This window comes from Lactuca virosa, chromosome 4 (genome assembly GCF_052849685.1).
Source record: "Lactuca virosa cultivar CGN04683 chromosome 4, Lactuca_virosa_CGN04683_v6, whole genome shotgun sequence".
Lineage (NCBI taxonomy): Eukaryota > Viridiplantae > Streptophyta > Magnoliopsida > Asterales > Asteraceae > Lactuca > Lactuca virosa.
This window is the reverse complement of record NC_136429.1, coordinates 204,513,865-204,585,953: the sequence shown is the minus strand read 5'-3', so window position 1 is coordinate 204,585,953 and position 72,089 is coordinate 204,513,865. Positions and strand designations below refer to the sequence as shown.

Sequence of the window (72,089 nt, the reverse complement as noted above, 5' to 3'; positions counted from 1 at the left end):
AGTTGACTAGGACGTACATCAAAGAGGTTGTATGACTACATGGTGTGCCGATATCCATTATCTCTGACAGAGATAGTAGATTCACTTCACGGTTCTAGCAGTCCCTACAGAAAGCTCTGGGGACCAGACTAGACATGAGTACGGCTTACCATCCTCAAAGTGACGGGCAGAGCGAAAGAACTATTTAAACACTGGAAGATATGCTAAGAGCGTGTGTGATAGACTTCGGTAAAGCTTGGGATACCCATTTACCACTTATCGAATTCTCATACAACAACAGCTACCACACTAGCATCAACGTTGCGCCATTTGAAGCTCTTTATGGCTGCAAGTGCAGATCACCACTGTGTTGGGCTGAAGTGGGAGATACACAGTTAGCAAAAGGGCAAGTCCCTAACAGCACCCTCACTGGCCCTGAAATCATAAGGGAAACTACGGAAAAGATTGTTTAAATTCGAGAAAGACTGAAAGCATCTCGAGATAGACAAAAGAGCTACGCCGATAAGCGACGCAAACTCTTGGAATTCTAGGTTGGGCACCGGGTGCTACTGAAGGTCTCACCATGGAAAGGAATGATAAGTTTTGGTAAACGTAGTAAACTAAACCCAAGGTATATCGGGCCGTTCGAAATCCTTTCCAGGATTGGCCCGGTGGCATACAAACTTCGGCTACCCCAAGAAATTAACGACGTACACCTGACCTTCCACGTGTCAAATTTGAAGAAGTGTCTGTCTGATGAGACTCTTGTGATCCCACTCGAGGAAATCGAGGTCAACGAGAGTCTCCACTTCATAGAAGAACCGGTAGAAATCATGGATCGAGAGATCAAGAGGACGAAACAAAGTCGTATTCCTATTGTGAAGGTCCGTTGGAACGCAAAACGAGGACCTGAATTCACCTGGGAACGCGAGGATCAAATGAAACAAAAATACCCGCATCTTTTCCCCAACTCTTGAAGTCCCAGTCAAAACGCTAATTTCGGGACGAAATTCCTTCTAACGGGGGGATGATGTGACAACCGTCAAATTCTGGTCAAGTCAAAGGCAAATAAAGTCAACAAGTCAAACTGGTCAACTCAAGTAACCTTGTATATTAGGGTTGACATTATGTTACTACCGTACAACTCGCTATTTTAAAAAGAAGTTATCACTTGAAAAAAATTCATATGTTCAGAATTCTCAAACCGTAATCAGGATAAGTGATGAAACTACCTGGTAAAAGACTATTTTGTACCCCTCGGGGGCGTATGTGAAATCTCTCTCAAATCTCTCTAAGTATGAGAAATCTCTCGAAGTATGTGAAATCTCTCCCAAATCTCTCTAAGTATGTGAAATCTCTCCCAAATCTCTCTAAGTATGTGAAATGTCTCCCAAGTCTCTCTAAGTATGTGAAATCTCTCCCAAATCTCTCTAAGTATGAGAAATCTCTCCAAGTATGTGAAATCTCTCCTAAATCTCTCTAAGTATGTGAAATCTCTCTCAAAATCTCTCTCAACTTTTTATAGTCACTCGGGGCATCCTGACCCTTACTTTAGTCGAAAACAACTCGAAAACGGAAGTGTATGCGAAAAACAGCTTTAAAGAGCCGAACCCTCTTAAGGAGCCGAACCCTCTCTTAAGGAACCAAACCTCTCATTAGAACCGAAACTAGATTAAGAACCGAACCCGAAGGTCCCATCGGACCGAACTACCCTTCGCCTTCGGTTCCTTCTGATGGCTTCGCCTGCGAGGCTCAGACCGAACCTCTCTCTCGGTTCTTATGCATCAACCGAACCATCCTCTCGGTTCTAAGCTCCTAAGACCGAACCTCGCCTCCTGACTTCGGCTGTTCGCAGCTTCTTCCCGGTTTTTGACCCCAACTTCGTTTTAAGCCCGTTTTTCGTGATTTTAACGCGGGATTTTCACCCAAACTCGTATTTTAGCATAAGAAACCCTAAATATTCATATTTTAATCATATTTTGGGGGAAATCCTTGTCCAAGAATAAAATCTATTGAGTTAGATTTTGTGATAGAGTGTTGACTTTATCTAGAGTATGACACAAGTTAACACACATACCCTCATAGGACAACCCTCAGTCACTATTCCTCCCTACCTAGTCTACTATTTGTCTTTTGACACCCCTCCTCCAGCTACATATATTCATCAAAATTTGGAAACACTCATATCACTTTCCACTTTACTCACTCTGTCTCACCAAAAAGACAACTCTCTCTCTCTCTCTCTCTCTCTCTCTCTCTCTCTCTCTCTCTCCCTCTCAAGAACTCGAGATTTCAAGGTTGCTCTTGAGCTTTTCACTTCAGTATTGATAAGTAAACTCATCCTACATTTGAATACTCTACACTCCTTCACTCAAATCATGAATCTCTTATACAAATATCATCATATTTGTGCTTAGGATCTTCGAATCTTCAAGTATCTCCCAAGTGTTCTTGACTTGGAAACCTTTCCTCTTCCACCTTCATCTCAGGGAATAACACAAGGTGAGTTCATATCCCCACATTTTCATGTTTTCTTCAAGTTTTAGGGGGCGAATACAAGTTAAAATGCCAAAAACTCAACTAAACTCAAACAACAGCTTTCATCAGAAAAGTTGAGTCCTATTCACGAACTGTTTTGGCTATCTTAAACTCAATTTATTTAAAAACTGTATAATATGCAAGTAGTTCAGGTTCATACCTTTAAAATGACTACTTTCACATCTCCATACGATTTTTCTACAATTTATGGTGATTTTTACAAAACTTCCTATCATTTCAGAAACGAATTCAGACCAGTCTGTGAATATGGACATTTTCACACAAGTTAGGGACTTCCAAAAATCATAATAAAATTTATGAACAAACTAGACACGTTTTCTAAACTCTCAGAGTTTACGGATTTAGTTTTTGACTTCTTATGATTTTTCTATGACTTTTCTAAAACAGTGTAGGAAAGTTAAAAACAAGTTAACAGTTTACAATAGTCATAACACTTTGTAACATGTTGAGCAAAGTGTAACCTTTGATGACTTTGTATTTTGCATGTGTTTATCAGTTGTGATATGTTATATAGCAGAAAATACTCTATAAATTATAAGGGTCCTTTGTAATTAGAATTAATGCAAGATGAAATATACAAGTATAGTTATGCATTGGTTAAATTATTACATACACAAGAAGGGTCTTACCATAATACAAAAGGGTTTCAACTACTACATGATAAACTATAATAGGTATAGTTTAATAAATTCATATCACCGTTTTAATACACAAAAGGGAGATTCCACTTCCACCACAGAAAACGGTTTTTACTCAAACACTACACGTAAACTCGTTAACGCAAGTTGCGAGACAATTCTTCATTGTACTATTAGAGTGCGGGTTAAAAATTCCTGTAAGTTATAACCATAATCTCTTGTAGGGAGAGCGTGATAATTGTGTATAAATCTATATTGAGATTGACACCCCACACCTTGCTGCTAGCTACAGCGGGACCTGCAGGTCTACGGGTGACAAAAGTCATAACAAATTCTAACGCCTGAAAAACGTTGTAGCAGGTCATCTGGTTGTAGTATGGTTATAGCGACTCACATAGGAAGTTAACAACATTTAAAGTTTACGGGAAATTCTACTTTAAAAATGGTTTTATCTATTTAAAACTGCATTCATCGTTATAATTACGAAACACACTCATGCAATCGGTATTGGGATTTAAGACTACATAACATTTTATAACGAAAATATTGGATTTTTCTTGCATATACATTACATATACAAATAAGGGTTTTTCAATCGCTACAACCAAAAACTTATGAACTCACCAACTTAATTGTTGACATTTTTTCAAAACTACTTGTATTCTCAGGGAACCAGTGAAACAGGTAACCAACTGCTTTTGAGGATGGGACGCAAGACGTCAATTTATACATTTTTGTCATCATGATGTAATTGATTTGGAAACATGTAACTCATACTATGGTGTAACTTTTTCAATTATATTTATGATGGTTGTTTTTACTATGTTCACTATTATACTAGTTGTTGTGATACTATACATGAAGTCCGCCACCCCCGGACGTTTCCGCCATCCTTGGTTTGGGGGTGTGACACCCGCTATCATGACATGTTGAGAGCTGATATTCGGGAGCATGTCAGCTTCTCAGCATGTCCGACCCTGGATTCCATGATTGCCAGGGTGAGGGAGAGAGAGATAGACTTGGAGCACATCAGGAAGAGGAAGGAGGAGGAGGGACAGGTTACTGGGGCTTCAGGGAAGAAGTCCAAGGGAGCAGACACTAGGCCGAAGGGCCAGTCGGGACAGGGCCGCTGCAGGAAATGCGGCAAGATTCATGAGGGGGTTTGTAGGATGGGAGCATCGGGCTACTACAAGTGCGGCAAGACGGGGCACTTCTCCAAGATAGACGTACCTCTGACCCGGCTGACGAAGAAAGTCGTTGTCTTTCGTTGGGGGCCTGAGCAGCAGGCAACGTTTGAGAAGTTGAGACAGAGACTGTGCGAGGCACTGATCCTCACCCTACCTGAGGGCGTGGAGGATTTCGTGGTGTACTGTGATGCGTCTATTTCAGGTTTAGGCGCAGTCTTGATGCAGAGAGGGCATGTCATCGCCTACGCCTCGAGGCAGTTGAAGCCTCACGAGGCGAACTACCCGACGCATGATTTGGAGTTGGGTGCGGTCGTCTTTGCCCTCAAGATTTGGCGATGATGCGACATCGACCTCCGGCGAGTCTTCTAGTCTTCTGCTGCGGCGGAGATCTGGACATCACAGTGCAAAGTCGTTAGAGCCGCCCCAGGGACTGTGCCCCGGGAGCGGACTCCGACGATCAAGTTAGATCAGCCGAAAGATCTGAGATGGTCCTCTATAGCTGGAGAGAACCATCTTGGTGCTAGTGGTGATGTATGGTGGCTGACGGCGGCGGGTGGCGGCTAAGCCACCCGGCCGGAGTGTAGTGGCTGCTGAGCCATGGGGGAAGAACCTTAGGGAAAAGGTCCTTAGGGAAAAGTCCTCCTTCATGGAGGAGGCACTATTCTATTTATAGTGGACAATTAGGTCAAGGGGGATTGGGTTAGGCCTTTGGCCAAGCCCAATTTAGGCCCAACTAGCAAGGAGCTGGGCAAGGCCGCCCGGAGGCGCCGGGCGGGGCTGGCGGGCGCGCCCCAGGCAAGGCTGGCGGGCGCGCACCAGGAAAGGATGGAAGGGGAGTTCCAGGCGAGGGAGCGCCTAGCCGGTCCGGTGGGAGAGTCCCCACCAGGGCTGGCGAGGGAGTCCCCAGCAAGGCTAGCAAGGGAACGCTAGGCAGGGCTGGCAGGAGCACGCCAGGCCAGGCTGGCGCACTAGTGTAGTCTAGGCCATGCTAATGGACCATATATCATCAAGTCCCCCCAGTCTGGTGCTATTGGTACGCGGCCAATGACATCGAACTGGAACTAGTCATAGAAACTGTGCATCGTCAAGTCCCCCTAGTCTGATGCGATTGGGTTGCTGACAATCGGATCGGACTAGATAAAGCACCAATACATTAAATAATAGAGAGAACGATCGAACCTTCCCCACGAGAGTCGTGGAGTTGTACGGTGAGCCAAGCATTGCTTATGTGGCTTGAGCTGGCTTGATACTCCTTCATTGAGAGGAGTGTGAGCCAATCGGTGCGATGCAACATAACTGTTGTTGCGCTCAGGCGGAGCGAGGCTGAAAAAGAGTGTTACGCGACACTGATGTCGATAAAATGTCGGGTCGAGATGGCTAAGGAGCGTAATCTCGCCATGCAGTCTCTGAGACTGTTATGCGACGTGATTGTTGTTGTAGCCCTGCGAGATGGGATGTCACCAGTAACCATCTACATAGTCTGCATTAATAACCGTCTTGAGGGTCTTTCTTGCTCGGGCTACACCTAGCTGGATTCCCCCCAGTCTGATGTGGGTAGCGTAGGTAGCCGTGTCAGACTATGTTGTCAAACCAATAAACCGTAAGGTTGTTGACCATAATATAAGTGGAAGAGATTCCGAGAGCTGTGCGATTAGGTTGCTAGCGAGGGTCACATAGCGAGACTATTGTTGATAGCCAGACAACAGAATTCTTGAGGAATAGGTAGTGAGGCTACATGTAGGAAACATGCAGTGAGACTGTTGCCGAGAGCCAGGTAACAAAGGTGCTAAGGGATAAGCGGTGAGGCCAGAGGTATGGGTTGCGCAGCAAGACCGTTTCCGAGGGCCAGGCAACAGTGATGCTGAGGGATACACAGCGAGGCTACAGGTAGGGTTGCATAGCAAGACCGTTTCTGAGAGCCAGGAAACAGAGATGCTGTAGGGTATGCGGCGAGGCTACAGATAAGGTTGTACAGCAAGACCGTTTCCGAGAGCCAAGAAACAAAGATGGTGTGGGGTATGCGGCGAGGCTACAGATAAGGTTGTACAGCAAGACCGTTTCTGAGAGCCAGGAAACAGAGATGTTGTGGGGTATGCGGCAAGACTGCTGTCAGGAACTGGTCAGCAGGGTCGTTGAGAACTGAGCATCGAGCTGCTAGCAATAGATGAGCAGCGTGACCACTAAGATCTGGGCAACGAGACTCCTGAGGGTTGAAATACGAGGCTACTCTTTCAATCTGGCATACCAATGTCACCTCGGGGATGCACCCTCGTGTGTAGTGTCAGTTCTTCATGTACTTTAACTCTTCTCCTTGGGAATAAAAATCGCTTCTACATAGTGTCGTGCCAACCCCCCCTTTTTTTTTCTTATAGGAGGCAAGGAAAAGGGAAATGACTGTCATATAGCTGCTAATAAGAGCCGGGTAGCACGACTGTTGGTCAGACGACACAACTGTTGATGACTGGGCTTTGCCGCTATTGTGCTGGGCCGCATCGCTACTGAGGGTCAGGCTGCGCGACCGCTAAGATCCAGGCAGTGCAACTGTTGAGAGCCGAATAGCGAGATTGGCGTGGCCAATCAACGTGAATGGTGATAGCTGAGTAGCGAGACTGCCTAAAGCTGGTCAACACGACTACTGATAGTCGGGCAACGCAGTTGCTGAGGGTTATTTCGGAATGCTTCACGAGTAGTAGTAGTAATGTACTACTCTTCTCCCTCCTTTTTTTTCTTGAAAACATTAAGATGGTTGGACCGCTTCTTATAGAATCATATTCAGCTTGACTGGATTGGAGCACATGGCGTTAAGTTGTTGATTTTTCTCTTGCTAGAATGGGCCCAATAAGATGAAAATTTGATGTAGGGAAGCCCACATTGTTAAAATAAAGTCAATAGCCCATTTGGAAATTACTAGCCCAATTCCTTTTTCCTTTTTTTTGAGAGAGAGAATGTTGAACTAGTCGGACTGCAACGTATCTTCTGGAACTGGATTTGAGCGAAATTATAGTATTTGAGCGTTAAGCGGCTGATTAACTAATTAATTTTTGGAAAAAGTGGGGTCATTTGATTATTTTACGTAGCCTAATGTTAAAATATATGGAAAGCCCAAATTAGAGGTTATAGCCCATATGCAGCCTGTTAGGGTTTATGGAGTTGGAGGCCCAAATTCCTTTTTCTTTGTGTACGTGCGTTTGAACGTCCATAGGTATCAAAAGTGTGTTTAACTTTTATCTTACAGTCGCTTTTCCCCCTTACTCTCACGATCTTTTCCAAGGATTCCACAAAGAAGAAAGGAAACGACGGCGATCTAGCCATCGACGCTAATCAGTTGAGTCGCCGGATGGATGTGTTTGGCGATGATGGGAGAGAAGCTTTTAGTGGGTGACGATCGTAGGTTCGTCAAGTGGAGGAGGAGCAGCGATTGGCATTTTGTAACCGGGATCGACCGATTATCGTGAGGTGGCACCTTGTGTTTGTTCTCAGTCATCGAAGAACTGGTTAGTCGGGGTTTAAGGTTGCTCGAACGGTTATTGCTGGTTCCGGACTTGCGGTTTAGCTTCTTGGGGATGGATTGGTTTTCATCAACGATTCTAGATTTGAGGTCAGCGATCGGGAGCGGTGATCGAGAGTGGCGATTCTAGAGGCCGAGGAGCAGTGTTTTGACAGTTGATGTCGAGCTCGTTGGTCGCCATTATAGCTGTTTGGCAATGACAGGTAGTCTGAAGGTAGCACCTGATAACATCCGACCCTGAAGCTGTTGTGATTATTGGGTGGGAAGAGAGTATCAGGCGGCAGCGAATCGATCAAACAAAAGGCCGGCGGATTTGCCATGATGAAGTTGGTATTTCGGAGATGCTTGGGTAGTCGGTGACTAGGCTGGCTTGGGATTGAGTAGTTGGGGCTTTTCACCAGGGTTAGAAGTGATTGGTGGCCATGTTTTAGTTTCTCGCACGAGGGTGATCAGGTGGTGGTGACTGCATGCTAGCTTTTGTTTCTGGTGGTCCACGAGTGGTTTGTTGGTATTGTGACTCCGGCTGATTGGAGGTTGCTTGGTTGTTGGGTCCCGAGGTGAGTTGGAGTTGGGGTTTGAAGGAACAGTTGTCTAGTTTTAATTGGAGAAGGTAAGCAAGGTGGGACCCGAACCCTCCTTTGACTTTCGATGATGACCATGGGCCAAGGATCAACCACGTGGGACCCCTTTTGATGTTGCTTTATAGAAAGTATGCATATGGTGGGGCTTACCATCTCTTCCCCCCCTCTTTTTCTTTTTCTTGTCGTTTGTAGGATTAGGCCTACAACTCATTTGTACAACACATCTGTAAAAGATGAAGTATGACTGTTCCCTTACCCTTCCCCCTCTTTTCTTTTTTTTTTTCCTTTTTTTAGAAGTGACAATGTAATACAGTACAATTTACTGTCAAGAGTTGTAAACTTTTCCCTGTGCATGCATTTTTTTTCTCGTATGCATCTTTTTTTTTTGAAAACCATTTACCGATGGTAAACTATAGGGCAAATGTAACTTTTACCTTTTGAAATGTACACGAATAATGACAGCACAACTTAAAGGAGGTTGTACATTTAGATTGATTACTAAAATTAACCTTTGATAATATGGCATCTGAAAGATGGTAAAAAACTCATAAGAATTTTCTTCCTTTTCAAAACTACCGAAGATAAATGGAAAGGCATAAATTAAATGAAGTTTCTGAAAAGCTATGAACTGAGGGTGGGTTAAGACCCATCAAAACTTCTCCTTCCTTCTCTTTTTCTTTTAAAATGTCTTGTAAAATATACAAGCCATACAACTATGTGTACAAATAGCTGTTACAGGGATGGGATAGCACAAAGAATCATAGCTAAAAAAGAGTTTTTGGTAATATGTGAACTGAAAATGAGATGAAAATTCTTAAAAACTTCTTTCTCTCTTCTCATTCTTTTATTCTTTGAGGGTTTTGTAAAATGTACAAGATATATGGCTGTATGTACAAATAAATGTTTCATGAATTGAAGTTTTTTACAAAAATCGTGTTTCTGTAACATGTAAACTAAGAATGAGGTAAAACTTCTCTACTTATCAGATTTGCTAAACAGACCCCATAAAAAACGGATATGATGTGGAGTGCTGCACATAAGACTTCATTTTCTTTTCAGCTTGCTCAATAAGCTATCAAGATATGAGCAAACAACAGATCTGGAGGAAATTTTCTTTTTTCTCCTCTAAACTTCTAAAGGAAAAACACCAAAAATATAAAAAGTGGTGTAAACATTCGAGTTTTCTCCTGATTTTATGAACTGAAAAATATGAGTGACAACTCATAAAACTTCTTTTCTTCTGAAACAAATCCCCAAGATATAAACAAAAAACAGATCTAAGAGAGTTTTTGCATATTTGGGGAGTATTTGAGTGAAGAAAATCATGTAGATCCATAGATCTGAATTAAACACGAAATGGATCTAACAATGTTTTGTCCTCACTAAACCTTCTTTACTCTTTAGCTTGCTCAACAGATCTGAAAATCTTTTGTTTTCCATCTCTAAGCTTATAGAGGAAGCATCAGATAAACAACTTGAATGAAGTTGTACATGAGAAATCAGAAACCAAAACCGATTTTCTTGAAAATGAACGAGGAAAAGAGATAAAGACTTGTAAAATATTGTTTGTTCTTCAACTTGGTGAATAAAATTCGAAAATATGAACAAAGATGGGAAAAAACTCATAGAAATCTCTTTTCTCCCCAACTTTCTGAATGATCCAACAAAGATGGATATGATAAAATACTTTAACTTCAGAATTGCTCAAATAAACTAAAATAAGGAATATTTAGATATCTGAGCAAAAACAAGGTAGATCTAACGATCTGAGCAAAAAACTCAACAGATCTAAAGATCTGAGCAAAAAACTAAACAGGTATGAAAGATCTTGGTGAAACCAAATTGATCTGAACAGATCTTGGCAGAAACCAAATGGATCTGAACCAAATGGTGGGTAGAAATGAACAGATCTGAACAAATCTTAGATGAAAACACATAAGATCTGAACAAATCTAGTCAAAATCGAGCTGGAGGCCAACTGAGGCTTTTGCTACTTGCTCGAATCCGGGATGGCACCAAATGATGCGACATCGACCTCCACCGAGTCTTCTAGTCTTCTGCTGCAGCGGAGATCTGGACATCACAGTGCAAAGTCGTTAGAGCCGCCCCAGGGACTGTTCCCCGGGAGCGGACTCCGAAGATCAAGTTAGATTAGTTGAAAGATCTGAGATGGTCCTCCATAGCTGGAGAGAACCATCTTGGTGCTAGTGGTGGTGTATGGTGGCTGACGGCAGCGGGTGGCGGCTAAGCCACCCGGCCGAAGTGTAGTGGCGGCTGAGCCATTGGGGAAGAACCCTAGGGAAAAGGTCCTTAGGGAAAAGTCCTCCTTCATGGAGGAGGCACTATTCTATTTATAGTGGACAGTTAGGTCAAGAGGAATTGGGTTAGGCCTTGGGCCAAGCCCAATTCAGGCCGAACTAGCAAGGAGCTGGGCAAGGCCTCCCGGAGGCGTCGGGCGGGGCTGGCGGGCGCGCCCCAGGCAAGGCTGGCAGACGCGCACCAGGAAAGGATGGCAGGGGAGTGCCAGGCGAGGGAGCGCTTGGCCGGGGTCAGTTGTACCATCTACACGGACCACAAGACTTTGAGGTACCTCATGGATCAGCCGAATCTGAACATGAGGTAGCGTCGGTGGTTAGACGTGGTGAAGGATTATGATTGTGAGATCCTTTACCACCCAGGGAAGGCCAATGTCGTGGCCGATGCGCTTAGCCGCAAGGCAGCGCCGATCAGGAACATCTGCATGAGGATGACCGTGGTGACTCCGCTTTTGGAGCAGATCCGAGAGGCCCAGCTGGAGGCCATGAAGGAGGAACATCGGAAGAGCGAGCGTATTGTGGGTCAGGTTTCCTCCTTCGACTATGATAGTCGTGGGTTATTGATGCTACACCGCAGGGTGTGGGTTCCCTATTATGGGGGTGTGCGCCAGGTTCTGATGGAGGAGGCGCACAAATCCCGATTCTCGATTCATCCCGGGGCGACGAATATGTACAGGGATCTTCGACCCGATTACTGGTGGCCCTGCATGAAACGGGACGTCGCCTGGTACGTGGAGCGGTGCTTGACCTGCAGGAAGGTCAAGGCCGAGCACCAGAGGCCACACGGTAAGATGCAGCCATTAGACCTTCCCATGTGGAAATGGGAAGATATTACTATGGATTTCATCACCAAGCGTCCCGGGACGGCATGGGGAGTGGATTCGATTTGGTTCATTGTGGATCGGTTCACCAAGAGCGCCCACTTTATACCGATCCAGGAGAGCATCTCGGCCGAGAAGCTGGTCGATATCTACATCCGAGAGGTAGTAGCTCGGCACGAAGTGCCAGTTGTGGTGATTTTGGACCGAGATGTTCGGTTTACTTCCATATTCTGGAAGAATTTTCACGACGAGTTGGGTACTCGTTTCCACTTCAGCACAGTATTCCACCCGCAGACGGATGATCAGAGTGAGCGGACCATCCAGACTTTGGAAGATATGCTGCGGGCCTGTGTTTAGACTTCGGTGGTAGCTGGGATACCTACCTTCCATTAGCTGAGTTCTCCTACAACAACAGATATCATGCGAGTATCGATCGTCCTCCCTTCGAGATGTTGTATGGGAGGAAGTGTAGGACCCCGATATGTTGGGGCGAAGTTAGACAGAGGGTCATGGGGAGCACTGAAGTGGTGCTCAATACGACATAGAGAATTCAGCAGGTTAGGAGCAGGCTTCAGACTACTCAGAGTCAGCAGAAAAGTTACGCCGACAAGCTCCGATCAGACCAAGAGTTCCAGGTCGGGGATATGGTCCTCCTGAAGGTGTCGCCTTGGAAAGGCGTCATCCGATTCAGGAAGCGGGGCAAGTTGGGCCCCAAGTACATTGGACCTTTCAAGGTTGTAGCCCGGGTGGGCAAGGTGGCATATAGGCTGGACCTTCCAGCCGAACTCAGTCAGATTCACAGTACATTTCACGTCTCCCACTTACGGAAGTGCCTGGTGGACGACTCGGCAGTGGTACCCTTGGGGGATATTCAGGTGGATGACAGCCTGAATTACATCGAGCGGCCAGTAGCGATTCTCGACAGGAAGTCGAAGGACCTGAGGAACAAGAGAGTGGAGCTGGTGAAGGTGCAATGCCAACACCCCAAGGGATCTGAATGGACTTGGGAGCCGGAGGATGAGATGAGGGAGCACTACCCCGAGATTTTTCCAGAATCAGCAGCAGACTTCGAGGACGAAGTCTAAAATAAGTGGGGGAGATTTGTAGCACCCGATTCCTGGTACGTATTTAATTTCATTGAAATGTTGCAATTTACTCTGTGACTCGGCGAGTTGGAGGCCCTACTCGTCGAGTAGACTCGACTGTTGGATCGGGGGTTTAAGTGACCTACTCGACAAGTCGGAAGACCGAATCGACGAGTAGGAGCTGTCTGGACAAAACCCTAATATTTAGGGTTTTCACCCTATTTAAACACTTTATCTCGTCCCAAACCAGCCTCCATCACCCTCCCAACACAGAGAAACCCTAGATTGAAACCCTAAACCATTATTGAGTGCTCTTGAAGCTTGTTGGTGACCTTTTGTGCATTTGAAGTTGGAAGAGAAGAAGAAAGCTTAGGAGTTGACGGGGAAGCTAATAGATCCAGAGGTTTTGCTTCATTCTCAGTTCATTCAAGGTAAAAAGCTTGAACCTTGACCATCTATCTCCTAGATCTTGTTTTGGGGCTATTTTCTACCTTTTCTAAGCTTTTGAGAGGCTATGCTCAGATTTGATTGTATATGTGGGTTTGTGCTTCAGATCTGGAACCATTGAGGGTTCCCATGGCATAAAGGTGCCAACTTTATGGCCATGGGAAGCCCATGCACCATATAAACCCCATTTTATAGCCTTTTGAACCAAAAACCCCATGCATGGACATCAAGTTCGTAGCTTTACGTATAAAAGGGACCCTAGGAGGTCAGATCTATGATTGGGATGCATTAAGACCCACTGAAATCGACTGTATAGTTTTGGACAAAGAGGGAATCGGCGAGTCACTTAGGCGACTCGGCGAGTCGGGACGCTTTTTCCCCCAAAGCGTCTCCTGGAAATGGTTTTGGTTGAGTGGAAGGAACACTCAGCCTGATAGGGGTATGTTTTGGACCTGGAAATCATGGGACTCGACGAGTGTATGAACAGACTTGGCGAGTCCAAGGCAATCTCCCAACCCTTGAAGACGGACTTGACGAGTTGTTCATACAACTCGGCGAGTCATAGACTGAACACGTTCGTATGAGGGATATGAACTCGATGAGTTCAAATGGAACTCGACGAGTTGGTTAAAGATGGTCCCAATGCTATGGATGAAGGCGAACTCGTCGAGTTCTTGCTAGAATCGACGAGTAGAGTCGGGGGTTGTATCACCTGAAAGGAGAGGGACTCGACGAGTTGGTGGACCAACTCGGCGAGTCAAGTCAACTGGATGTTGACTTTGACCATGGATTTGACTTGGACGTTGTCTGGGATTGAGTGACCCTTGTAAGGGTTATGAGTATGAGTTGATAATTTAGAAGAATTGTCGTGTAGGGACTAAGGAGTCGGGGAGAGTCGATTTCCACATCGAGATCAGTGCAGACACTACGCGACCGCGAGGTGAGTTACCTTCCAGTAGTGGTGGGTCTACGGCCACAATGTCGGACCACCAGTAGGAGTTGTATGTTAGATGATTGTCTTTGTGATATTCATCTAGGTTTGCTACTACCTGATATGTTTATGTGCTAGCATGATATGTTATATGTGATAGTGGTAGAAGGGGGAGAATAGTCCCCAAGTTTGGTCGTTAGGACCGAAGGGTAGGTCGAGCACCCCAGAATTGCCTGACAGTATGTTTATGAAATGATATTATGTGGTAGTAGTAGGAGTTGAAATAGTCCTCGGATGTCGGGCGAAATAGACCGACGGGTAAGCCAAGCACCCTAGAATAGCTTGACCTGGGTAATTCAAGCACCCCATAATGGCTTGACCTGGGTAAGTCAAGCACCTCAGAATGGCTTGACCTGGGTAGTCAGGCACCCCAAAATTTCCTGGCAGTATATGTGTGTTATATGATTATGTGGTAGTGGTAGGGGTGAAATAGTCCCCAGTAGTCGGGCGAAATAGACCGACGGGTAAGTCAAGCACCCCATAATGGCTTGACCTGGGTAAGTCAAGCACCCCAGAATGGCTTAACTTGGGTAGTCAGGCACCCCAAAATTGCCTGACAGTATGTTATTGTATGGTGTGTGGTATGATGGGGGAACTCACTAAGCTTCGTGCTTACAGTTTTCAGTTTTGTTTCAGGTACCTCTTCAGCGAAGGAGAAGGAGTCGACGCGGTAGCGGCACATCACACTCACACATGATTTCCGCATTGTGTTTTCTGGGATTCTACTGTGATTATTATTATTATTCGATGATATGTTTTTGAGACACGACGTAACAATTTTATGAATTAATATAATATTAGCAATGTTTGATAAATGATTTTACATGTTACTTAATTAAAAATGAAATTTTTAGCCTGGTAAATTGGGATGTTACAAGAGTAGATCCAGAAGTTAAGCTTCATTTCTGGTTCATCTGAGGTATAAAGCTCCTATCTTGCCTATAGTATGCTTAGATCTAGTTTTAGGTTGTTTTCTTCATGATTTGGTCCAAGTATGTTAGTTTTGGTGCTTGGACGTTTTATGTGGGTTAACCCTTCAGATACAGAGCCTTGAGGGGACTTCATGGCATAAAGGTGCAAACTTTATGGCCATGAAAGTCCCATGCAACTTTTAGACAATCTTTTTGGTCTTTTGAGCCAAGTAAGGTCATGCATGCAAGTAAAGATGGGAACTTTACGTAACCAAATTGTCCCTAGAGTCCAGATCTATAACCCCATGGCTTATATCGAAGTTTTAATGGTTTTGGAGTTGGATCTAAGCCATTTTGAGTTAGGGTTAGGGGTCATTTCTTCTAGGATGGGTCTTAATGGGTAAAGTCGGAAACTTTACCCTCCTAGATGTGTATTCGACCGAGATCTTGAATATGCAATTTAAATTGAAAGAATAAGGGCTTAATACATTTAGGAAAGCTTAACAGACTGAAGAACTCGACGAGTTCATAGAGGAACTCGACGAGCTGGATCGGGGTATCCCGATTCTGTAAAAGGAAGGACGCGACAATGTAACATCCATAAAAATCATGCCAAATTTAAACTTTTTAAAACATTTCAAAACCAATGATTATTAAAAAAGTTGTTTTCGAAATCGCATAATGTCAGAGTATCCCAGAATCAAATCATGAAAACATAAGGAGGTGTACGATCACGCCTTCGCCTTCCCGCGATCATCAGAAGTACCTGAAACAAAATCAACAATTGTAAGCCCGAAGCTTAGTGAGTTCCCCCAAAATACCAATGTCATACAATCATAATCATATCATATAAACAAAGAGCATGCATAATGAACCTTCAGCCTGACTGGACTGCCTTGCAGGGCCTTCAGCCAATCTGGAGCGCTCCTGAGCCTTCGACACGTATAGACTGCCTCGCAGGGCCTACAGCCTATCCGGACCGCAAGTCGGGCCTTCAGCATGACTGGACCGCCTCGCAGGGCCTTCAGTCTATCCAGACATCCCTAGGTATGTTGGCATTCATTACAAAGCAGGACCGCCTCAACCCAACCCCCAATCAAGCAATCATGTGCACATAAATATCATACGCTAGCATATATAATAGTCAAACTGATCTAACATATCACTAATCATAGCAACATCCTATAACCAAGATATAGACCTAACCAGTCACTAACATAGCATCATCCTATATACCAAGATACCAAACTAACCAGGTCACTAAGCATATCACCATCCTAACTACCAGGATGTAAATCAATAAGCATATCATGCAATAACCTGGATACAAATCCGAAAAAGGGCTGACATTGGTGCCTTAGACCCTGTTGATATAGTGAGAAGAACTCACCTCACAAGCAGCTCGGAGTGATAAAGTCAAACTCCACCAAAAACAGCTCCAACTCCAACACCTACATCCACCAATGATCAACTTCTATAAATTCTCAAACTAACAAAATACCCCCAGAAGTCAAACTGGTCAACCCTTGGTCAAAGTCAAAGTCAACGGTCAAGGTCAACAGTCCATGTTGACCCAACTCGTCGAGTGCAGCTAGCAACTCATCGAGTTCCTTAGGAACTCAGTAAATTTGACTCGCCGAGTTTCCAGACAACTCGCCGAGTCCATGCGCGGTCCAAATGTCAGGAAAACCCTAACTAACTCGTCGATTCCTCTTACTGACTCGCCGAGTTCACACAGAACTAATACAGGCAATCTTCAACCGACTCGTCGAGTCCCTTCAGTCCATTCCTTATCCAAACTTTTTTAAGCTACCCTAAAGCTCCATATTCCAGATCTAACCTCCTAGGGTATGGTTTCCACGTAAAGTTGCAAACTTTATGTACATGCATGGTCCTAAATGCCAAAACCAAGCTAAGGGAAAGGTTTAACCCAAAGAGAAGGGCCTAAGCTTGCTAAATCTGATAACTTTATGGCTATAGGGACTTAGAGAAGTCAAGATCGGAAGTTACAACTTCAGATCATGACCAATACCCGAAATGGTTCACATATATGCCAAATGGCCCTAAACTTAAGCATGGAGAGATCTAGCTAGAGGGAAGTCAAGGTAACGAATTGTTACCTTCAAAATGATGCCAAGATGAAGTAGAGTCAGATCCACAAGCTTTTCTTTGCTCCAATCTCCTAAGACTTCAAGCCTTCTTCACAAAAACCACTTTCCAAGCTTCTTCACACACACAAATGGAGGGGTATTTGAGATTAGGGTTTTTTGGGCTCAAGGGGGATGGTAAAGGAGACTGAGGGAGGCTAATGACCCTTTAAATGGGGTGAAAAACCCCCAAAATTAGGGTTTCATTTTCCAGCTCCTACTTGTCGAATCAAGGTCCTCTGACTCACCGAGTAGGTCCAATAATCCACGCAGGCTAACCCACCTCTACACGACGAGTTGGGGCAAGCAACTCGTCGAGTTGGTCCGTAAACATGTATATAAGGTTTTAAAACTTATACCTGGGAGTCGGGGTGTTACAGTTCTCCACCACTTGAACTAGACTTCGTCCTCGAAGTCTGCTGCGGCGAAGAATTCTGGATAGTGCTCCCGCATCTCTGCCTCCGGCTCCCACGTCCACTCAGATCCCCTCCTGTTCTCCCATTGTACCTTTACCAGAGGTAATTCCTTGTTCTGTAGAACCTTTACCTTCCTCTCAAGAATGGCCATCGGCATCTCCTTGTAATTCAGGCGCTCATTAACCTGAATATCAATTAACGACACTACCGCCTCCTCATCCGGTATACACTTTCGCAACTATGAAACTTGAAAAGTGTTGTGAATCTGACTGAGCTCGTCTGGGAGATCTAGTCTATACGCCACCTTGCCAACCCTGGCAGTGATCATGAATGGCCCGATGTATCGGGGTCCCAACTTCCCCCTCCTCCTAAAGCGAATCACACCCTTCCAGGGTGAGACCTTCAGGAGTACCATGTCACCGACCTAAAACTCCAACTCAGATCAGCGCCGGTCGGCGTAACTCTTTTGCCGACTTTGTGTGGTCTGCAACCACTATCTGGTCTGCAGAATCATCTCGGTAGTCTGCAGGACTACCTCGGTCTAACCCATCACCCTGTGACCAACCTCGCCCCAACAGACTGGGGTGCGACATCTCTGCCCATAAAACAACTCATATGGTGCAACACCAATACTGGAATCAAAGCTATTGTTGTAGGAGAACTCTGCAAGGGGTAGGTAGGAGTCCTAGCTCCCACTGAATTCAATGACGTAGGCTCTCAGCATATCTTCGAGAGTCTGTATGGTCCGCTCACTCTGGCCGTCCGTCTGCAGATGATAGGTTGTACTGAAGTGCAGCCGCGTGCCTAGTTCCTCGTGGAACTTCTGCCAAAAAGGAGAGGTAAACCAAATCACGATCTGAAACGATAGAAACTAGAACCCCATGGCGAGCGACAATCTCACGTATATACACATCGGCCAGCTTCTTGGCCGATGAGCTCTCCCGAATGGGCAGAAAATGAGCACTCTTGGTCAATCGATCCACGATGACCCATATAGCTGATGGGTTTTGAGCATTCTAACACTTCCTAAGTGTACATGCAACCCTAATAACCTTGGATCTATGTTTGTCTAATTATCATGCAAAGTTGAATTCCAAGGTTATATTCCTATCTAGCATACATGGGGAACAAATTTTAACTTGCATGAAAGATAGAATAACTTACCTTGTTGTTGCTTATGATCCTTGAAACCTTGTGAGCCTAGCACCCCAAGTGTGATGCCTCAAATGCTTCACACAACACCAAATGCTTTTGGAATGACTTTAGAGAGAATACACACTTCTAAAATTGGCCTAGCCCTCTTGTTTCTTATGTGTAGCCGATTTTGGTGGAGAATGGGTTTCTTATATAGTGTTGACACATCTAGGGTTATACCATGTAAACCCTAATGTGTCATGACTCTTCATTTCCATGACCCATGGGTTTGTAACTCCCATGGAGCATCCATGGAGCATCCTATGGGTGGAACCCAACTTGATAATCCATGGAGCCTCTTAGCCCACTATATAAGATATGGAAGATTTATATAATCTACCCATATATTTAATTAGTTATCTTTTGATCACTTAATTAATTCTAAATTAATTCTTGATCAAACTAATTAAATAATATTATTAATATATCAGAACTTATAATATATTAATAAACCATAAGTGTTATTTCTCTCATTTTAGTTTATCCAATTGCATGGTGCCATGCAACCCAAATGGACCATGACGGGTCGGGTCAAGTACATACCAGAAATAGTTATGGACTTATACACCTTATCCAACAGTCTCCCACTTGGATAAGTCTAATAACTATAACTGCAATACTTCAGGAACCGATCGGCAATCGTAGCTCTTTCAAGGTCTCTCGGAACTGAGAAGATGATGATACGCCATTTAAGATAAGTGATCATATAATCCTCTGTTCTAGATATCAGCCGGACAAATACATGGAACAATGTCTTACTTATTGTCCAGCAGTTTGTTTCCCGATTTTCGATTTGTTTGACAAAGAACTTAATTGAACACATCAACTTAGTTCTGACCGGGCCCGGTACATAGGTCAAAATAAAATCATCGAGGGGCCAAGATATCAGCTTCTAATCCAAGAAGGAACAGATAAACTTCGACTCATATGTTTTTTCTACCACTCATTGAATTATACACAAAAGCACGTTTTATAACATCGAGTTACCAATGCGTTAACGTACAATCAATGCATAACCAACTCATAAGTAACAAATCATATCTCTAGGTTTGAAGACTTATATGATATTACCATCTCACGATCACTCGAGATAAATTCCATGAAGTGATTCCAGTGAGCGTGGGTTGAGTCCAATGCTCAGAACTTATGAGCACTCATGAGTGTTGTAGCCATGTCCAACAACTTAGACCTCTGCAACCAATCATGACAGTCTTGATTCATACCTACTTCCGACATATGACCGACTGTGGAGGTTCGAATAATATGATATACCAAACATAATTATTCTGGAAGTCAAAACATGCAAAAGAAATATAGTAAACGATCGACAAGAGATAGCAACACTTTACTCATAAATAAAACACCTTTTATTCATCATCTAATGTCAATTACACTTTACAAATTTCAAGGTTATCTAACTACTAAATCTAATATCATCCTTCAGCCCTATGCTCCGAGCATGCTGGAGATGCTTAACCCGAGTCAGTCCCTTCGTGAGGGGATCTGCTGGATTCTCATCCGATGATATCCTCTTTGCCACGAGGAGTCCTTCTTCTATTCGATGTCTGATGAAATGGTATTTTCTGTCGATGTGTCTGGATCTCCCGTGATCCCTTGGTTCCTTGGCTAAGGCAACTGCACTTTCACTATCACAGAAAATTTCCATTGGCTCTTTAATAGCTGGTACAACTCCAAGGTCTCCAATGAAGTTCTTCAGCCATATTGCCTCCTTTGCTGCCTCGCTAGCTGCTATATACTCTGATTCGCAAGTTGAATCAGCCACTGTCTCTTGCTTGGAACTCTTCCAAGAAATTGCTCCTCCATTTAAGGTAAAGACCCAGCCTGACTGAGAGCGGAAAGTATCCCTATCAGTCTGAAAGCTAGCATCACTATACCCTACAACTCTCAAGTCTTCACTCCCACCGAGGGTAAGGACCCAGTCCTTAGTCCTCCGTAGGTACTTGACGATATTCTTTACCGCAGTCTAGTGTGCCTTGCCAGGGTTCCCCTGATACCTGCTAACCATGCTCAAAGCAAAGGCTACATCAGGTCGAGTACACGTCATAGCATACATGATCGATCCTGCAGCCGAAGCATAAGGTATTCAACTCATTTCTGCTATCTCAGCCTCAGTACTAGGGCTTTGTGTCTTACTCAATCTGGCATTACTCTGGATGGGTAACTCTCCTTTCTTGGAGTCCTGCATGCCGAATCTCTTCAACACCTTATCCAAGTAAGTACTCTGACTAAGTCCAATTAGTCTTTTACTCCGGTCTCTCAAGATCCTTATCCCTAGAATATAGGTAGCTTCTCCTAGGTCCTTCATAGAGAAACACTTCCCAAGCCAGGACTTAACTTCCTGCAGAGTTGGGATGTCAGTTCCTATGAGTAGTATGTCATCCACACTATACTCCCACTAGCCTTGACATATACACAAGATTCATCTTCACTCCTAGAAAAGCCAAATTCCTTGACTTTCTCATCAAAGCAAAGATTCCATCTGCGAGGTGCTTGCTTTAACCCATAAATGGATTTCTCAAGCTTACACACTCTATTAGGGTACTCTGTGTTGACAAAACCCTCTGGCTGACTCATGTAAACATCCTCAGCCAACTTTCCATTAAGGAAAGCGGTTTTGACATCCATTTGCCATATTTCATAGTCATGAAATGCGGCTATGGCTAACAGAACCCTAATAGACTTAATCTTGGCCACTGGAGAAAAGGTCTCATCATAATCAACTCCCGGAGTTTGTGAGAAACCCTTTGCAACCAGTCGTGCCTTATAAGTGTGTACATTACCATCCATGTCGGTCTTCTTCTTGAAGATCCATTTGCACCCTACAGTCTTACGACCTCGTACATTCTCAACCAAGTTCCAAACTTGATTGTCATACATGGACTGTATCTCGCTGTCCATTGCCTCTTTCCACTTGGCTGACTCAGGGCCTGCCATGGCTTCCGCGTAACTGTTAGGTTCATCCAGACCTATCAGCGTCTCATCACTGATAAGTGTATCACCTTCCGCAGTAATATGGAATCCATAGTAATGCTCAGGTGCATTCCTAACCCTTGTGGAACGCCTCAGAGGTACAGACTTGTCAATTGGCTCAACAGAAGTTTCCTCCTCAAGTTGAGTGCTAGGGTTTGAAGTTCCTTCACCACTTGACTCTTGAATTTCTTCAAGGTCAACTTGCCTCCCACTGTCTCCTTGGCTTATGAACTCTCTCTCTCGAAAGAAAGCCCTCCTAGTTACAAAGACCACATTCTCACTAGGTCTGTAGAAGAGGTAACCAAAGGATTTCTGTGGGTAGCCGATGAAAATACACCTCTCACTTCGAGGTTCGAGCTTATCATGAGTCTCGCGTCTCACGAAAGCCTCGCAACCCCAAATCTTAATGTGGTCTAGTTTGGGTACTTTACCAGTCCACATCTCATGAGGAGTTTTGGCAACTTTCTTTGTGGGAACTAGATTAAGGATATGGGCGGCAGTCTCTAAGGCATACCCCCAAAATGAGATTGGTAGCGAAGCTCGACTCATCATGGAACGAACCATATCCAACAAGGTTCGATTACGCCTCTCAGCTACACCATTCAACTGCGGTGTCCTGGGAGGTGTCAATTGTGAGACAATCCCACATTCCCTAAGATAGTCGAGGAACTCTGAACTAAGATACTCACCACCTCGATCGGATCGAAGCATCTTAATGTTCCTGCCCAATTGATTCTCGAATTCCTGTTTAAACTCTTTAAACCTCTCAAAAGTCTCTGACTTATGCTTGATTAAGTAGACATATCCATATCTACTGTAATCATCAGTAAAAGTCAAATAATAACGATTAGCATCCCTTGTGGCATGTTTGAAGGGCCCACACACATCCGTGTGTATAAGATCCAACAAACCTTCACCCCTCTCACAAGAGCCTGTGAAGGGTGACTTTGTCATTTTTCCAAGTAAGCATGATTTGCAACTATCATCTGACTTTAGGTCAAATGACTCCAATACTCCATCCTTTTGGAGTTGGCCTATGCGTTTCTTGCTTATATGTCCAAGACGACAATGCCATAATGATGTTTTATCCAAGTTATTATCATTAACAGAATCAATACACAATACATTATTTCCTAAGTTATCAACCACAGATACAGTTTCATACACACCATCACAAGGTAATGCTTTAAAATAAAGAACATTATTAAAGAAAGCATTAATCGAACCAACTTCATTATCAAATGAAAAGGTGAAACCTTGTTTATACAATGCATGAAAGGAAATAATATTTCTTGCCATTTCTGGCGAATAACAACATTTATTCAAATCTAAACTAAACCCACTACTTAGCGATAAAGTATAAACTCCAATCTTGGTGATAGGTAAAGCTTTCCTATTCCCCATGATTAAGTTTATTCTTCCATGCTCCACATTCTCACTTCTTCTTAGTCCCTGCAAATCAGAACATATATGAATACCACAACCGGTATCAAGGACCCAAGAGTTAGAATGGGGTGAGTTATTAGATAAGATAGTGTAAATACCTGCATGGTTGTGTTTAACTTTCCCATCCTTCACATCTTGCTGGTACTTTGGGCAGTTCCGCTTCCAATGTGACTTTTCATGGAAATAGAAGCATTCAGCCTCTTTAGGGTCAGAAGAAGGAGTGACAAAACCTTTCTTGGTTCCACTTGAAGAAGAGCCATCAAGGGTCCTAGCCTTGGTACCCTTCGAAGAGCTCTTCCTCTTCTTCCCTCTACCTTTCCCGATTGCCAAAACCGGGGCGGAGTTTGGAGTAGGAGTGTTAACAACCGACTTACCCTTAAGACCTGTTTCTGCGGTCTTGAGGAGTCCCTGAAGTTTGCTGAGTGTGACCTCTTCCTTATTCATGTGATATGTCATGCGGAATTGATCATAGCACGATGGTAAGGAGTGCAAAATGATATCTATTGCAAGCTCCTCAGGGAAGTTCACATTAAGCTTCAGCAACCGATCCACATACCTTTGCATTTTCTGCATGTGGCTCGTGACGGATTCCCCGTCCTTCATCATGGTTGTTATGATAGAGCATATGATTTCATACCTCTCTTGTCGTGCACTTTGATGGTATCTTTCCATCAGATCTTGGTGCATTTCAAAAGGGTAGAAGTCCTCATAGGACTTTTGGAGTTCCGCTGTCATGGTGGCCAACATGATGCATGCCACTTTTGTAGCATCCCTTTCATGTGCCCGGAAGTCAGCGATCTCCTGGGGAGTTGCAGTGGTCTCATCAATCTCCTTAAGCTCCTTGTCAAGGACATATTCTTTGTCCTCGCAGCGGGTAATCATCATGATGTTTCTGATCCATTCATTGAAGTTGGATCCATCAAAAGTGACTTTCCCACACAAGTTCATAAGGGTAAAGGAGCCATTCGGATTAGAGCCAGAAGCAGCATTGTTTGAAGACATCTGAAAGAAGAGAACAAGATTAGTTTAGATATTAAGAGAGTCCTTAATAAAACACCCAAATGTAATATTAAGGCTAGGATCCAATCACAATATATTATAACTTAGAAGAGGTATGCCGTAATCCAAGCTATAACATATTTGAAAGGTAGGTGAATGACGATTCACCAATTTCCACCATGAAAAATGAAATATAAATATTAGGTTTTTAATTGGTTCTTAGAAATTCCTAGATTCTTTTGAGATTCAATGAACTTTTCAAAGGCATGTTTCAATCTCAAGTGTGCCCTCCAAGTTTTGTGACTGGGATACCGAGGATCACAAAACGAGGTGTGAAGTAACCATGCAAATCACTTGGTACCCTCAAGGTTTATCACTCAATCGATGTGCCGGTAAACCACACACGCTCCACCGATGCTATGGTAAACCTTAAGTCACCCTTTGCCTACCTTGTTAAGTCCAAGTTAGTGTGCCGGTTAACCACACACGCTCCACCAATGACTTAAACAAAATGTAAAGTGTAATTTGATGAATTAGCACCTTATTCACATTTTCCTAAAGTAACTAAGATTGGGAATTTAATAAAAGCATTTAGTTACTTTATAATATTCATCATACTTTTAATGAGAATTTATAAGTCCTTGTCTTACCCGTTCGGCTAACGACCCTCCACCGATCAAGGAAGCGGTGGGTGAGAGTGAACACCCATTAAGTTGCCATTTTATAGGCAACAACCTTATACCCCCCTTATAGACCGGCTTCGTGAATGAGGCGTACTAGCGGTAAGACGACTTGACGTTATACATATATATATTAGTAACTTATAATATTATAAAGTATAAGGGTTGAATTTTAACTTTTAAAATTCTAAGGGTTGGAACTAAAGTTTTAATCAAGACTTTACATGTTCCAAAACTTGAGGGCAAGTTTTGTAAACTTCCAAAACTTTTCATTTCTTATAACTTATGAATTAATTGAGTAATAAAAATGAAGACTCTTCATTTTTATAACTCTTGTGTTCTTTTAATGGCTTTAATAAAAGTGAGACTTTTGGTTTTCCATAACTTGAGGACAAGTTATGGACTCCATTAAAACACATTATGATCATGAATTAAACTACCATGAAGGTTACAAGCAATTCCTATGATCATCTAATCTTCATAAGTTCAAGAACATGAATATGAACACTTTCAAGAATCAAAAATTACACTTAAAAAAGACTTGTAATTTTAATAATTGCCATTGTAAATGGATTAGCATAAACATTACACCATCTAAAACAAGCTTTAAAACATCAAAACAGTTTAGGGTAATGTTTCTAGTCCATTTCCAGCAACAAATGTGCAAACTTTCATACGAGCAGAAAACAGAAAAACGATTTTTTTTCAAGCTGTTTGCACAAAAAAAAAACAACAAACGAACCAGGCTCTGATACCACTGATGGGTTTTGAGCATTCTAACACTTCCTAAGTGTACATGCAACCCTAATAACCTTGGATCTATGTTTGTCTAATTATCATGCAAAGTTGAATTCCAAGGTTATATTCCTATCTAGCATACATGGGGAACAAATTTTAACTTGCATGAAAGATAGAATAACTTACCTTGTTGTTGCTTATGATCCTTGAAACCTTGTGAGCCTAGCACCCCAAGTGTGATGCCTCAAATGCTTCACACAACACCAAATGCTTTTGGAATGACTTTAGAGAGAATACACACTTCTAAAATCGGCCTAGCCCTCTTGTTTCTTATGTAGCCGATTTTGGTGGAGAATGGGTTTCTTATATAGTGTTGACACATCTAGGGTTACACCATGTAAACCCTAATGTGTCATGACTCTTCATTTCCATGACCCATAGGTTTGTAACTCCCATGGAGCATCCATGGAGCATCCTATGGGTGGAACCCAACTTGATAATCCATGGAGCCTCTTAGCCCACTATATAAGATATGGAAGATTTACATAATCTACCCATATATTTAATTAGTTATCTTTTGATCACTTAATTAATTCTAAATTAATTCTTGATCAAACTAATTAAATAATATTATTAATATATTAGAACTTATAATATATTAATAAACCATAAGTGTTATTTCTCTCATTTTAGTTTATCCAATTGCGTGGTGCCATGCAACCCAAATGGACCATGTCGGGTCGGGTCAAGTACATACCAGAAATAGTTATGGACTTATACACCTTATCCAACAATAGCGTCGAACCCCTTCGCCGTTCTCGGCAGCTTGGTGATAAAATCCATCGTGATCTGTTCCCACTTCCACATGGGAACCTCTAGAGACTGCAGCTTGCCATGCGGCCTCTGGTGCTCAGCCTTGACCATCCTATAGGTCAGGCACCTCTCCACATACCAAGCGATTTCTCACTTCATGCATAGCCACCAGTAACTCAATCGCAAATCCCGATACATCTTGGTAACACCCGGATGAATAGAGAAGCGAGACTTATGAGTCTCCTCCAGTATAATCTGTCTGAACCCACCAGACATCGGAACCCAGACCTGACCGCAACGGGTCAATAATCCCCGACTATCCTGCACAAACCGGGTGTTCTCACCCCTAATCCTCTCAAGCTTCCAGTTCTCCTGACGCATACCCTCTGCCTGAGCTTCCCCGATCAAGCTCACAAGTGGAGAATCCATGGATATCCTCATACATGTCACTAGGGTAGAAGATCCAGCTGACTTGTGGCTCAGAGCGTCCACAACCACGTTCGCTTTACCTAGGTGGTAAGGGATCTCATAGTCGTAGTTCTTGACTACATCCAGCCACCTGCACTGTCTCATGTTCAGGTTCGGCTGATCCATGATGTGTCTCAGACTCTTGTGGTCCGTGTAAATGGTACAACGAACCCCATAGAGGTAATGCTTCCAGATCTTGAGAACAAATACCACCGCTCCCAAATCCAAATCATGACTATGGTATCTCATCTCGTGCGGTTTCAACTGCCGCGATGCGTAGTCTATCACCCGTCCTCTCTGCATGAGGACCGCTCTCAGTCCTGTGACGGATGCATCAAAGAATACCACAAAATTCTCAACTCCCTCCGGAAGAGTCAAGACTGGAGCCTTGCATAGTCGCTGTCTGAGGGTCTCAAACGCCCTCTGCTGCTCAGGGCCCCACCAAAAATCCACCCCTTTCCTCGTTAGACGAGTGAGGGGTACTGCAATTTTGGAGAAATCCTATATGAATCTCCGGTAGTACCCTGCCAATCCCAAGAAGCTCCTGATATCCGAGGGAGATTTCGGAACCTCCCACTGCATAACCACCTCGATTTTGGCCGGATCGACCAAAATCCCCTCATGGTTAACGAGATGTCCAAGGAATTGAACCTCTCGCAACCAAAACTCGCACTTCGAGAACTTGGCATATAGCTGTTCTCGTCTCAAGACTCCTAATAGCTCCCGTAGGTGCTCCTCATGTTGCACTCAGGTCTTGGAGTAAACCAAGATATCATATATGAATACGATGACCGAGCGATCGAGCATCGGTCAGCAGACCCGATTCATCAGATCCATAAACACCGCCGTCGCGTTGGTGAGCCTAAACGGCATCACCACGAACTCATAATGTCCCTAACGAGTCCGTAACGCGGTCTTCTCCACTTCCTCCTCTCTAACCATGACCTGATGATACCCGGACCTCAGGTCTATCTTGGAGAACCAAGATGCTCCCTGCAACTAATCGAAAAGTTCATCTATCCTCGGGAGTGGATAACGGTTCTTCACTATCAACTTATTCAACTCCCGGTATTCAATGCACATCCGATGTGAACCATCCTTCTTCCTGGCGAAGAGAATCGGCACTCCCCATGGAAAACTGCTCGGATGAATGAACTGCTTGCCCAACAGTTCCTGCAGCTGTGATGACAGCTCATGCATCTCTAGTGGTGCCAACTGACACGGCGCCTTGGCGAGAGGGGCCGCACCTGGCACTAGGTCGATCCTAAACTCGACCTGTCTCTCCGGAGGCACTACGGGTAACTCCTCCGGGAACACGTCAACAAGCTCCCTGACTACTGGAACCTCTAAAACTGAAATCTGATCGATGACCCGCATATCCACCACATACGCTAGATAACCCGCACACCCGTGCAGAATGTACTGTCGAGCCCTGACAGCTGAACAAAACCCTAATCCCAATTTGGTGCCCTCGTCGTAGACAATCAGTTCTCCCCCATTTGGGGTTCAAACTACCACTCGCTGACCCTTGCAGTCAATCATGACACCGAAGAGACTAAGCCAGTCATACCCACGATCACACAGACATCCCCCATGGGAATCGAAATCAATTCTATCGGGAAAGATACCCCTAAGATCTCCAACATGCAACCCCGATAGACTGAAGAAGCCAAAATCCCGTGTTCATTGGCGATAGAGACTCGCAACAGACACTCTAGCTCTCCTACTGGCACACTGAACTCCCTACTACACGTTTGAGAGAAAAACGACCAACTCGCCCCCGAGTCAAATAATACCAAAGCAGGTAAGGAGTTCCCTAAAAACGTACCTATCACAGGTACAAACATATAAGCATAAAATAGATATAATCAGTAAGATAAGGGATAGAAACATACCATCAACCACGTCTGGTGCTGCCCTGGCCTCCTCTGTAGTAAGCTGGAAGGCGCGTCCCTAAGCCCTTGGGGGCGCTGCTTGACCCTGACTCCCGTCAGTAATCCTCAGTGTAGCCGGTGCTGGAGCTTTGCGTCGGTCTGGAAGCGAGCTGTAGACAGTTGGTCTTTATGTGACCAACCTGATGGTAGTGGTAGCAGATCCTCATATCCTGAACCGGGGCTGTCTGGCAACAATCCCTCGCATAATGCCCCTCCCTGCCGCATTTGCGGCACGCGCTACTCAATCTGCAAACCCCCGAGTGACCCTTCCCGCACTTACCACAAGTCCGGCCCTGTGTCCCCCTGACCTGGAATCAGCGGTCTTAGATCGCTTTGGCGCCGACTGTGACTGTGACGGGGCCTTCCGCTGCTCCCTAAACTATAGCTCAATCTCTATCTTACGCTGCCTAGCGGCCTTCTGCAAATCCAGAAGCATATCACAACGCTGGATCGCCACAAACTGTCGGATGTCAGTCTTGAGCATGCTTAGATAACGTGTCATCTGAGCCTGCTCAGAAGCAAACTCCAGGCAGAACATTGCCCACTCCGTGAACATACGGGTGATCTCTGTCACCGTCTCCCCATCCTCTCTCAACTCCAAGAACTCCTGCGCTAACCGTTCCCGCTCGACCTGTGGAATGTAGCGGGCGCGGAACATATCCCTAAACTGCTCCCAAGTAACTGCAGCTCTCTGATCATCAGAATACGATCCAATCATCAATATCCACCAGTCCTTCGCCCCAGACCTCAGCAGGTTCAGGGCACATCTGACCTTCTGGTCAGTAGGACATGAACACGTGAAGAAACACCCATTCACGTCAGATAGCCGCCTCATGTCTTTGATGGGGTCCTGAGTCCCATCAAAAGTAGGGGGCTTCGTGTTGTCAAAGTCCCGGTACTGGAATGCCCGACTAGCTCCTACCCCTGTCGCTGTTAATGTTGCTGCGGCAGCCGTCCCAGCAAGGGCTGCATAGCGCTCGTCGAAATACTAAACTATGGCGGTCTTTATAGACCTAAACATCTCCGGCAGCTGTGCCCGGAACAGAGTAGCAGCCTCATCATACAGGATCTCTCGAATCCTGTCTTCCAACTCATCCGCCCTCATCTGACCAACAACCTCGGGCACTGCCGGTCCCTCCTGACCACCATCTCCTGATCCTGATCCTGATCCGGATCCAGCCACAAAGCGTCTTGTAACCACCATACTGAAAATATACCAGGAAGATATCAGATAATCCATATAAATAAACGGGAACCTACTCCCAACTAAACCCTAGGGGTTGTGACTTCCTTGATACGCGTATGGGTCCTGTGCTTTCAATAGTACGGGCCTATACTACCTTCCACACCTACCCATATTTTTCTCAAGTATCATCACAAAGCCCTAACAATATACATAATCATAGTAAGCGCTCAATCCTCACTCCTAGAGGAATTCTAAATATCTCATACTGGCCTACCGACCTCGCACAACCCTCCCATGAAACTTCCACCAACTCTGCAACACTCGTGTATGCTAGCTATGCATAACGTTGGACCCTATAGACTTTTGAATACCTGGTCCTACCCTAAGCCCTTCATCAGAAAATAACAGTAAATAAGGCCAAACCAAACATTCTCAGGCTATAAGATCTTAATTATGTACAGTCGTGATGCATACACTAAGAAACTACAATAATGATGTCCATTTCATATAAGGAAAACCCTAGGCTACCTAGCATCATATAATCATTCAATTCTATCATGCATATCCTGAAGATCCCTAGCCTAGTACAACCATGATGTTCTAACATATCACAAAATCAAATAATCCGTAAGGTATTTTGGGGTCTACTTACTGGCTCCGGCTGATCGTACACTTGTATCCTCCTTTAGTATTTTGAAAACCATTTGAGAAATGATTTTAAAATCTTGTCCTTAGTTTGAGACTGGAGACACACGAGTGTTTCCTCCAATTCACTCAAAACAAGGAGATACCAACTTGTAACATCCATAAAAAGTCATGCCAAATTTAAACTTTTTAAAACATTTCAAAACCAATGATTATTACAAAACTTGTTTTAGAAATAGTATAATGTCAGAGTATCGCATAATCAAATCATGATAACATAAGGAGGTGTATGATCACGTCTTCTCCTTCATGCAATCATCAGAAGTACCTGAAACAAAATCAACAACTGTAAGCCCGAAGCTTAGTGAGTTCTCCCAAAATACCAACGCCATACAATCATAATCATATCATATAAACAAACAACATGCATAATGAGCCTTCAGCCTGAATGGACCGCCTCGCAGGGCCTTCAACCTATCTGGACCGCTCCCGCGCCTTCGTCACGTCTGGACCGCCTCGTAGAGCCTACAGCCTATCCGGACCGCTCGTCGGGCCTTCGACCTGACTGGACCGCCTCGTAGGGCCTTCAGTCTATCCGGACCTCCCTGGGTATGTTGGCCTTCAGCACAAAGCAGGACCGCCTCAACCCAACCCCCAATCAAGCAATCATGTTCACATAAATATCATACGCTATCATATATAACAGTCAAACCGATCTAACAGATCACTAATCATACGAACATCCTATAACCAGGATACAGACCTAACCGGTCACTAACATAACATCATCCTATATACCAGGATACCGACCTAACCAGGTCACTAAGCATATCCCCATCCTAACTACCAGGATGTAAATCAATAAGCATATCAAGCAATAACCCGGATACAAATCCGAAAAAGGGCCGACATTGGTGCCTAAGACCCTGTTGATATAGTGAGAAGAACTCACCTCACAAGTAGCTCAGAGTGATAAAGTCAAACTCCACCAAATACAGCTCCAACTCCAGCACCTACATCCACCAATGATCCACTTCCATAAATTCCCAAATTACCAAAATACCCGCAGAAGTCAAACTGTTCAACCCTTGGTCAAACTCAAAGTCAACAGTCAAGGTCAACAGTCCATGTTGATCCAACTCGTCGAGTGCAGCTAGCAACTCGTCGAGTTCCTTAGGAACTAAGGAAATCATAAACCCTAATTCACTTGCCGAGTTTCCAGAGAACTCGCCGAGTCCATGCGGGGTCCAGATGTTAGGAAAACCCTAACTAACTTGTCGAGTCCTCTTACTGACTCGCCGAGTTCATGTAGAACTAATACAGGCAATCTTCAACTGACTCGTCGAGTCGGCTATGCGACTCGTCGAGTCCCTTCAATCCATTCCTTATCCAGACGTTTTTAAGCTACCCCAAAGCTCCATATTGCAGATCTAACCTCCCAGGGCATGGTTTCCACATAAAGTTGCAAACGTTACGTACATGCATGGTCCTAAATGCCAAAACCAAGCTAAGGGAAAGGTTTAACCCAAAAAGAAGGGACCAAGCTTGCTAAATCTGATAACTTTATAGCTATAGGGACTTAGAGAAGTCCATATATGAAGTTACAACTTCAGATCATGACCAATACCCGAAATGGTTCACATATATGCCAAAATGGCCCTAAACTTAAGCATGGAGAGATCTAGCTAGAGGGAAGTCAAGGTAACGACTTGTTACCTTCAAAATGATATCAAGATGAAGTAGAGTCAGATCCACAAGCTTTTCTTTGCTCCAAGCTCCTTAGACTTCAAGCCTTCTACACAAAAACCACTTTCCAAGCTTCTTCACACACACAAATGGAGGGTATTTGAGATTAGGGTTTTCTAGGCTCAAGGGGGACGGTAAGGGAGGCTGAGGGAGGCTAATGGCCCTTTAAATAGGGTGCAAAACCCAAGAAATTTGGGTTTCATTTTCCAGCTCCTACTCGTCGAGTCAGGGTCCTCCGACACGCCGAGTAGGTCCAATAATCCACGCGGGCTAACCCGCCTCTACACGACGAGTTGGGGCAACCAACTCGTCAAGTAGGTCCGTAAACATGTATATAATGTTTTAAAACTTATACCTGGGAGTCGGGGTGTTACAGACGAGTTCAAGGACAGACTCGACGAGCTGATTGGGGAAGTCCCGATTCTGTGATAGGAGAAACTCGTCGAGTTCGTGAAAGAACTCGACGAGTTGGATTGCAATTTCAGGGTTTTATGATTTATCGAACTCGGCGAGTTGATGGACCAACTCAGCGAGTTGAGTCAACCCAGAATGTTGACTTTGACTTTGACTTTGACGAAAGTTGACCCTTAAGGGGTTATGAGTATGAAAAGGGAACTAAAGGAAATATTTTATGTGTAGGAGTTTGAGTGGGGTTGATTTCAGAGCCGAGGACCCTTCAGCTACCTTACAACATTTGAGGTGAGTTACCTTCTAGTAGAAATGGGTCGAAGGCACCAATGTCGGCCCATTAGTAGCTGATTATAGTAGAGATGATTGTCTTTGTGATAATTTTCTGGTATGCCGCTATCTGTTATGCTTTATGTCCTAGTATGCTATGATATTATGTGGTAGTGGTAGGAGGGGTAGGATAGACCCCGTTACCGGTCGAAAGGACCGAAAGGGTAGGCTAGCACTCAAATATGCTATGCAGTATGTGACTTATGTGTTTATATACTAAGATGATATATGGTAGTAATAGGGGGTGAAATAGTCCCCGTTACCGGTCGAAAGGACCGAAGGGGTAGACCGGCACCCTAATATGCTAGGTAGTTACCGGTTGAAATAGACTGAAGGGGTAGGACAGCACCCTGATATGCTAGGCAGTTACTGGTTGAAAGAGACCGAAGGGGTAGACCAGCACCCTAATATGCTAGACAGTTACCGGTTGAAAGAGACCAAAGGGGTAGGCCAACACCCTGATATGCTAGGTAGTATGCTTATTGTATGGAATGTGGTATGATGGGGGAACTCACTAAGCTTTGTGCCTACGGTTTTTAGTTTTGGTTTCAGGTACTTCCTCTTCGAAGGGAAAGGAGCCGACATGATGGCAGCGCATCACACACGATTTTCCGCACATGAGATCTTTATGAGATGTACGCTGACATTATTTTTATATGACATGTTTTGAGATATTTGATACATGGGTTTTGAGTATGATATGAGATGACATCATCGATGTTTTCAGATTACCGTTTAACAAATACTTAATTAAAATGAAATTTTTGGTCATGAATTTTGTGATGTTACACTAGCGCTTACCCATTTGTTATAAATGTTTTCCAGACACTTCATTGGTTCGTGTGAAGGGCAAGGATCAACTATACATACACGCATTCACAATCACATTTCCACATAATGTAATTATACTCTGATGTAATTGAATGTTTTTAATAAATAAAAATGCAAAATTTAGGTTGAAAACCGGGACGTAACATACTGTAACAAACGTAGAACCCTCAGTTAACAAAAACAATATTATCCGATCTCCACATTAGTATATATATATATATATATATATATATATATATATATATATATATATATTTTCTAGTTAGTAAACATGGAGCCTTCAACTTCAATGACTACTAATTTGAAGACCCAAGGATTTCTGTCTGCTAAATTGAAATGGAATAGTAACTAGTAGGGAATTACCTGTGCCTTTGGCGCTGTGGTAAAAGTTTTTTCTTAGGATTCACAGAATAATCAAAGAAAGAGGCACAATGTATCACAAGATAGTATTATTCATATTGTTTACATGCAAGGGGTATAAAAGCTAGATTGGTTGATACACCAAAAGACTATTTAAACTGAAAGGCAAAGAAAGATAGTTTCATACACCAAAAGACAATTTAAACTGAAAGCCATTAAACGAACAAACGTATTAAAGGTAGGGATGTTTGTCATCAGGGAGATTTTTTATCTCCTTTTTGAGGTTTTCGATAAGAGTTTCATATTTGTTTTTCATCTCCTGCATGCTCCCTATCAGTTTTGCAGTTTCATAGTTGTTGTCAACTAAGATTTGCTGCATCTTGAGTTAGTTATCAAATGATGGTTTGATGTCCATGTGCTCAAGTAGCTCCTTTTTGTAGTTTTGATGCTCAAAGGCTTCGTCCTGCATGTTGATTAGTGATAACTTTTTTTGCCTCGTAGTGACTGATGAGGTTGTTGATGATCGTTTGCATTTTCTGGGGTTTCATTTTCCTTTTGGAAAGCGTATCTGTTTTCTGGATGGTAGTGTTTGAGGATGCCGAAGGACTTGGATGCTTTTTAAATATGCTACTTCGTATTTAATACGGTTGTTAGGTGTTTAATGCAAGTATTAGTTTCCAAGATCATGATGATGTATGATGTGAGTTATGGGCGGCGTTTCAGATAACGATTTAATTTTAGATGGTTTTTATTTTGTTAAGAAATTAAGTTTTAAATGTAAGATAATAAGGACTTAAATGTAAGGTAGGGTGACAACATTTGTTCTGACATTAGTAGAATATAATAAAGACAATGGACAATGAAAGGAACATTTTATTTAATTATGACATAAAAACGTGAACATTATATCTACTTAACGGGAAGGTTGCTTGCAACTTTGTTTAGTTTTGCGATGCTTTCATTGATTTCTTCTTCCAATGTTGCTATTATGTTTATACCTTTGTTGTCGAATTCATCTTCGTTGTTGAGCAACTTAGCTGAAATGGCGTAGTTGAGGAAGTGAGGCTTTTCGGTTAGCGTTATTGCTAAGTTTTGTTTGATGGCTCTTCCTGCTTGAAGCTTGTGTTTAAGCGTGCGAATGGTTTTTGTTGTTTGTATTTTGTGACGTCTGATTGTCTCGATCATACGGTGAACATCACAGGCCTTCATGATGTTGACGATGTTTTTTTTGTGGGATTTTTTTGATGAGTATGTTTTTGTTTGTTGTCTAAGAGTGTATTTATACTTGTTTTTTAAAATATTTTTTAATCTTAGATGACACGTGTTCTACTTGGCGTGTAAAGTTAAATGGTTTTTCAGAATACGTTTTCCAAAGTAGAGATACACAGTTGGAAGTTATTGCTTTAGTTTGTTTGAGTTTATGTAAATGTATTTATTAATTTGTTGGTGCAGATATTGTTATATATAATGTTAACATATTTGTAAATATGGAGGCCATTACATCTGTCGATATACTATTATTTTTACATTGAACGTTTGATTTATTTATGGATACATGTTCGACGGAGTATATGACAAACGTCGTTACTACTTAGGAACCAAAAACTAAAAAAAATATGTGGTAGATGTATCCTTCATCTTGTATTTGTACTTGCCGATCCTTTTGTGGATTGATCCTAATATGAAAGAAATGTTGTCCTCCATTGATTGATCGTCGATTTTGGCTTTTTCAAACGTGTTTTGTAGTGTTTGCACGTCAACATCATCAGCGTGATTTGCTATGTATAGTTGCACCTTCTCGTCAAGGATGAAACTTTCATGTAACCTCGACTGAGCTGCGTCAAGTAGGTCGGCAATTTCTCTTAGGAAGTCGATGACGACTACCAAACTTTTATTGAAATCTACTGTGTTCATATTGATTTTTGTGATGGGGTTATGTGATATGTTTTTTATTTACCTATCCGACTTAGAATTTGTGTGTATTATATATTGTAATTTTTAAGATGTAGTGTATACCTGTAGATGTCCACGTGTAATGTTTTCCTCCTGATAGCATTGCTTATTGGGTTTTTATAAAGCAAGGTGTAACATGATGTGCGTTGTAATGTTATATAGGTAATGAAAGCTATAGTAGAGTATAAGTGATAAGATGATAGTAGAAATCTATAATTTATTTCCTTCTGATGGCATTGGTTATTGGGCCTCCATAAAGCAAGTTGTAAGATGAGATGCGTTGTAATCTTGTATTACTAATGAAAGCTATTATATCGTTCTGTATGGAGAATGAAATCATAGAAAGTGATTTTGTATTTTCACATGTATTATAAAGAAGCGATAAATGATATGTGACTATGTTATAGTAAGATATTATTTTTATAATTTTCTTTATACAACAACCGATATTATAAACTTCCAGGGAGAAATGAAGCTACGGAGAAGTAAAGCTAAGGACATGCCCTATGTACATTTACACATATAATACAAAACTGATAATGATATAAGAAGACATGTAGAAGGAGTGTGTCTCTATTTCACCGTACGCGTGCTGTAATTTGTCTAATATGTCTTCCGTGCGGTTTTGCGTTTTGTAGTTGCTGTATCTGCATTTATTAGTTTATAACTTTCATGGTTTATGTGGTTTTAAAAGTTTTGTAATATATGTATATTTAATGGATGACCTTTTACCTTGGCTTTCAAATGGTAGGGATCTTCTAACATTCAGTCTACCCTGTTGGGGGATGGAAGTTGACTCCTTTTCATTGTGTTTTGAAGATGTTGACTGTTGCGTTGGTGGTGTCCGTATGGGAATTTTTTCTTCAGAGGGGGATTTGTCAATATCTGTAATAATGAAGCGGATGTTGTTGTCCGTTGATGTATTAGTCATACGTAATTTCATTTTCTTGGGAATTCCTTGTAAAGCACTGGCAATTGGAGGTAAAATTTTCCTGTGGTTTATGTTATCATGTGATATAAGCTTATCTGATGTTGTACCAAATAAGTCTTGTGTTGCATTATCAGAAAGCACAATGGTCATTGACTGAATTTCATCTGTAATGATTGCACTAAGTTTGAACCTACAATTTTTTATTATTGAAGTAAGTTTTTTAAAGGAAACTGAAAAAAAAAGTCAAAATTTTTTTGTAGATATCTATGCTTACGTGGTAGTTGGAGAACTGAGAATGTCATCTGAAGGGCAGAACCAATTTTCCCATTGTTTAAAAGTTGCAATCTTGCAATTTGGACATTGAACCTGGTACCAACAATTTGAATAAATATATTCACTTATGGATGTCTTTGCAGTGAAAGTTTTGTCCTGTACAATGCAAAATTTATTACTATTTGTAAGAAAAACGGAGATATAGTAAATTTTTTTGTTTAATATGTATGTAGATATATGACACACCGAAAGATCTGAATAAGTTTTCTGTAATATATCTGATAACAATGTTGGGGGATCAAAGTTGACTGGTGACTGTTGAAAAGTAACATAACTGTAGCATAATAAAGCAATGATAATCAGAGTACATTTATTTATGTTGTATTTGTATGTATTAAAATACCTATCTATAAGTATTGTTGTTTATGGAATTGGTGGGTTGATGTACAAGTGACTTGCGCTGCTTGTGCCAAGTCTCAATGACCCTTTATGTTATTTGTTAATCAAAACTTGTAAATAAGGTAAATGGAAATTTTATTTAAGTATATTTATGACTTTAAAAAGAAAATAACATGGATTTACCTGCATAGTTCGAGATTTTTACACTGCTTATAGCAACAACAGCAGGAGCAGGAGCATTTCCAAGAGAAACACGATCGAATTTTGAAAGTATGTTGGTACATTCTTTCCACAAACTTATTGCAATGTCATCACCACTAATGTTTATAGGTTTGATATATATTAGTATTGTATAAGAATAATAGCAGGAGAAATAAATGCTTACGAATTGTTTTTCAGAATCAGCAGTAGATACGGTTCTGTATCTCTCTTTGTACACTTAATAAGTTTGTTAAACACACCAACAAAGTCTACAGGTAGAAAACATTATTTTAGTATGCATAAGTTAAAACTTGTTAAAGTGAACATAAACATCATTTTTGTTTAAGGTGTGTAATATGTGTGATGCATATAGATATGAGAACCTGCATGTCGATCCACATAATCTGGAATATCGTTTTTGGAAATGAAGTGAAACCAGTATGTAGGTATGACGTGTGTGTCTGGAATTGCTGTAATTGAGGACGATGTCCCAACAGCAATGTAAATGTCTTTTTCCATCCATTTTTGATAGCGGTCTGGGATCCCACATCCATATTTTTCAATTATAAGCATCTATTAGGAATAAGGACAGACTGAACAAATCCTTGATCCTTTCGTTGTCCGAGAATTTGAATTGCATCACCCTTATAAGTTAACCACAAAGAATGAACTAAAACACAGAAAATATCAAAAAAAATACAATGGAATTTAATAACTTACATTCTTGTCAACAGCTAAGAACCATGTTTCCTGACTCCTTATTTGTGGGGTCCACATGCGTAATATTCGAACCTTAAAAAATCAAAAACACAGTAGTTTTGTTGTAAAGTATGTACTTCGTATTGAATAATATAAAAAGGACACTATCTGAGACGCATTCAGAAACCTGTATCGCTGTTCCCGGACATCCGTAGTGTATCTCCGAGATTGTTGTTATTGTTTGAGACATATCTGGAGTCATAATAATATAATATTATAGTTATGATCTTCTGCTGCATTATTAAATATTATATTGTATGAATTACCGAATTGAGGTAAAATAAAATAAAATTAAACATAATGTTGTACATGAATATAAAAGATAAATATGTATTTAACCTGTGATTTATTAATTCTTTGTAGAAATTCTTTAAAAACAACATATTTTGTTTTGTTATTACTGTTTTTGCCATCAGAGTGCATAACTATTTTGACCGAATTTGGAGTTGTAGCACGTGACAATGCAACGTAAAGCTGTCCGTGTGTGAAAACCGGTTCAGGTAGATAAATTCCAATTTTTTTCAAAGATTACCCTTGACTTTTGTTAATCGTCATAGCATAACATACTTTTATTGGAAATTGCTTTCTTATGAAGGTAAATTGTATATCAGGAGCTTTATGGATAAATCTAATACGGTGTAGGAAAACTTTCTTCCCAACACAGGTACCAGTAATGATTAATGCCTCAATTACATTTGGCAGTAATTATGAAACCATTAATCTTGTTCCATTACATAAACCTTCTTTTTGGTTTACATTACGAATCAGCATAATTGGTGTGTCAACTTTCAATGACAGTGAGTGTGCAGGAATGCTAGGGAAGGTGAGGGCATTCAGATATTCCATTGGATAGAAACTATTAAAGTCTGTACTTTGCTTTCCATTGAATTCTATACTATCAGCACTTTCGTATATCTTTGAAGTACCAGGGGTTTTCTGCATAGCCATGTCATTTATTTTTTGGATAGTTTCATTTTTCGGACAGACAATTGCCCAACCAGATAAGACAGTAGGTGAAACTTTAAATTGAAGAACATCTCCATAAACAAAATCTATAAGAACATGTAACTCATTTTCTGATGCAGGTCTAAGAAGTGAAGCAGGAATTTCGATTTATCTACTGTTTGTCGTATCAACTGTATCAACTTCACCAATGATGGCATCTCCAACTTTTGGTAACCAAGATGCAAACTGTGTTACAGTTAAATCTGCCTATGAGGGATTTGAACATCCTTTAAGCCTCATATTATCATTCAATTTATGTAATGTAAAATATGGCCACAGGTATGAGTTTGGCAAGGTGAGCGAAATTATTTCGGACGGTGTACTTTTTGGAGATACGGGCAGCGTTTGTCGGAAGTCCCCTCCTAATAATATTGACATACCACCAAAGGTTTTCACCTCGCATTCAAGGATATCTCTTAAAGACCGATCCAAACATTCAAAACAACGTCTGTCACTCATCGGTGCTTCATCCCATACAATAATAGAAGTGCGTTTTAGTAGCTCAGCAAGCATTGTACGCTTTCTAATATTGCATGCGTATGGTTCTGAAAAGTCAAGTGGAATATTGAATCTAGAATGAGCAGTCCTTCCTGATGGAAGGAGCAGAGAAGCTATTCCTGATGCAACAACAACAAGTGTTATTTTCCCTCTTGAACGGAAATAAGCAAGCAGAGCATTCCGCAGGAAAGTTTTGCCAGTTCCTCCGTGGCCATAAACAAATATAAGGACTTGTTCCTTTCTTTCTTCTGCATATTGAACTTTATTGTGGATTTCAATTTGTTCCTGATTCAGAGATACTAACATTTGTTCATGAGTAAGAGTAAGCACAGCTTTATCATATGTTGTTTCTTCCACGTAAAGACGATTTTGTAACATACCTACAGTATCCTCTGTTAGCCTGCGTAAGTGAAAATCGAAAAAAGACCTTGAAGGCGTTGACGACCTAAGCAGGTGATCAAGCTCAAATAAACTAACTGTTGTGCATGAAAATCATCTATATTTATGTCAACAGTGGGATTGGACTGTCTAATGCTATACACCAAATCATCACTCATTTTATTCCACGCAATGTGCCACAAAGACATGGGATCATTAACATCACAGAGAATCAAAAGATAACAAAACAGAGAACGTAGCTGAGATGAAGTTGCCCATTCAGAAGCCTGGATAAAAGCATCCATCCATTCTTTATCATCTCCTATTATACCTAATGCATCACACGCGCTACGGAAATCAGAATACATTGTATGTGAAACAGTGCGCAACTCTTCATAAGATTTGCAACCCTTTTGATGACAAAGTAATATCCTTAGGAAAAATAATTCTCCAGCAGTTGGATGAACAAATATAAGCCTGCCAAGCGCATGTGAATTTGAACGTTTTCTTCTTTTCCAACTTTTTGATCTTTTATCCCACCAATATTTAGTGGGATACGAGGCATATGTAAGATTATGACCAGATGCATCCCACCTATTTTTTTCAAACCAACCTAACAACAAACTACTACCAAAGCTCGGATCCTCTACAACCTGTTTAATACGGGTATTTTCTTTAAAAAAACCGACTGCATATTTGGCAAATGCACAGGCAAGATCACAATAGGAGGATCGCGCTCGTGAATAGGATAATCAAGTATACGCCACGCAGCCTCATAAGGACATAGAAAACGACCATCAATGTAATTTTTTATCTCATTAACAACCATACCTTCTGCAGAAGTGGAAGGCTGACAGCATTGAACATCTTTATTAATTACAAATCTAACACGTTCCATTCCCTTTGACACATACTTGAATAGATACTTGATCATCATATTCCAACCGCAAAACTCCACATTAATATGTGCATTGAAACGACAACACAACCTTTTGTTATACGGCACTATGTATCTATTATCTATTTCAATACCGTTCGGTAATTTATGAATGGAAACTGAATTTCTTTTATAGTGCGCATAACCATCCTTATCAAATACTGTAGCAGAAAGAAATGACTTTGGGAATTTCTTCTTACAATTACCATCCTTCATACAAGGTGCTTTGCTATTTAGCAAACCATATGGTCCATGTAGTAGATACCTTGTAACAATACCATACAACGTAGCCTCAGAAATTGGATCTGGTAATTCAACAGTAATATAATTATCGATTGTTGAAGGGTCCTTAATCTTATGAGAGTCTTCAACCCATATCAGCACATGACAATGGGGGAGACCCCTTTTTTGAAATTCAATGGTATACAAGTCTGCATGGAAAGATATATAAGAAATATGTAAATTAGTAGCAATAAAAATACAATCATATGAATCAATAAAGCTTATTTATACTTACATGCTGAAACAGGTCCAAAAGTTTTATCAGATTTGAGGTACGCAATAAAAGCATGAACTTTCATACTGAAAACACGTGAAATTATGTCAGCCCTACTACTAACATCAGATTGGTGATGTGAATTCATGTAACGTGTAATTTCTGGCCACCCAACATTGCATGTGAAGGTTATAAAATACTGTGGATTCCCATACTCCCGACAAATAGAAAGAGCATCCTGGTAGTGGTTGTACATGTATCGTGGACCGCCAACAAAAGACGGAGGCAAAAGTACACGCTTGCCAATAGATCGGCTTTCAGTATCACCACGTGATATTGCATCATAAATACCACTAACAAACGCCGATCTTAGTTGGCCTTGATTTTGTTCATAAAACTCAAGACGGGACAATTCAGTACAGGCATAAGCATCAACTAAGTACTTCTGAAACAATCTACATGAATTCAACAATAGAGAATATATACCATGCCTTGCGTGTATCTGATAACTGTAGTACATGTTAACAGTCATATTCCTAACCTTACTACTTGTGTCACTGTAAAGCTTTAAACGTGGACGCCAACCTGTTTCACCATACGGAAACAGGATAGGATATTGTAAGGGCATATAGGTAGGATGTAGTTTACTAATCCTACGTGGATGTCCTTTTCTAGAATGTACAACTATGTCATATGTACTACCAACTGCGTCCTCACCAACAACAATACAACCCAATGTACCCGAAACCGGAGGACCATATAAACGATCAGGAACATCATTAAATAGACAAACTGCATAGTTTACCAAATTCCTCTCAGCAGCAATATCTCTGGCAGTTTTAAAAGTTCTAACATATTCATTATGGACTGTAAAAAGATCCATAAGAGTCTGAACAATTTTTGGATCCGAACTATGATTTTCGTTTTTTTGAAGGGCAGACAGCCTATTCTGCAATTCATGTTCTGTATCAACTATATATAATTGTAAAAACTTAGGACCCTTTTCATCAACCACACCAAAAGCACCTATCCAATGGCAAATCTGACCCGAGACTTTGAAGACATAAGGACCAGTAGTATTATTAATAGCCTCATCGACCTTACCCCCAAAAGATGTCATACTAAACATATTATTATAACCCTTAATGTTTTTCATAAAAGGGGGAAAATCATACAAAGCCAATAACAAATCAGGAGGTCGAAGTGGATATGGCAAAACCTCAGACCCAGACCTACAACAACGTGTATAAGCAGGAGAATCTGGAACTGATAAATATTTAACCCTTTCCTCAAACCAGAAAAAAGCTGAACATGACTTACAAATGAAAGTACAATCACTAACATCATCATAAGAAGGCAAAAGAAAAGAATCATTACAAACAGGCGAATATAGTATCTGAGTAGAAATAATTGCAGTTAAACGCCTGGAGGAACGTCGCTTGCAACTTAAAACAGCAGCCATGAGAGTTTATAAGATGAAAAATACAACACATACCTAACGAAGAACAGAGACGGAAAGTAGCAGAAGGAGAGAGGCGAATAGAAAATTAGAACGGAAATAAGGAAATAAGAATATAAACTAAAAGAAATGAACGTTATTGGCGGAGAAAGGCGGCAACCGACGCCGAGGAGAAGAAGATAAACACGAAAGAAAGTAGAAGCTCCAAGTGCGGGAAAAAAGATAAGGAACAGCAAAACCCGTAATTGCAGTGGCAAAATAAGAAAGGAGAAGAGTTTCGTGTGGAAATAAGAAAAAGAGGAAAAGTTACTGTAGCTAAGCTTTTTAGGAATTGATAGTATATACTAATATGTTGCCTAAGGAGTTTGTTGGCTGTTCTATTATTGATATGATTGTTTATAAGAAAAAGTTAAGTCTAAAAGAAAATACAATGCTATTATTTTGTATCAAATAATTAATAACAAGAAAATATCAAAGCATAAATTAGATTTTAAACATTTTTTTTGAAGTTTGGATCCTTTATTTCGCAACAACCTTGTAACATCCATAAATTTCATGCCAAATTTAAACTTTTCAATCCATAATAAAAACCAAATAGTAATTGTTTACAAAACATTTTCAAATCATTTTTCCATCAGAGTGTCCCAAAACAGATCATAAGGATGAGGAGCGGTACGGTCACGCCTTCGCCTTGCCATGAACTCCTGAAGTACCTGAAACAATAAACTGAAAACTGTAACCTTATAAGGTACTCCATAACCCACTAGTCAACCCCTGGTCAAGGTCAAGGTCCTCAGTCAAGGTCCACAGTCCATGTTGACCTTGACTCGCCGAGTTCCTTGAAGTACTTTGCAACTCGCCGAGTCATCGAGGTGACTCGTCGAGTTCCTCCGATTTTTGATCCAACCCTAAGGCCACCCGTCGAGTTTCCTTCTTGCACACGACGGCTACACACACATTCATAACTTGGGGAAAACTCATCTGACTCGCCGAGTTGTTCATCCAACTCGTCGAGCCCAAGGCAATCTTCATCGGACTCGCCGAGTTGTTCATCCAACTCGTCGAGTTCACTGCCTATCTTCATATGACTCGCCGAGTCGACTATGCGACTCACCGAGTCTCTTCAGCCCTTTAACCATGCAGACACTTTCTGAGCCATGCCAAGGCCCCAAATTGCAGATCCAACTTCCCTAGGCATGCTTATCACGTAAAGTTACAAACTTTACGTGCATGCAAGGCTTTAAGACCCTAAAATGGCACAACTAAGCTTGCAATGAAGTCACATCCTTGAGAGAAGGCTCATACTAGACAAAGCTGATGGCTTTATGAATCCAGAAGCCAAGGGGAGTCCAGATCTGAAGTTACAACTTCAGATCTTGGCTTAAACACAAGAATCCTTTTCTAAACTTATGCACAAAAAGGGGTAAGAAGAGAATGAGCCAAGGGAACACGATTTAATACCTTCACTAGAGCCCCTTTCTGATGCAGAACTTGTAACCCACATGCTCTTGCTTCAACTAGCTTGCTTCCCAAGAGATTTCCTCACCAAAGATCTTCCTCCAAGTTTAAACTTCCAAAGAATACACACACTCAAATTAGGGTTCTTTTGGACTTTCAATGGACTACAAAGAGGCCAAAGGAGGCTTATCATTCCTTAAATAGGGTGCAAAACCCCGGGATTTAGGGTTTCATCTGCCAGCTCCTACTCGTCAAGTCCCTTAGTGGACTCGGCGAGTAGGTCACTAAACACACGTATCAAGCCCGCTGCTACTCGACGAGTAGGGCAACCAACTCGTCGAGTAGGACTTAAAACCAAATAACCTTTTATTTAAATCCATACCTGGAATTGGGGTGTTACAATTCTCCGCCACTTGAACTAGAATTCGCCCTCGAAGTCCGCTGGACTAAACAATGCCGGGTAATGCTCCCGCATTTCCGTCTCCGGCTCCCATGTCCACTCGGATTCTTTCTGATGCTCCCACTGCACTTTCACCAATGGTATCTCTTTGTTCCGCAAAATCTTCTTCTTCTTCTCTAAAATGGCCACAGGCCTCTCCACATAGTTCAGGCGCTCATCGACCTGAATATCATCCAGTGATACCACTGCCTCCTGGTCCATAACACACTTCCACTATTGCGAAACATGGAACGTGCTGTGGATCCGGCTAAGCTCCTTCGGGAGCTCCAACCTGTAAGCCACCTTGCCGACCCTGGCAATGATCCTGAACGGCTCAATGAAACGGGGACCCAACTTTCCCCTCTTCCTGAAACGGATCACACCCTTCTAGGGTGAGACCTTCAGAAGTACCATGTCACCCACCTAAAATTCCAACTCAGATCGGCGTCTGTCGGCATAACTCTTCTGCCGACTCTGAGTGGTCTGCAAACGCTGTCCAACCTGCTGGATCTTTTCGGCAGTCTGCAAGACTACCTCCGTCCTACCCATCACTCTGTGTCCAACTTCACCCCAACAGATCGGGGTTCTACATCTTCGACCATATAATAGCTCAAAAGGCGCGGCGCCAATACTGGAATGATAGCTGTTGTTGTAGGCGAACTCTGCAAGCGGTAGGTGGGAATCCCAACTCCCACCAAAATCAATAACTCACGCCCTCAACATATCCTCGAGGGTCTGGATGGTCCGCTCACTCTGCCCATCTGTCTGCGGATGGAAAGTTGTACTAAAATGCAGTCGCGTACCCAGTTCCATGGAACTTCTGCCAAAAACGGGAAGTAAACCTGACATCGCTATCAGAAACGATAGAAACTGGAACCCCATGGCGAGAGACAATCTCGCTGACATACATGTCGGCCAATTTCTCTGCCGACGAACTCTCCCGTATGGCCAAGAAATGGGCACTCTTGGTCAATCGATCCACGATGACCCAAATAACATCAAACCCCTTCGCCGTCCTCGGCAGCTTGGTAATGAAATCCATCGCGATCTGCTCCCATTTCCACATGGGAATCTCCAGAGGCTGTAGCTTGCCATGCGGCCTCTAATGCTCGGCCTTGACCATCCTATAGGTCAAGCACCTCTCAACATACCCAGCGATTTCTCGCTTCATGCACGGCCACCAGTAACTCAAACTCAAATCCCGGTACATCTTGGTGGCCCCCGGGTGTATAGAAAAGTGAGACTTATGAGCCTCCTCCATCACTGTCTGCCGGATCCCTCCGGTCATCGGAACCCAAACCTGACCGTGTCGGGTCAACAATCCACGGCTATCCTGAACAAACAGGGTGTTCTCGCCCTTAATCCGCTACATCTTCTAGTTCTCTGGTCTCATGCCCTCGAATCCACCGCTATCCTCATACATCTTGTCGGGGTAGAATACCCAGCTGCCTTGCGGCTCAAAGCGTCCGCGACCACATTCGCTTTACCAGGATGGTAAAGGATCTCACAATCATAGTCCTTGACCACATCCAGCCACCTGCGCTGCCTCATGTTCAGGTTCGGCTGATCCATGATGTGCCTCAAACTCTTGTGATCCGTGTATATAGAACAACGGACCCCGTACAGATAATGTCTCCAAATCTTGAGAGCGAAAACCACCGCTCCCAACTCAAGATCGTGCGTCGGGTATCTTGTCTCATGCGGCTTCAGCTGCCGCGATGCATAGGCTATAACCCGTCCCCTCTGCATGAGGACCGCCCCCAGACCCGTGATGGATGCATCACAAAATACCACAAAATCCTCGACTCCCTCGGGGAGCGTCAACACTGGCGCCTCACACAAACATCGTCGGAGGGTCTCAAACGCCCTCTGCTGCTCAGGGCCCCACCGGAAATCCACCCCCTTCCTCGTTAGACGAGTGAGGGGTACAACAACCTTGGAAAAATCTCGAATGAATCTCCGGTAGTACCCTGCTAATCCCAAGAAACTCCTGATGTCGGAAGGAGATTTTGGGATCTCCCACTGCATAACTGCCTCGACTTTGGCCGGGTCGACCAAAATCCCCTCCTGGTTAACGAAATGTCCGAGGAACTGGACCTCTCGTAACCAAAACTCACACTTCGAGAACTTGGCATACAGCCGCTCTCGTCGCAGAACCTCTAGCAGCTCCCTGAGGTGCTCCTCGTGCTGCTCTCGTGTCTTGGAATACACCAATATATCGTCTATGAACACAATGACCGAGCGATCGAGCATCGGTCTGCAGACTCGGTTCATTAAATCCATAAACACTGTCGGCGCGTTGGTGAGCCCAAACGGCATCACCACGAACTCGTAATGACCATAACGAGTCCAAAACGCGGTCTTCTCCACGTCTTCCTCCCTCACCCTGACCTGGTGATATCCGGACCTCAAATCGATCTTGGAGAACCAAGATGCACCCTGCAGTTGATCGAAAAGATCATCTATCCTCGGGAGTGGATAACGGTTCTTTACCGTTAACTTATTCAACTCCCTATAGTCAATGCACATCCTGTGCGAATCGTCCTTCTTCCTGACGAAAAGGATCGGTGCTCCCCATGGGGAACTACTCGGACGAATGAACTGCTTACCCAGCAGCTCCTGCAACTGAGATGACAACTCCTACATCTCCGGCGGTGCCAGTCGGTACGGCGCCTTAACAATAGGGGCCGCACCCGACACTAGATCAATCCTAAACTCCACCTGCCTCTCTGGAGACAGTCCAGGTAACTCTTCCGGAAACACGTCAGCGAACTCTCTGACTACTGGGACCTCCGAAACCGTGGGCTGATCCTTAACTCGCGTATCTACCACATACGCCAAATAACCAGCACACCCGTGCTGAATATACTGTCGAGCCCTGGCCGCCGAACAAAACCCTGATCCCATCCTGGTGCCCTCGCCATATACCACCAGTTCTCCCCCACTTGGGGTTCGAACTACCACTCGCTGCCCCTCACAGTCGATCATGGCGCCAAATCGACTGAGGCAATCCATCCCTACGATCACGCACACTTCCCCCATGGGAATAGGAATCAAATCTATTGGGAAGGGCACCCCGAAAATCTCCAACTCGCATCCCCGGTAGACCGAAGAAGCAGAAACCCCGTGTTCGTTGGCGATCGAAACTCGCAACGGACACTCAAGCTCATCTACCGGCACACTAAACCCTCTACTGAAAGTCTGAGATACGAACGACCGACTCGCCCCCGAGTCAAATAAAACCAAAGCAGGCAAAGAGTTCACTAAAAACGTACCTAATCACAGGTACAACCAATAAGCACAATACAAGAACAATAACTGAGACAGAGAAAAGAAACATACCAGCAACCACATCCGGTGCTGCCTTGGCCTCCTCGGCCGTGAGCTGAAGGCGCGACCCTGAGCCTTCGGAGGCTCCACCTTAACTGGCCTCCCATCTCCAATCCTCACAGCAGCTGACGCGGGACCCTGCGCCGGCTTCGCGGCGAGCTGCGGACAGTTGGTCTTCACATGACCAACCTGATGACAATGGTAACAAATCCTCATATCTGATGGAGGGGCGGACTGACGACAGTCCCTGGCATAGTGCCCCTCCTTGCCACATTTGTGGCACCCACCTCCTGCTCGACAAACCCCCGAATGTCCCCTGCCACACTTTCCACAAGTGCGGCTTTGCTGACCCCCAGTCCGAGTATCAGCGGTCTTAGACCGCTTAGGCGCCGGCCGAGACTGTGCCCGTGCCTGACGCTGCTCCCTCAACTGCAGCTCTATCTCCAACTCACGCCGCCTCGCGGCTTCCTGTAGATCCAGGAGGGTATCACATCGCTGTGTAGACACAAACTGTCGAATATCAGTCTTGAGCATACTCAGATAACGAGCCATCTGAGACTGCTCTGAAGCAAACTCCGGGCAAAACATAGCCCTCTCCGTGAACATACGAGTAATCTCCATCACTAACTCCTTGTCCTGTCTCAATGTCAAAAACTCCTGAGCAAGCCGCTCCCGCTCAACACGTGGAACGTAGCGGGTGCGGAACATATCCCGGAACTGCTCCCAAGTAACAGCAGCTCGTTGATCATCCGTGTACGACCCTGTCGTCAATCTCCACCAGTCCTTTTCCCCAAGCCTCAGCAGGTTTAGGGCACACCTGACCTTCTGGTCAGCAGGACATGAACACGTGAAGAAACATCCCTCCATGTCAGATAACCACCTCATAGCTCTGATCGCATCCTGAGTACCATCAAACGTCGGAGGCTTCGTATTATCGAAGTCCCGATACTGGAAAGCCCTGTTGGCTCCTCCTCCAACCCCTGCCGCAGTTACAGCCACAGTGGCTGCAGCGACAGCTGTCTCTGCTAGAGCTGCATATCGCTCATTAAAGTACTCGACCATCGCGGTCTTAATCGACCCAAACATCTCTGGCAGCTGCGCTCGAAACGCTGCAGCAATCTCATCATGCATAATCTCCCCGATCCTGGCATCCAACTCCTCTGTCCCTATCTGTACCACAGGCTCAGGTGCTACCGACACCTCCGGCCCTCCGTCTCCCGACCCTGACCCCGATCCGGACCCTGATCCTGATCTGGGCCCAGCAAAATGTCTCGTCACCACCATACTGAAAGATATACCCCAAATCATCAGATAAATAACATAATATCGGGAGACCAAATCCACAAACCCTAGGGGTTGTGACTTCCTTGCTACGCGTATGGGTCCTGTGCTTTCAGTAGTACGGGCCCATACTACCTTCCACACCTACCCATATTTGTCTCAAGTATCACCACAACACCCTAACACTAGCATCAACATAAAATACGCTCAACCCTCACCCCTAGAGGAATATCAACTATCTCGCAACTGGTCTTACCACTTCTCACAGCACACACATCCATGAAACTTTCACCATCCCCTGCAGCGCTAGTGTATACTTGTTGCACATAACGCTGGACCCAATAGACTTTCGAATGTCCGATCCTACCCGAGGGCTGAATCAACATTCTCAGGCTATGAGGTCTTTATTATGCACAACCGTGATGCATACACTAAACATCTACAGTTATGATGTCAATTCCATATACAAGAAACCCTAGGCTAATAGGCATCATATAATCAGGCAAATCTAACATGCGATTCCTGAAGACCCCTAGCCTAGCACTAGCATGTTGTTCTAACATATCAAAATATCAAATAACTGTATGGTATTTTGGGGTTTGCTTACAGGCTCCGGCTGGTCGTACCCTCTGCATCCTCCATCCTTTATTTTGAAAACCATTTTAAAAATCTTACTTTCCGAAAACCTCCTTGATTTGAGACTGGGTTCACACGAGTGTTCCCCCAATGCACTCAAACCAAGGCTCTGATACCAACTTGTAACATCCATAAATTTCATGCCAAATTTAAACTTTTCAATCCATAATAAAAACCAAATAGTAATTGTTTACAAAACATTTTCAAATCTTTTTTCCATCAGAGTGTCCCAAAACAGATCATAAGGATGAGGAGCGGTACGGTCACGCCTTCGCCTTGCCATGAACTCCTGAAGTACCTGAAACAATAAACTGAAAACTGTAAGCCCGAGGGCTTAGTGAGCTACCCCCAAAATACTAATACCACACTGATAATACCATATCCATAATAATCAATCAATCAACATGCATACTGGGCCATCGGCCTGACTGGACCGCCCTACCGGGCGTACAGTCCCACTGAATCTACACCGAGCCTTCGGCATGACTGGACCACCACATGGGAGTACAATCTCCCCGGACCGCTCATAGGGTGTGTTGGCCTTCAGCACAGAGCAGGACCACCTCAACCCAGGCATCAAACAAATAATCATGTACGCATAACTAACATATACTGGCATATACAATCATCAAACATATCTATCTCACTGATCACCAAGCAAAGCAATCATTCAACACTATAGCACTGACCTAGCAGGTCACTGACATATTAATCCCTACGAATCATACGAACATAACATACTGTCTATCCTGATTCCGATCTAACAGATCATATCCACATGTAGCATACCATCACAATAACAACTATAAAGGGCCGGCCTTGGTGCCTTAGACCCTATCGATATAGTGAGGATAACTCACCTTCCAAATGTCGACTCGGTAGATAAATCCCCACTATCGAATCACTTGACACAGGCTCCACCACCTAATACCATAGCACAATATACTCATAAATCCTTAACCTTATAAGGTACTCCATAACCCACTAGTCAACCCCTGGTCAAGGTCAAGGTCCTCAGTCAAGGTCAACAGTCAATGTTGACCTTGACTCGTCGAGTATCCTCGGCTACTCGCCGAGTTCCTTAAAGCACTTTGCAACTCGCCGAGTCATCGAGGTGACTCGTCGAGTTCCTCCGATTTTCGATCCAACCCTAAGGCCACCCGTCGAGTTTCCTTCTTGCACACGACGGCTACACACACATTCATAACTTGGGGAAAACTCATCTGACTCGCCGAGTTGTTCATCCAACTCGTCGAGCCCAAGGCAATCTTCATCGGACTCGCCGAGTTGTTCATCCAACTCGTCGAGTTCACTGCCTATCTTCATATGACTCGCCGAGTCGACGATGCGACTCGCCGAGTCTCTTCAGCCCTTTAACCATGCAGACACTTTCTGAGCCATGCCAAGGCCCCAAATTGCAGATCCAACTTCCCTAGGCATGCATATCATGTAAAGTTGCAAACTTTACGTGCATGCAAGGCTTTAAGACCCTAAAATGGCACAACTAAGCTTGCAATGAAGTCACATCCTTGAGAGAAGGCTCATACTAGACAAAGCTGATGGCTTTATGAATCCAGAAGCCAAGGGGAGTCCAGATCTGAAGTTACAACTTCAGATCTTGGCTTAAACACAAGAATCCTTTTCTAAACTTATGCACAAAAAGGGGTAAGAAGAGAATGAGCCAAGGGAACACGATTTAATACCTTCAATAGTGCCCCTTTCTGATGCAGAACTTGTAACCCACAAGCTCTTTCTTCAACTAGCTTGCTTCCCAAGAGATTTCCTCACCAAAGATCTTCCTCCAAGCTTAAACTTCCAAAGAATACACACACACTCAAATTAGGGTTCTTCTGGACTCTCAATGGACTGCGAAGAGGCCAAAGGAGGCTTATCATTCCTTAAATAGGGTGCAAAACCCCGGGATTCAGGGTTTCATCTACCATCTCCTACTCGTCGAGTCCCTTAGTGGACTCGGCGAGTAGGTCACTAAACACGCGTATCAAGCCCGCTGCTACTCGACGAGTAGGGCAACTAACTCGTCGAGTAGGACTTAAAACCACATAGCCTTTTATTTAAATCCATACCTGGAATTGGGGTGTTACAAACCTCTAATAAAGTCAAAATATAAGAATTAAGATTTTTACATGTAAAAATTATGGATCCTTTATTTCGCAACGACCTCTTAAAAAAATTAAAAAATAAATAAATAAATATCCTTTTGATGTGAGGATTTTGGGATTTACATGTGAGCCTGCAAATTTGATTGTTAATCTAAGCCAAATACTTTTGAAAATGGCTATGCCTATTTCAATATTAGTTGATTATAACTTAGTTATCATCGTACGACTGATAAGACAACGAACAATAAGTTGTGCTCTTAAGTCATTTCTTTTGAATACTACATCCATATATCTAGGGGATATAATATTGTTATGCATGATCCGTTGTACTTTATTAAGAAGCTTCAATGCATTTGGTGCGAGGAAACCAAACGTATCAAATACAAATGGTATAAACATGTATTGATTTTCCATTCAACATTTTTCAAGTTTGGTGATCTTGCATATAGCAGCTTTTAAAACAATGAGTAAATTACACGAATGGTCCCTATGGTTTGGAGTAATTTGCGCGTTTGGTCCCTAACTTACTTTTTTAACTCGGAAAGTCCATACTGTTTGTTTTTGTTACGTGCTTGGTCCCTATTCTTTGTTTTTGTTACGCGTGTGGTCCCTGACTTACCTAAAATGATTATTATTTAAATAGGAAAAAATGGTGGGGTAGGTAAGGTAAGTTGAATGGGGTGGGGTTGGGGTGTGTTTATTTAAATAGATTAAAAAGTCAAGGGAAAAATAGTCTTTTTACGTAAGACATGGATCAAGCGCGTAACAAAAACAAACAGTAAGGACCTTCCGAGTTAAAAAATTAAGTTAGGGACCAAACGCGCAAATTACCCTAAACCATAGGGACCATTCGTGTAATTTACTCTAAAACAATCTATCCCGACGTGAAACCCCAACCCTCAAACCCACGAGAGGGGATACCCTTGTAAGGTCCACACATGTGTGTTTCCTTCCAACCAATCTAAAAATCAAAACGTCAACCAGTCTAAGAGTCTAAGAGTTGTCGTTCCTTTTGCTGGGTCAATCAAAAAATTCACAGGTACCTCTTTCTTGAAGGAAACCCCGACACTTAAATATGTCAAACAAAACATCCTTATCCATATCGTGCATGTATTTGAACCCCGAGAGTTCTTTACAATGAACTAAATGCTCTCCAAAAGAATCCAAACATGAAGGATATGTTGAGGGGTAAAGCGGACAGTTACACATAACCTAATTTTTTTTATTATATATATATATATATATATATATATATATATATATATTATTTAAAAATAAAAACTTTAAATAACAATAATGACCTATTTTTTTCTTGGTTGTCCTAAGCCTTTAAATATATTTAATTTTTTAAGACCGGCCCTAAGTCCAAACATGTTTTGCAGCACACCAAATACTTGATTTTTTTGTTTTAAATATTAGTCAACAATTAAAATGATTAATCAAAGTTTTATTTTTCTCTAATTTTGAAGTCCGAAAGCAATTACAAATATTTGGAAGAAAAAATATTCTAAAATGGACACTGCGTTTTCTAGAGATGGACAATTTTTTTGGATGTTATCTCTTCAACATCTCAACGTATCTTAATAAAACTTTTTTTGCTTTTTTAAAATAATTGTAATTTTGATATGAAATCAATATGTATAATAAATACGAAATTAAAAATAAAATGCGACCTATATTACTTTAATCTTGAAAATGTATTAACTTTAGTTTTAAGATTATTTTTATATCTCATTTAAATTTGTTAGACATCATTTAAAATTAGCTATACATAATAATAATTGTATATAGAATTATACTCAAGATATCCAACACTTTAAAGTACCAAATCCAACGGATTGAAACAAAGATGATTATATATATTGTATTTGTATTGTAGCCATTTGTTTTACTAAACCGAACAAAGATTCATCTTTCCAATCATGATTATGACTCGAAAACAAAGAAGCTAACAAAATTCCAACACGCAATGATACTTGTGCAAACGAAGAATATCCATATCAACAAAATTCCACCAATTTTGGATTTCTTCTTGCTCATCAAATAGAATACGCCACAAAATCCCATTCAAATCCACCAAGATATACATAATAATGATGATGTAGATCTTTTATATAAATGATGAACTCCATCAACCTTTTTGTATTTATATATATATATATATATATATATATATATATATATATATATATATATATATATATATATATATATATATATATATATATATATATATATATGTACCTATGAATACGATCAAATGTTTTATACCTTCATAAATCATACCACCAACTCATCTTGGTTTTGATTCGCTTCCCTTGCTTCGGAATGTTGACAAAGAAAAGAATGATCGAGGAGCTGTTGAATTTCACCAAAAAAATGGTTTCTTTAAGATTATTAATAAAAAAAAATGGAATGACATATTAATAATTATAAATTACTTTTATTTATATAATCTTCACTAAAAAGACCCATAAAAAAAAGTACCTTTAATGGAGCTTCCAGACAGATGATCCTCCCTCAACCGGAAGTTTGCCGGAGGTGCTGGGATCGAACTCTGCAATGTATGCACTGAATTTTCGAAGAAAAAAAATGTCATTTAATTTATTTATTTTTAAATTAAAAAAAAAGTAGGTTACCTTGATCAGCATAATAATCGGTCAAATCATGTTCATATCCCATTCTCGATTTCCTCAAATCATCTGAAGATCGATTTGCAAGATCTCTTCCATCTTCAATGTCATCATCTCCCTCAGAAGTTGTAGCAGAGATATAATCAGGCAAACTTTCATTATACCGATTTTGACTTTGACTTTTCCTTCCAAATTTCAACAACCGTTTAAATCCTTTGGTCATATCCTTTTTATTAGATCCGGATGAATTGGGAACAACAAGAAGACTAGGTTTTTGAGCAATCCCCCATTTTTTCCTCATTCTTGCCACGTCAGCTGTTGTTTCATTTGAATTAAACCCTGGACTCCTCATACTCATAGGCGAATAATCCACATCAGAAAACGGGTAATTGGAACGAGAATTCCATGACACTGGGCTTTCATCTGGAGGACTCACTGTAGCAGCAGCTGGTATTATATCAGAAATGTTTTCTATTTTTGAAATGCTTTCATTTTCGTTTTGGATTTCTGATTCTGAATTAATCAATGTTTCGGATTCAATACTCATTCTTGACTCAATTTCTTCTTCTTTTTCTTGCATTGTATTATCATCAAACTCTTCATCTTCATCTTCATCATCAACTGTTTCAATCACATTTACCTCTTCATTCATAGATTGAGACACCACCATTGAAGCTTTCATTTTAGCAGCAACACTTCCCGAACCAGGTCCTATACCCGTGTTCTTTCTCAGAAACCGCTTTGGTTTCTCTTGTTTGACAGGTGGCGTCTCCTCATTGGCACTGCCACTTCTGCTACGTGTATAGTTTCTCATCTGAGATCGACCTCCCACTTTTCCAGAATAATAAGGCTTTGTATTTTCTTTCCTTAAATCAGAAAAATTAGGGACAGATTGTGCAACAACATTATCACTTTGTCCCCTTCTTCTCCCAGAACTCGACCCCAATTTGGTGCCTGATCTTGGAATTGAAGCTGGTAATGGTTTTTTATTACTTTGTTGCCCGAAATCTAGTGGCTGCCATTAAGGTTTTATAAAGTATAAACAATATAAGAAGATCATATTATAATTTATAAGGAGAGTAAAGATGATGACGATATATTGATACCTCGTCTCTTTTTGAAGATGAAGGTGCGTTAAATGATCTGACCCGTTCTGCACGTTTTTGAGCGCTTGAATTCTGTCTATCTGAAGACCATGAAAGTTTTGCTTTCATTTCGGTATTATTACGTTCTAGCGTATCATGCATGGCTTTCATTTTAGCTTCTTTAGAATCCCATGATTCCTTTAGTCTTGCGTCTCTTTTCTTCATGTAACTATCGTATAGCTTTCCTCTAGAATCATCAGGAATTTCAACTTCTGTCACTGGAATCGGAATTGGAGTTGGGGATTCCGTTTCCGATCTTAATTGCGGTTCAGGGGTAGGATTAGGACTAGGAACAGGATCTGCGGCGACCTGCTTTCTGATTTGACGATTATTAGCGTTAGTTTGATCTCCGGGAACTCTAAGCTTATGCTCTGCAAAAAGCTTTTCGAGTTCATTTGCTTTCAATTTAAGTTCGTCGTTGAGTTCTTGATTCCCTTTCATGTTTCTCGATCCAGATCCCGATCCCCCATGGAAATATTTACCAGAAGGTGGCGGTGTATTGTATCCTGAATCTAATGGCGTCTTCTTCGGATGAGTACTTAACATCATCGTTCCTGAATGTATCTCAGATGAAGGATTGGGTTTATTTGTTAGATCGGATTTGTGAAATCGTTCATGAAAGGAATTGATTTGGGAATTAGTCAAGGAATCATCATCGTCGGATTTGGTTAATGATGTCCACGACGGAGTTTTTTCCAAAGTGGAAGTCGGCTGATTTGATGTTGACCCCAAGGATTCTTCAGATTTGACCGAAGAAGAAAAGGTCAACTGTACGATGATTGAATTTGTTTGATCTTTTGGGACCTCAGTTTTAATGGAAGTCGGTGTATCTTTATAATCTTCCTTTTCCTTCTTCTCGTTGTCGCCACTCCATCTTTTCAAAACAGGCGAAGGAGAAGATGAAGAATGTGAAACGTCAGAAGAGAGCCGACGAAGCTCCGGTTTGATGCAAACGCCACTTCCGGCGGCGGAACCGGAACCCGAACCCGAACCCACCTCTTTCTGTTTGCTCTCGAAAAGGTTAATACGGTCTTGTACGCTGAGCCGCCTGGAAGACGACGTCGTCTGAGTGGCTGTCTGACTCTGCACAGGTACCGATGCGCCACCACCCTCTTCCGCTTTCACAAAATCAGAGTCATACTCTGCATGGACACTGGGTTCCTGAGTTTTCTGAGCGCCACCACTTCTTAAAGGAAAGCTGGCGGAGGAGGAGAGGAATTTGGGTGGCTGGGGAGTGGTTGATGAAGGTTGTTCAGCGGTGGTGGTTGGTGGATCATCTTCGAGAGACATGTCGTCGGAGGTGTAAGATGACCGGATTGCTTGATCTCCGACGTCGGATTTCCATGATGGATTGTTGAACAACTCCGGCCTTCTGTCGTAGAGTGAAATGTATTGAGAACAAGCTTCGCTGCATCAAATTTGGAAAAAATTTAAACCTCACGACGAAAAGAATTGAAAAAAACACTGCAACTGCAAGTAGCTGTCAGAAAAATTTCCAGTTCTACGTGTGATGTGTTTTTTTTTTTTTTTCTTTAAATATTTTTTATTAAAATAAATATTGTAAAAAGTTGAAATAGCTAGAATTTTTTAATAAAAAGGTAAAAGGCAAAATTATTGAATATACTATAGAAAAAAGGACTTGGTTGTTTTGAATTTTATTTGTATTTAGTTATAATTTAAGGATAAAAAAGAGAAATTTCAACCTTTTCAAGCGTCAAGAATAAAAAAGAATATTTTTTGAAAAGGAATGAGTACCAAATTGCTAATGAAGGAGTGTTAAAAATTTGCTTTCAAGAAAAAGAAATGATAAACAACAAACGCAAAGAAGAATCTTTCCTCATTATGTTATGTCACATTTTTTTAATATGAAATCGATGTACACTTTAACGACAAAATGGTACAACAATATTTTCTTTTAAGGGAAAATGAGAACTCATATGATTGATTATACATTAAAAATATTACAAAGCAAGCAATTTAAAATGAATACAAGTTTCTGTAATCTTTATTAAATGTTTATTGGTAAGATATTGACTGTTATTGACAAAATATACAACCTATAACTGATTTTAAGATCCAAAAACTAAAAATTGCCTTGATTAATCTTATTAAAATGAAATAAAATATTGAACCGGTTTGAAGACAAATGATCCGTGAGGGGCGGAATGCAGAAACATACATAATGCACGTGGCCGGTCCACGGCCCACCAGTGTTTTCACCAGCTAAGGATCCGATGCCCCGGTTCACGGTTCTTATAAACAAAAATTACACTGAAATATTTATTAATTTAATAATTATTAATAAGAATAAATTAATCCAGCTCAAAACTAGAGTTATTAATTTAAAATCGTAGTCATTAACGAACAAAAACAAAAATAGGATTAAAAAGGTAAGAACTTTGAAAAAAATTATGCATTTCGTAGGCAGCCCAATATGGAAATTTTACCCTTTTTGGGGAAGTATCATTTTTCAAATATTTTGAGCTAATTATCTTTACAGGTTTACTTTAGTACAATAAATCTAAATAAATATTTCGATTAGATTAAAGTGAGAAAAATTAACTAAACAAAAGTTGTTTATCACAAAAAATGTGATGTTTGATGATAAAGGTTGATAAAATTGATCATATGTTAAACATTTAATTACAATAATATCAACCCAAATTTAATTACAATAATAACTAGCAAATAGATCATCTTAACTCAAAAAATTCCAAAAAGAAAACCTTGTAGCGTATACCCAAAAAAGCTAAGTGTTGTAGCATCTAGAGCAAGAAATGCGAAAGTAGCAATGCCCTTAAAATATGATTAATGAATTCAATAGCTTAAAGTTAGACTTTATTGCCACCCACCCATCTCCCAAAAATACAAACCTTATTTTTGAACTTATAAGTTGGTTGTTTAACCATTTGATATGTTAAAAAATTTTATTGTTCTAAAGAAAAATACTATCAGTTAGAACGTTTTGTTCATAATATATTAATAAACAAAACGTTCCACTTACTTACCTTCTTATATTACCTTTTGTTTTAAATAATGACGTGTTATAAAAAAAAGAAATAGTTAGTTACTCATTTATAATATTAACAATTACTTAAATTATAAAATTTAAAAATGTGAGTGGTTAAGTCTCACATATGTATCTTTGACACATTGACACAGTTTGATCCATATATATATATATATATATATATATATATATATATATATATATATATATATATATATATATATATATATATATATATATGTCAGAGTCTCTTCTCTGCTTTTTTGAAAAAAAAATTAGAGGATCCCATGTATCTAACATGGTATCAGAGCAAGTATCTAACAACATTCCAGAAGCAATGGAATGTGAAGAGTTCTTACTTTAAACGAGTGGCACCAAACCTCTCTGCAAACAATTGAAGGTCAACTACTGATTTATGGTCAAACCCAGCTGCCCCTGCCCGCCCACAAGCCATAGCCAAATCCTGCTTCACAGTCGCCAGCCTTACATCAATTGCCCTTAAAAGTTCTTTCCTATAATAAAACAATATTAAGAAATGCAAATTATTTTTCAATTTAAAAAAAAAAAAGTGAAGGAAGAGAGTTGTTCACTTTGTTGCATCCGCCCCTGTTCCTAAGCTTGATGATCCCTGCAATTATTTACGAAAACTTACAATAAGAAAAAGAACGTCAGGAATCACATTCCATTCCGGTGTAATGCTCAATTCCATTCCCTCTTCGCATACAAAAGAATTACATACCTGTGAATATATTTTGCGGGCAGCTTCAAGTTGAGACATTTCAGCATCAATGGTGCTCACTAGTTCAAAAACCTCGGGTGTACTAACAAAACGTACAAATCTCTCCAATGTTCCTTTTGTGAACCATGTTTCAAACTTTTTTTGATTATCAACTTCAAGTTTTATAGATTGAAATGACAATGCAACTTGTTCTTCAGCGACCTTCAAGTGAGTCACAAATGGCTTCACTAAACCTGATGCAATCCTTTCAGTTTTTCCACCACTAGACACATATAGTTCACATCTATATGAAAAAGTAAACGAAAAAAAGTAAGTGAATGAGGATTTAGAGCTACCAATTGAAATGAAATAAGTAAATAAAGAGCTTACTTTGATCGTTTTGGTGAGAGATGGAATGCTGCATAATCAAGAGGCGTGTTGGATTTCATCGTTCAAATCTTCTGGTTCTTCATATGATCATATCAGGGTATCAATTAACTGTAAAGTTTCACATCCATTTAGCGAATTATTAAGTCGTATAACGAATTGATGTTACCGATTTTTACTAATTAAACTCGTAAGTGGACTGTTTCACCAAACACAAACTAAAAAAGGCAAGGGAATTGAAATTCGGAAGTTAAACGGATCCGATTCTCCGTATTGAAATGCTAAATCAGTCAGTTGTAAAGCGAGAATTGACATAATCGTATGAAGAAGAAGAAGAGGAAACTGGATGTATAAAATAAAGATTACAACTAAAAACCCTAACGAAATTCAAATGCCAGAACAAGAAATTGAGCAAAAAATCGAACGTACCTTGATAATTGCAATGTTGGGATCTTGAATTGCCACAACCGATCTTCGATTGCGTTTCAAATACGGACCAACATTGTCGTTTCCCGTTTGAGTATTCAAAGAAATGAAAACTGAATTTTTCTTTCTTCAGGGTTTAACTGAAGAAAGACGGAAACCATACTAAGTTAGTAGATTGTGTTCGGTTTAACTGCTCTCTGGATCACCGTTATCATTCTCTCTCTCTCTCTCCCTCTAAGAATCATGGCATGAGAAAACAGTAGAGAAAGAGAAAAAATGGTTAGAGTGATTTGGGTGTTCTTGTTGTTGGTGAGTCAAAGATAATTTTAATTCAGTAATGGGAAATAACTGGGGTCGATGGAGACCAATGGAAAGGAACAATAGTTGACTCTTGCTTCCTAATTCGTGGGTTTCATAATCAATTGTATTGCATCATGCATTTAACATTATAATTTGAAAAAATATAATCAAACCATGGTTTATCTTAAAAAATAGCCAAAAAGAATTTTTTTTTTTTTTTTAAATCTCCAAATAATTTACGTTGCTCAACATCTGTTAATATCCAGTTTGGTTGTAATTTTTTTTAGATACTGCGAAAATTTTTGTGAACTTTAAAAATCTACATAGCTGTAATTTTCTGTCTTTTTAAATTTTAAATCTTTGTGAACTTTTAAAATCTATAGGGGTGTTTGGCTTAGCTTTTTAAAGTCCAAAAGTCTTTTTTGAAAAAGTCGCAGAAAGTCAGTTTTCCTGACTTTTCCAAAAAGTTGATTTTCCTTCTATCCAAAATCCAAAAGTAGTTTTTAAAAATCTTTTGTCAAACATTTTTTACCTTTGATCTTTTCCTAAAATGACTTTTGGCCTCTCAAAAGCTAAGTCAAACACCCCCGTACATATCTGTAATTTTCTTTGTTTTTTTAGATTTTCGTAATCAGCTTCTATGAAAAATCTAGGTGTTTAGAATTTTTTTAGAGCTTTTTGTAGGTTACCTTATGATTTGAAAAAGTCAAATTATCTGATTATTGTTATGAAATTTCACCAAATATGTATTTTAAAGCTAAAAAATATATGAATTTCCCACATTCAAATTGGTAGTTTGATATGTCCATAAACAGCCTTTGTTATAAAGAACATAATAAGAAAAAAAATCAACTCAAACTAAAAGAGTTATTAATGGTTAAATTTGGGTCATTTTTAATATTTTTTTACCGATTAACATACATTGGAGCTAAAAATATATAACTTGGCCACATCCAAATTTGAAGTGTAACATGTCAATCCATATCCTTAATTGAAAAAAAATAAAAAAATAAAAAAACCTTGAATGAGATTCATATTAAAGAGTTATGAATGTTCAAATTTAACGAAAAAAACATGATTTTCGTAAGTGGCCACCGGCGAAAATCATGTCTATTTTTGGTATTTTAAGCTATTTTTTGAAAAAAAAAAAACTTTGGGTGATTAGTTATTGCAATTATTTTCTCTAAGACGCGTTTGGTTGGCAGGATAAGAATAGAATTCGGGGGAAAAACAATACCCACCATTACTACTATTGACTACTAACCGCCACTAACACCACCACCATCACTGCCGCCGCCACCACCACCATCACCACGACCACTGTCGCCGATGTCACCACCCACAACCACTACCACCACCATCGTCACCACCACCCACCCCCACCACTAGTACTGTCGCTACCGCGACCACCATCGTCACCACCATCACCCACCACCACTACCACTACCACCGCCACCACCCACCGCCACCACCACTATTACCGCCACCACCACCACTACCACCACCACCACCACTACCGTCGCCACCATCGCTACCGCCGCCACCACCACCACTACCACCACCGCCGACACCTCCACCACCACCATTGCCCACCACCGCTATGTTGTTGCCGCCGCCACCACCATCACTATCACCGCCACCACCACCACTGTCATCACCCACCACCACTACCACCGCCACCACCGACACCACGACCACCACCACTGTCTCCATTGCCGATATTTTACTATTTTTATAATTTATATAATGTATCTGTAACACCGAAAATTCTCAAACAAATTTTCATTTAAAATCACATAATTCTTCTAACACATTTCACAAAAGTCCCATTTATTTAATTTACAACTCGCAACTCCATAATTATTTAATTAAAATCCAGGATCCTCAAAACATAACTCTTTCGCTGGTGTGTACAATCAAGCCGGTCCCTTCCCGCGATCCTGAGAAAACCTGAAACACATAACACATAACACGGCAAGCAGGAAGCTTAGTGAGTTCCCCAAAATGCCACATGCAACACATTAGCCACTCGAGGCTATAACTCTGTAAGACCCTCTGGTCAATGTGTCTCAGTGGGACCCTCCAGTCTCACAACTCTGATGGGCCCTCCTGTCCTAACTCTGTGGACCCTCCGGTCCTCACTCTGTGGACCCTCCGGTCCTAACTCTGTAAACTCTGAAGAACACATAACATAAATCACACAGGCATAACGCAGTAATATCACAGTACTCAAATAAACACATAAGACCCTTTGGTCACACGTAGATACCACTCTAGGTAAAGTATAGTGAGAAGACTCACCTCGACAACAAGCAATCATCCTCGAACTCGAATCTCGAACTAGCCACCGCCTAACACATAGGGTAGTTATCTCAATAAATACTCGATTATCGACTCTAAATAAACCAAAGGTTATTCTTCCTATTTCTAACTCTTGAAGTGGGTAAAAGACCATTTTACCCCTCCATGGTCTCCATTACTCATGTTTGACCAAACCCTAAAGTCAACAGAAGTCATCTCGAGTCAACAGTCCATGTTTGACCCGACTCGCCGAGTGAACCTATTTGACTCGTCGAGTCCACTCGTTTCCTTGGAAGCCTTGTGAAGGTCCAGCTTAGCTCGCCGAGTTGACCCCCAACTCACCGAGCTATCACATGATCAAGCTCATCGGGACAAACCCTAATTGACTCGTCGAGTCGGCTCATCGACTCGGCGAGTCCATTCAAACTCATTTCTCATTCAGATTATTTCAAGGCAGAAAACCTTCCCAAACTCTAGATCTACGTTCTCAGGGCTCGATTATCACATAAAGTCATGAGCTTTACGTCCATGCATGGCATATGATGCTCTAAATGCCAATACAAATCTAACAAAGATGTTTAACCACAATAACTCTTATATGGTTGAATAAAGCTATAATCTTTGGACTCTCTGGACCTCACAAAGTCCAGATTTGAAGTCTAGGCCTCCTAATAGACTCCATGCACTTATTGCACCAACAAAAAGTAGAAAAAGCCCTAACTTCCATAATCATGAGATCCAACTAATAAGATGTAACGCCCCGTTCCTGGTACGTATTTAATTTATTTAAATGTCTTTTATGAAGAGCTACTCGGCGAGTAGTAGCCCTAACTCGTCGAGTAGATGCCAGGATGCACGCGGATTTTAAGTGATCTACTCGCCGAGTCCGCGCCTGGACTCGACGAGTAGGCCAGTCTGGAGGAAACCCTAACCCTTAGGGTTTGCACCCTATTTAAACGTCCTTATAGCCCCCATCCCAGCCTCCAGCACCCTTAGAGCATTCCACCTCAAAACCCTAGCCTCCATTGGTGAGTTTGAGTGCTTCCTTCTTGATTGTGAGTGTTTTGGTGTATTCTTGGAAGGGTAGAAGTGAAGGAAAGAGAGAAGGTGCAAAGGAGAGGAAGGAGATCCAAGAACTAGCCCTCATCAGCTTTATATTCTGGTAATAAAGTTATTACCTTGCTTATTCCTCCATTAAACCCTCTTTATGCTTGTTATGCCTTCTTTGGAGCCTTTTATGATTCAAAGCTTGGGATATGGACTCCCCTTGGATGGAAACTTCAGATCTGGACCCTCATTGCATTCTAGAAGTGTAAAGTTTCAGTCATGTTTGTGATTGATGTCCCTTTTGAGCTTAGAATCCCATTAAGAGATTAGTTTTGGACATTTGAAGCCTTTAAGCTATGCATGCACGTAAAGTTTGCAACTTTACGTGATAAGCATGCCCTAGGAACTTGGATCTGTGATTTGGAGCCGCTGCATGGCTCAAATCAGGTCTCTAGGGAAAAGGGACTGAAAAGACTCGACGAGTCCATGCTTGACTCAGCGAGTCATATGAAGATAGCCGTGGACTCGACGAGTTGGATGAGCAACTCGGCGAGTCCGATGAAGATTGCCTCAGACTCGACGAGTTGTTCATCAACTCGGCGAGTCGAATGAGTTTTCCCCCGAGAAAAGTAGTGTTTGAGTGAAATAGCCTCATTCCTTATTAGATACACGTGAAGTTAGCAACTTTACGTGTTCAGATGGTTCCAGGGGCTCAGATCTACAAGTTAGATGCTCTGGAATGGTTTAGAATTCAACAGTATGGAATCTGCACGACAGAACTCGGCGAGTTGTTCTTGGACTCGACGAGTCGAGTCGCGAGTCCCCGTTTTTATTCGATTTGTGAGTTCAGGGTGAATCAGTGAGTGGGAAAGGGACTCGGTGAGTTAAAGTTAGTGTTAGTAAAGAAGGGACTCGGCGAGTCTGTGCCCTGACTCGGCGAGTCCGGTCAAACAGGAAGTTGACTTTGACCAAGGGTGAAATAGTCATTTTACCCTGAGATTAGATGTCAGTGTTTGATTCAGTGTTTATGGAATTGTAGCCGGGGAGTGCCGGAGCAGCGGTCAGGCAGTTTCAGATTTAGCATCTCGACAGCCAGCGTTACGAGGTGAGTTTCCTTCCAGTAGGAACGGGTCTACGGCCACAATGCCGGCCCGTTTAGTTAGCAGTAGTTCCAGACTTCGGTCCGATGCAGTAGTTTAGTGTGCTTGATGTCTCTGTGATTCAAGCATGTATTTTTGTTATGTGTTCCGGACTTCAGTCCGATGCAGTATGCAGTATATGTGCTATGTTAGTAGTTATGATTATGCTATGCTATGTTCAGTCAGATTCCGGACTTCGGTCCGATGCAAAGGGCAAGGCCCTGGTCAGTTCCGGACTTCGGTCCGATGCAGAGGGCAAGGCCCTGGTTAGTTCCGGACTTCGGTCCGATGCAGTTTCCGGACTTCGGTCCGATGCAGGAGGCAAGGCCCTGGTTAGTTCCGGACTTCGGTCCGATGCAGTTTCCGGACTTCGGTCCGATGCAGAGGGCAAGGCCCTGGTTAGTTCTGGACTTCGGTCCGATGCAATTTCCAGACTTCGGTCCGATGCAGAGGGCAAGGCCCTGGTTAGTTCCGGACTCGGTCCGATGCAGTGGGCAAGGCCCAGTAGTTGCTTATATGTTATTGTATGGTATGTGGTAGTTTGGGGGATCTCATTAAGCTTTGTGCTTACAGTTTCAGTTTTGTTGTCAGGTAATTCCGCAAGTAAGGGGAAGAGCTCGGGATGATGGCATGGCACACACCACAACTTCAGTTTTATCCTGGGAGTTTTATCCAGATATTTTGATATGATTGATACAGTATTTGTTTTGACACAGTTACTTGACTTTTGAGTTACACATCTTATGGTTTTAGTATGTATGATATTTGATGATATGATTTTTAGTAATATTTAAACAAAATTTTCGGGTCGTATTTTTGGGATGTTTCAAGTTGGTATCAGAGCCTTGGTTTGAGGGATTCAGGCACACTCTCGGGTGTGACTGGACTCAAACTAAGGAAATGGTAAAAAGGATTTTCAAAAGAAAAATGTTTTCAAGAGGATTTTAGAAAAAGAAACTTAAAAAGAAAAAGAGTTTTGAGAAAAGGAAAAGGGTGTGGTGCATGCGATCAACCGAGCTCAAGTAAGTACTCCCAAATTACCCATACAAGTTTATGTTATGATCATCAGTTTCAGTTTCAGTAGAACAGCATGCTAGAATAGGACTAAGGATCTAGGAGGATGCCTTATGTGCCTGCTATATGTGTTTCAGCTATATGAGAATTGCATGCTAGTATTGAGTAGACAGCAGTAGGATAGCATGTTTAGGTTATGCCTGATAGTATGAGCTTAGCATTGTATGCTAGTACAGTTTCTTGTTATGAGGATAGAATTGCTTGAGTAGTCTCCTGTGTCTGAATGCTGCTTGCTTCGTGCTTGGTGGGACTCGGAGTGATGGGAATTAGCCATTAGGTGAATACGTCACGTCACATGTGAACAGGGTTGAATAATCTCAGAGTGCTAGATTTGGCCCTATTGCGCAGCTCTTGTTTGAGTCTAACCGTTGTAGGAACGAGTCTTTTACTCGAAGGATTATCTGAGCCTCACCACATGTGATGGTATTCAGGTAATGGCTAATTGGCATTACAAGGAGGCCTTCAGCAGCTGAGGACTGGATTGGGTGGAGTCAGAGATTTCCCTACGGCAAGCCTAGGATGAGAGTAGCAGAGATCAGTAGCAGTAGAAGTGACTTGGTGGAGTCGAGGCAGTACTTGAGGAAAGTACGGATAGATGTGGAAGGTAGTATGGGCCCGTATTACTGAAAGCAGAGGATCCGTACTTGAACCAAGGAAAGTTGAGATGAGACCAGGAAACTGGTAGTATTAGCGATCCCTCGAGATACATTAGTGTTTCTGACGTTTTTCATGATGTGTTTTCAGAATGGTGGTTTTACGCCCTAGACCAGCAGTCGGCAGTTCAGGTGCCGGAGAGGGATCAGGATCAGGCCCGGAGGGCGGGCAGTTGGACGAGCAGACTAGGGAGTTTCTCTCTTCAGAGATTACTCGCACTATACTTGAGCAGACTCCTGTGATCTTCGGTTCGATCAAGGAGGGTATTTTAGAGCTGATGGACGAGAGGTTGAGCACTTTCCGTGCTGAGGTGGCGGCTATGATGGGGTCGCGCACACTCACCTTCAGGGAGTTCCGGGCTTGTGGAGCTCCAGACTACCATGGGGCACGGGATCCCATTGCGAGTACCAGGTGGTTGGCGGATGTCGCCAATGCGTTCCGCACCAGCAGATGTCCCGAGGGGGACAAGGTCAGACTAGCATCTTGTCTTCTGAAGGACAGAGCACGAGATTGGTGGGAGGAGGTCGGGCATGTCATCGGGGATGACGCAGCGCTTGATGCCATGACTTGGGATGATTTTACTACCAGGTTCAGAGCCGAGTTTGCATCGGTTATTGAGGTGCAGCAGTTAGCCAGGGAGTTCCAGGATCTCACCCAGAGTACAGAGACAGTGGCGGAGATTACCGCCAAGTTCAGGGAGAGGGCTCTTCTTGTTCCTCAGTATGCAGCTGATGAGGAAATGAAGAAGGCCCGTTATCATGAGATGTTGCGGAGTGATATCCGCCAGTTTGTGAGCCGGTCCAGCTGTAAAACGCTGGATGATATGATTGGGAGGGCTCGGGAGAGGGAGATAGATCTGGAGATGGAGAGGAAGAGGAAGCCAGAGGTGGCTTCTGGTACAGGGAGTTCGGGCAAAAAGCCCAAGGTGTCAGATCATAGATCCAGAGGACAGCAGAGCCACAGTCGGTGTGGAAAGTGTGGGAGATTGCACGATGGGGTGTGTGTAACACCCAATTTTTTTTTAAACAATTTTTCATTTCAAAACATACTTTCCACCACATAAAAATCACAAAATCATAATAAATCTCTGTATCATCACAAAACATGTCCCAAGATCTCATATAAATAAATCCTCTCTCGTGTGTACGAATCATGCCGGCGCCTTCCCGCGATCCTCACTAGTACCTGAAACACATCACACAACAACTGTAAGCATACAAGCTTAGTGAGTTCCACAATATACCACATACAACACATACGCCACTCGGGGCTACAATACGACCCTCCGGTCCGATGTGTCTCAGCGGGACCCTCCAGTCCCGTAGCTCGTTGGACCCTTCGGTCCGGTCATAGCTCGTTGGACCCTTCGGTCTGGTCTGTATCGTTGGACCCTTCGGTCCGGTCTATATCGTTGGACCCTTCGGTCCGGTCTATATCGTTGGACCCTCCGGTCCGGTCTATATCGTTGGACTCTCCGGTCCGGTCTATATCGTTGGATCCTCCGGTCCGGTCTATACAAAACATAGGATACATATAACACAATGCACATGCTCTCATACATACACATAGCATAAAAGACCCTCTGGTCTACACATAAATACCACTCCAGGTAATGTATAGTGAGAAGACTCACCTCGGATGTCTTAGATAATATCCCGCCTGTGTATATACTGATCTAGCCTCTGCCTATACACATAACATAACCATCTCAATCAACCACGGCTCTCTAGGCTAGACTAGACTCTCACATGTCCTCTAAGAAGGCTAAAAGGCTATTTTACCCTTCAAACAGTCCACAAGTTCCATTGTTGACCAAACCCTAAAAGTCAACAAAAGTCAACGGTCAACTCTTGACCAGACTCGCCGAGTGCACAAATGTGACTCGGCGAGTTCAGTCGTGAACTCGAGTCCTCTATTCCCCCTCTGACTCACTGAGTCATTCCCCCAACTCGGCAAGTCACTCACTGAGTGATTCACGGGAAACCCTAACCCTACTCGCCGAGTCTGCCCTTGGACTCGGCGAGTTCATGTCATGCACAAACTCAATTGACCTCCTGAGGTCAGATCTGTTCCTTAGAACCATAGATCTGACCTTCCCAAGCCTGATAATCACGTAAAGCTTGGATCTTGACTCTCATGTGACGTCTAGGAGGCTTTACTTGGTGATTTAGCCCCAAACACAACAACCTAAGCTCATTGCCTCCATAACTCAACATAAAGCAAGCTGGAATAAGCTATTTAGACCACTATGGGTCCAGATCCGAAGTCTCAAAATGAATAGGGGCCATATTCTCACAACTCCTTCCAATAAAAGACGTAAAAACTCTACATCTATGGATTCCTTCAATAAAACAGATAAAGGGGCGACATAATACCTCAAAGATGAAGTCTTTTGCTCGAAATCCCCAGATGCACAACCTCCTTGGTCCCCTCCAAGCTGGAATCACCTCCTTCTTGTAAGAATCAATCACAAAGATCAAGAAATGGCTCCTTTCCTCTCACAAACGCTCTAGCTCTTTTAGGGTTTCTCTATGGGGTTTGGTAGCCGCAAGTGACGGCCCTAAGGGCCTTTAAATAGGTCCCAAACCCAAGAAATTAGGGTTTCATTAAACAGCGTGGACTCGCCGAGTCCACGTATGGACTCGCCGAGTCCAGTCATTAATCCAGTCCAACAATGTGCGGCTCTACTCGGCGAGTCTAAGCGCCTACTCGCCGAGTCCCTCTCCAAAACTCAAAAATAATTAGATAAATACAGTACCTAGAAATCCGGATGTTACAATTCTCCCCCACTAGAATCAGACTTCGCCCTCGAAGTCTCTTTCAGCAAATAACTCTGGGTACTGTTCACGCATCTCTAACTCCGGCTCCCAAGTCAGCTCGGACCCCTTCCGATGTTGCCACTGGACCTGAACCAATGACACCTCCTTGTTTCTCAAAACCTTGATCCTCCTATCCCGAATCACGATCGGCCTCTCAACATAGTTCAGGCTCGCATCCACCTGAATATCCTCAAGGGGAACCACTGCCGACTCATCGGCGATACACTTCCTCAACTGAGATACGTGGAAGGTATCATGAATCTGACTCAACTCCGCAGGTAGTTCCAAACGATACGCTACTCTGCCCACCCTGGCGATCACCCTGAAAGGACCAATATACCGAGGCCCCAACTTGCCTCTCTTCCTGAATCGGATCACTCCTTTCCAAGGAGATACCTTCAGGAGGACGAAGTCACCAACCTGAAATTCGAGCTCGGACCGTCGTCTATCCGCATAACTCTTCTGACGGCTCTGGGCCGTCAGTAACCTCTGCCTGACCTGCTGAATCTGCTCGGTCGTCTGAAGCACAATCTCCGTACTACCCATCACACGTTACCCGACCTCACCCCAGCAAATGGGAGTCCGACACCTCCTCCCATACAACAGCTCAAAGGGTGGCATACCGATGCTCGAATGATGGCTGTTGTTGTAGGAAAACTCTGCCAAGGGTAAATATGTGTCCCAACTCCCTCCAAAGTCCAATACACATGCCCGAAGCATGTCCTCGAGCGTCTGAATCGTCCGCTCACTCTGCCCGTCTGTCTGTGGGTGGTATGCGGTACTAAAATGCAGCCTTGTACCCAACTCCTCATGAAACTTCTTCCAGAATCTGGAAGTGAAACGCACATCTCGATCTGAGACGATCGAGATCGGCACTCCATGCCGTGATACCACCTCCCTCACGTACAACTCTGCCAACCTCTCAGCGGAAAAGCTCTCACTGATAGCAAGGAAGTGAGCGCTCTTCGTCAACCTGTCCACAATCACCCAAATTGCATCGACGCCCCTAGCAGTCCTCAGCAATTTGGTGATAAAATCCATGGTAATCTGTTCCCATTTCCATTCGGGAACCTCCAACGGCTGCAATTTACCATGCGGTCTCTGGTGCTCGGCCTTAACTCTGCGACATGTCAAGCACCTCTCTACGAACCATGCAACATCCCTCTTCATACAGGGCCACCAATACTCTCTCTTCAGGTCCAAATACATCTTAGTGGCCCCGGGATGGATCGAGAACCTCGATCTATGCGCCTCCTCCATCAAGATGGTACGCGTTCCACCCACGAACGGTACCCAAATCCGACCCTGAAAGGTCATAAGTCCTCGACCATCGGTAACGAACTCCGATACCTGTCCGATAACCCGCTCTCTCTTCCGGTTTTCCGGCCTAATGGCCTCAGCCTGCGCCCCTCGAATGGTGTCCAACACCGGAGGCATCATTGTCAATCTCATACAAACATCTCGTATCGGGGCACTCTCTGCCCTGCGACTCAGGGCATCAGCTACAACATTAGCTTTGCCCGGGTGGT

The 72,089-nt window shown here is 42.3% G+C and overlaps 2 protein-coding genes across 2 annotated transcripts; both read right to left on the bottom strand.

The window, feature by feature from the left end:
* Nucleotides 1-38,763: 38,763 nt before the first annotated feature.
* LOC145105525 (uncharacterized) lies at nt 38,764-43,646 on the bottom strand. Its single transcript, XM_079042613.1, has 9 exons — nt 42,206-43,646; nt 41,405-42,119; nt 40,851-41,345; nt 40,272-40,773; nt 39,992-40,082; nt 39,611-39,889; nt 38,998-39,062; nt 38,832-38,903; nt 38,764-38,781 (listed from the first exon to the last, which is right to left on the bottom strand). Exons 1-9 carry the CDS (start codon nt 43,644-43,646, stop codon nt 38,764-38,766), a joined length of 3,678 nt encoding a protein of 1,225 aa, XP_078898739.1.
* An 11,099-nt stretch (nt 43,647-54,745) lies between these two features.
* LOC145107930 (uncharacterized) lies at nt 54,746-61,583 on the bottom strand. The gene is made up of 9 exons (XM_079044892.1): nt 61,230-61,583; nt 60,804-60,911; nt 60,435-60,717; nt 60,286-60,323; nt 60,055-60,207; nt 56,647-58,093; nt 55,547-56,555; nt 55,395-55,478; nt 54,746-55,265 (listed from the first exon to the last, which is right to left on the bottom strand). Exons 2-9 carry the CDS (start codon nt 60,860-60,862, stop codon nt 55,201-55,203), a joined length of 3,138 nt encoding a protein of 1,045 aa, XP_078901018.1. The 5' UTR covers nt 60,863-60,911; nt 61,230-61,583; the 3' UTR covers nt 54,746-55,200.
* Nucleotides 61,584-72,089: the final 10,506 nt, after the last annotated feature.

What these genes read in the sequence shown, in the direction of transcription:
- LOC145105525 (XM_079042613.1), bottom strand. Translation starts at nt 43,646, where the DNA reads ATGGCTGCTGTTTTAAGTTGCAAGCGACGTTCCTCCAGGCGTTTAACT. An exon ending in TTTTGGACCTGTTTCAGCAT is followed by an intron (nt 42,120 to 42,205) that starts GTAAGTATAAAT and finishes CTTTCCATGCAG; the next exon opens with ACTTGTATACCATTGAATTT. An exon ending in TACAGTTGATACGACAAACA is followed by an intron (nt 39,890 to 39,991) that starts GTAGATAAATCG and finishes TTCAATTTAAAG; the next exon opens with TTTCACCTACTGTCTTATCT.
- LOC145107930 (XM_079044892.1), bottom strand. Translation starts at nt 60,862, where the DNA reads ATGAAATCCAACACGCCTCTTGATTATGCAGCATTCCATCTCTCACCA. An exon ending in CGATTATTATGCTGATCAAG is followed by an intron (nt 55,479 to 55,546) that starts GTAACCTACTTT and finishes TCGAAAATTCAG; the next exon opens with TGCATACATTGCAGAGTTCG. An exon ending in GTCTGGAAGCTCCATTAAAG is followed by an intron (nt 55,266 to 55,394) that starts GTACTTTTTTTT and finishes GAAATTCAACAG; the next exon opens with CTCCTCGATCATTCTTTTCT.